Genomic DNA, 62,680 nt, shown 5'->3' on the forward strand with positions numbered 1-62,680 from the left:
TTGCACCAAAAAAGAGGACTTTGATAAACAGGCAGAAGTTATCATCAGAAGGTTCATACATAAAGGATACAAAGAATCTTACTTACGGGCTCTTAAAGAAAGTGTAACAAAAATGGAGAGGAAGAAATTGCTAGAAAATAAAACTACCTCCAAGAAAACAAAAAACATAGAGATTGCCCTTTTCACGGGCTTTAATAGACAGCATAAGGTAATCAAAAGGATCATAAAAAAACATTGGCCTATTTTAAAAACAGACGAGCTACTGAAACAAATACTGCCCAACAACCCCTCTTTCATTTATAAAAAGGCTCCCAACCTAAGAAACAGATTAGTTAAAAATACAATCGACCCCCCACGAGACATCAGGATCGCTAAACACCTTAAAGGTTTTTTCAAATGCGGCCAATGTCTCCCTTGCCGCCAAAGCAAAAAAACTAATAGAAAAACCACCAAATTTACCTCAACCACCAACGGAAGAGAATTTTCCATAAAGGAACTCATTTCCTGTAAGAGCACCCATGTCACATACGTCATAGAATGTCCCTGTCATAAACAATACGTGGGAAGAACCACACGTGAATTACATGAAAGAATCAGGGAACATATTAAAAACATCAAAAAAGGATATGACAAACATAGCGTCTCACGGCATTTTAGAGATTTTCATAATCAAGATCCCAAACAAATGATCTTTTACGCAATTGATAAAATTAAAGGACATTGGAGAGGAGAAGACAAGACCATAAAAGTCTCACAGAATGAAACCAGATGGATTTTTAATATGGAAACTTTGCACCCAGCGGGAATGAACATTGACTTGGATCTTAACTGTTTTTTAACCAATTTTTAACTAATTTGTTACCAACATATTTAAAGTTTTTATTTCGATATATCCAGGTCGAATGTAATACATTCAACACATACCAATATAGTCCCATGGTAAATAGACAAAAAGTAAATACACATTTGGAAATAGCAAATGCCAAGGGTACACCCATAAATTAATATAAACCAATATAGATACTCTAATTCATTTCATATTCCCCTAAGGTCTATTTCACCTACCACGGGTGTAGGATAATTATTACCTCTCCCATCCCTCCCTTCATGTCTCCACATTTTTACATTTTTACATTTTTATATTTACACTTTCAATTCAATTTTACTTTCTGTAATTTTTATATGCCTCAGATCTTTTACATTAGTAGGGTCGAATGTTATTCATTCATAATATATAAGATATTCTCTTCTACCAATGATAGACTTAAGCTAAGATTATTTTTAAATACAAACCAGTTTCCCTTCTGAACAATTAAAGTATCAATCAATAAGTTCAAAAAATAAATAACCAGTATATTATAAAAGAGTCCATTATAAATATAAGTTCCGGCGGATTATTTTCCTTCTCCCTTTCTTTCCCTTAAATAACATTGGTTTACATCCTTAACCTGTTAAATTCACGGTACCAAATACTTTAGATGGTATGGTATTTTTAATTCACATTTCTAATTCGGTTCCGGCATTATATTTCTTACATTACCATTTTTAATTTCTATAATATTTTCCGATATTGCAACTTACGCCTAAAGGAATTAAGAGATAGCACTAAGCATTTCCCTATATTCTCTTTACACCATTTTATAATAGTTTTTCCATGATCCAAAAAAACCCATGTGCATCTAACTAGGCTTTTTTCCTTCACTTTCTAAAGTTCTCCCCATCTGAATTTTTATTTTCATCTTTATTTTTTATTTTTTGTTTCCATATTTGTTTTTATATAAAATTTTATCTACCGTATATACTCGAGTATAAGCCGAGATTTTCAGCCTCTTTTTTGAGGCTGAAAGTGCCCCCCTCGGCTTATACTCGAGTCATCGCTGTCTGTCTGCCCGATCAGCGTGTCGATCAGACAGACAGCGGCCATTCTAGGATTCAAAGGCCGCGCCTCCGTCGGTGATAGGCGGAACACTGAATTTCCCAGCAGTCTGTGTTCCGCCTATCACGGACATCCTCTAATCCTCGTCCGTAGTATGATGATGAGCGGAGGTCCGTGATAGGCGGACCACTGACTGCTGGGAAATTGAGTGTTCCGCCTATCACGGACATCCGATAGGCGGAACACTCAATTTCCCAGCAGTCAGTGGGAAATTGAGTGTTCCGCCTATCACCGACGGAGGCGCGGCTTTTGAATCCTAGAATGGCCGCCGACGAAGAGCTGAAGGACGGAGGCTCGGCTCGGGACGGGCCGGGCCGGGACGGGCCGGGACGGGACGGGACGGGCCGGACCGGACGCAGGCTGGACGGACGCAGGCTGGACGGACGCAGGCTGGACGGACACAGGCTGGACGGACACAGGCTGGACGGACACAGGCAGGCTGGACACAGGTAGGCTGCACGGACACACACACACACACACACACAGGGATGGATGGACGGACACACACACACACGGATGCATGGACACACACACACACACACACACACACACACACACACACACACACACAGGGATGGATGGACACACACACACACACGGATGCATGGACACACACACACACACACACACACACACACACGGATGCATGGACACACACACACACACACACACACGGATGCATGGACACACACAGGGATGGATGGACACACACACAGGGATGGATGGACCCACAGGGATGGACGGACACACAGGGATGGACAGGCATGTCTCACCCTCGGCTTATACACGAGTCAATAATTTTTTCCAGTTTTTTGGGGGTAAATTGGGGGCCTCGGCTTATATTCGGGTCGGCCTATACTCGAGTATATACGGTAATTGTTTCTAGTTTTTAACAATTGTAAGTGGTTTACGGTGAAGTCCCAGATATAGAGGTGTAATGTCCAATACTTATTCTAAAAACAAGCCAATTGGCTCAACGCAGACTCAGTATCAAAAAAACCCTGAATAGCCTTGTAACATTCATATTCACGTGAAATGAGGGCATTCCCTCAATAGAAATGGCAGCGTTTTTTTCGCGCATGCGCGATTGGTACATTACACCCTATATAAACGAAAAGGTGTATGAAGATGGCCGCTCCAGATGACGTCTGTATGACGAAACGCGTAGGGCGTGGCCAAACAGCGTACACCTTTAGCTCAGACGGCAGGAAGCCGAGCGGGACATTTAAAACGATACAGCATAAACAAACGAAACAGAATTTTGATCGCTTGTAAGTAGTTTTAGTTTACTGGAATAAAATTTACATTTTAAACGGTATCACACCATGGATATGCCTCTTCCTTATTATATATAACGTGGCATACTACACCCACGGAGGAACGAGGGACTCCCAGCACCACAGCAGAGACAAGCCAGAGAGCGACACAGTGGCTTATACTGTAAAGGCTGATCCACCCCGGATGGGGTCATTCCTCTGGTGAGAGCATATTACATAAGTGGTCACTTGGCACCGGGAGCAACAGCGGAAGTCACCCCCTTCACCCCTCCCCCACTCACAGAAGACTTTTTCACTATTTTCATTTTTATTTTTATTTTCATATCTATTTTTATATTTTTTCATATATATACATTTTCTATCTATTTCATCAACATATTTTGTCACTAATCTTCATACCAATCTGTTCACATTAAGTTTTATATTAATCCACTTTTTTTATATCAAGTTTTTATCACATCAATTCCGGTATAACTACTATAATTTTTTCGCCCATCTGTGTTCTAGAGACACACATTTTTATTTTTATTTTCATTTTTACTTTTTTGTTTTCACTGACTTTTTATCATATGATATTTATTATACGCATATATGGAGATATAACATTTTGTTTTTGTGGATTCAAATATTGGCACACGTATTTTCACTGGCACTTGCACTTTAATATTTGAATTTAAGGAACAGTATGTTTGAACAGTTACTTATGGTTCATATATTCTCTATGGTTTATTGATAAGCATTCTCACTTTTATATTTTATATTTTATATTCTCTATTTTTATTATTTTCATTAATTGCCAGCACGCTGAAAAATCTATGCAAATTATATTTATATATTTATTCAGTTTAAGCCAGAAATGGTATAGCGCCATATCTATTTCTCCCCCTTTTTTCATTCCACTGTTCCACCCATATTGGGTGGAAATCAATAGAGACCGCTCTTACCAGAATCATATTTTATTTGGCTAATTGTTCCATAGCACGACCTACCCCCCTTTTTTGCCCTTACACAGCCATTAATGTCTATACTGCTGGCAACAAAAGTGAGTACAGCCCTAAGTGAAAATGTCCAAATTGGGCCCAATTAGCCATTTTCCCTCCCCGGTGTCATGCGACTCGTTAGTTTTACAAGGTCTCAGGTGTGAATGGGGAGCAGGTGTGTTAAATTTGGTGTTATCGCTCTGACTCACTCATACTGGTCACTCAAAGTTCAACATGGCACCTCATGGCAAAGAAGTCTCTAAGGATCTGAAAAAAAGAACTGTTGCTCTACATAAATATGGCCTAGGCTATAAGAAGATTGCCAGGGCCCTCAAACTGAGCTGCAGTATGGTGGCCAAGACCATACAGTGGTTTAACAGGACAGGTTCCACTCAGAACAGGCCTTGCCATGGTTGACCAAAGAAGTTGAGTACACATGCTCAGTGTCATATCCAGAGGTTGTCTTGGGAAAATAGACATAACAGCTCTGCCAGCATTGCTGCAGAGGTTGAAGCGGTGGGGAGTCAGCCTGTCATTGCTCAGGCCATATGCTGCACACTGCATCAAATTGGTCTGCATGGCTGTCATCCCAGAAGGAAGCCTCTTCTAAAGATGATGTACAAGAAAGCCTGCAAACAGTTTGCTGAAGAAAAGCAGACTAAGGACATGGAGTACTGGAACCATGTCCTGTGGTCTGTTGAGCATGGTGGTGGGCGTGTCATAGTCTGGGGCTGCATGAGTGCTGCCAGCACTGGGGAGCTACAGTTCATTGAGAAAACCATGAATGCGTATGATCCCCTCCCTTCGGAGAATGGGCCTCAAGGCAATATTCCAACATGATAATTACCCCAAACACACCTCCAAGACGACTACTGCCTTGCTATAGAAGCTGAGGGTAAAGGTGAGGGACTGGCCAAGCATGTCTCCAGACCTAAACCCTATTGAGCATCTGTGGAGCATCTTCAAACAGAAGGTGGAGGAGCGCAAGGTTTCTAAAATCCACCAGCTCTATGATGTTGTCACGGAGGAGTGGAAGAGGACTCCAGTGGCAACCTGTGAAGCTCTGGTGAACTCCATGCCCAAGAGGGTTAAGACAGTGCTGGAAAATAATGGTGGCCACACAAAATATTGACACTCTGGGCACAATTTGGACATTTTCACTTAGGGGTGTACTCACTCACGTAGACATTAATGGCTGAGTGTTGAGTTATTTTGAGGGGACTAATTTATACTGTTATACAAGTTGTACACTCACTACTTTACATTGTAGCAAAGTGTAGTTTCTTCAGTATTTTCACATGAAAAGATATAATAAAATATTTACAAAAATGGGAGGGGTGTACTCACTTTTGTGAGATACTGTAGATACCTTGGCCCTAAATAATCTTTTTGGCCAACATTATGCCCTAGAGTCTTTTTTGTTTTCCCCAAGATTTTCAATAATATGGTTTATAATAGTATATATTTTATATTGTAGGGCTTATTCAAGAACATAATGCAAACAGTAATAACTTGCTTTAGCTTACCTAAATTTAGAGAAACTGGAACAATAGTTGGGGTTACTGCTGTTTTCCCATTGTCTTACTAAGTAAAAGAGTGTGGGTTTCATCTGTGCTGGATGTGGACGTCATATGAAGGCAAGCTGATTTATCGGTACACAGATATGAATTAGTAAAGGGATTAAGAAACACTTAATCATACCACTCAGCTCTTGCGTAAATACATCTATTTTACATAATTGATCTGTTTTATTCTGCTAGATTTGGTGTTTGGTCTGATTCATATAATTGTCCATTAAAAAAAGCAGGTTGACGTAGTTGAACAGTGGCCAAGACTTCCACATAGCAGTAAAAGCCTTTTTGTTCATTACAGATGAATCTCAGCTTTTAAGTTAATCACAGAGGGAGCAACATCTTGTCTATTAAATGACTTCTGAAATGTACAACTTCTTTTGTATTTTAAAAAAAGTATTGAAGAACTTTTAGGCATGATAAAGTGAAATTTAATTATGTAGACAAGCAGATTTCTCAAGCAGTAGCAAAGGTTTCTGCCATAATGTGCTTATATGCAGCCCATACTAGCACATTTTAATAGACGTATCTTTCACATGGAGCCCTCTAGCACTAAGCTATCACTACTACTAATGCTTACATCTTTTCGCTGTCTTGCTTCTGTTTTTGCGCTCGCCGAATGGCTGGGCTGCAATGACGTCACTCCCGTGCATGCGGGTGCATGCATGCAGCACAGCATCTATTGCTCCAATAATAGTTTTAAATGTTAGGCAAATCTTTATGAGACAAACTCTAAGCCCTTGTACACACGGTCGGAGAATCAGTCGGAATGTGTCCTATTGGACCGTGTGTGGTATGCATCGGACTGATTCCGTCGGAATATCCGTCTGACCCAATTTTCCAACATGTTGGAAATATTTCCCGACCAACTGGGCCGATCGGACATACTCCGATCATGTGTAGAGAATTTTGATCGGACCAAGTGCCACGCATGCTCAGATCAAATTCCTACATCAAAGCTATTGGCTACTAGCCTGAATGTAGTCCCATCGTAACGAAATTACGTCATCACGTTCTGAAAGATTGGATTTTTTGCCAACTTTGTCTGACCGTGTGTATGCAACAGTTTCGGACAAGATCCGACGGACAAAATCCGATGGGCAAAATCCGACAGATTTGGTTGTGGAAATCTCCGACTGTGTGTACAGGGGCTAAGTGTGTTTTAGTTTATTTTATCAAAGGATGTTATAGGGTCCTGCACATTGTAAGCGGTGGGAGAAAGGGACTAATTTGTGATGGTAATCACTAAGAAGTCAATGTATCCATACACACAGGAAGAAAATTAGTAGTTAATAAACAACATACCTATGCATAACCTTTGATTCAATAATAGGTATTGGACTTAACATTTAAAATGGAAAATTGTGTATTTTTAAGCTTATTTATGGAAAGGTTTAGTTTTCACGGCCCCCAAAATTCCTACCCAATATATTTTTCAAGCATTGTTCATATGAAATGTTACATAAAAAAGATATATGTATCTTAAAGAATAAGTGCACTTTTAAAGGGCTTTGGCTTCTTTATTATAAGTTTAAGAAAAAGATACCCCCCCCCCCCCCTTTTAGCAGTTCTTTTGAAGGCTGTGCAGTTAGTAACATAGTAGGTTTAAGTTTTCTTCTGTCCATTTTTTATGGGCATCTGTGGACCCTTGGACCTGGTGCATGGGTCCGGGGTGCTGCTAAATATGACACCCACTGTGCATGCAGGCATAGCAAAGCCACTGCAATGCTGATATAAACCTGTATTCTCTGAAGTATGGCTGGCCCTACATTATACAATTTTCCTGTACAATTTTCCTTTATATTTACCAAAACCATATACCGTATATACTCGAGTATAGGCCGACCCGAATATAAGCCGAGGCCCCCAATTTACCCCCAAAAAACTGGAAAACTTATTGACTCGTGTATAAGCCGAGGGTGAGACATGGCTGTCCATCCCTGTGTGTCCGTCCATCCCTGTGTGTGTGTCCGTCCATCCATCCCTGTGTGTGTGTCCATCCATCCATCCATCCATCCATCCCTGTGTGTCCGTCCATCCATCCCTGTGTGTGTATCCATCCATCCCTGTGTGTGTGTGTGTGTGTGTGTGTGTGTGTGTATTCATCCATCCATCCATCCCTGTGTGTGTGTGTGTGTGTGTGTGTGTGTATCCATCCATCCATCCATCCATCCCTGTGTGTGTGTGTGTGTGTGTGTGTGTGTGTGTGTGTGTGTGTGTGTGTGTGTGTGTGTGTGTGTGTGTGTCCGTGCAGCCTTGTGTGTGTGTCCAGCCTACCTGTGTCCCAAGCCTCCGTCCCGAGCCGCCGTCGTCCCGAGCCTCCTCTGTCCCGTGCCTCCTCTGTCCCGTGCCTTCCGGTGTCCCGTGCCTTCCGGTGTCCCGTGCCTCCTCCGTCCCGTGCCTCCTCCGTCCCGTGTCGTGCCGATGGATCGCCGCTCTTCTCGGCGGCCATTCTACGATTCAAAAGCTGCGCCTCCGTCCTCCGCCTGTGATAGGCGGAACACTCAATTTCCCAGCAGCCTGTGTTCCGCCTATCACGGACATCCTCTCATACTCGTCCGTAGTATGAGAATGAACGGATGTCCGTGATAGGCGGAACACTGACTGCTGGGAAATTCAGTGTTCCGCCTATCACAGGCGGAGGCGGAGAAGGAGGCGCGGCTTTTGAATTTTAATGTCCGCCGTCTGTCTGCTCGATACGCTGATCGAGCAGTCAGACAGCGGTGACTCGAGTATAAGCCGAGGGGGCACTTTCAGCCTCAAAAAAGAGGCTGAAAATCTCGGCTTATACTCGAGTATATACGGTAATATGAGGTCAGACCTAAACACTTTCAATTTAAATGCAATCAGTCAGGCCCTTGCACTACACAGTCAAAGGTAAATCTAAAAGAAATTGAATAAGAAAATTGTTGGCCAGCCTAAGTAACAACTGAAAAACAATCCCACTTGTCACCAATGTAAGTGGGTACTTCATCACTGAACACCTAATGAAGGGGTTACAATACTTCATCACTGACCACCATTGTAAGAGATGATTTCACCACTGTCTATTAAAGTAATGGGGCACATTGCCACCAGCCACCAATGCAAGAAGCATTGTTTCCTCTAACTATCAATGAATCAAGAGAGCACTCCACTATCGACCATGAAACTAGGGGGGGCACTTCACTCCACCAATGTAAAGGGGCATTTCACTACTGACTACAAATGTAAAGATGGCCATAAACTAATTGAAATTACATTAGTCCATCTAGTTCAACCAATCTAAAAAAAACATACAAATAGAAAACCTCCATATACCCACAGTTGATTCAGAAGAAGGCAACCTCCCCCAATAAAGCATGGTCCAATCACTCAAATGGGGTAAAGGCAAAAGTGTTCTTGATCCCCTGTGAGGCAATCTGATCAACTTCGGCTTGTATTAATACCTCTAAAAACTGGTATCCAGTTATATTTTGTGCATTTAGGGATGATCCAGTACTTTTTAAAAACAATCTACTGAGCTAGCCAGAACTAGTTCTTGAGGGAGTCTATTACACATTTTCACAGCTCTTATTGTGAAGAAGCCTTTCTGCATGCGATGATTGAGTCTCTTTTCCTCCAGACATAAAGAGTGTCCTTTGTCCTCTGTAATGACCTGAAAGTGAATAACTCTACACCAAGTTCACTATATGGACCATTTATGTGTTTATACACCCCCCCCCCTAATTTGCGTTCTCTCAGAAAACAAAACAAAAAATTCAGTTCAACTGATCTTTCCTCATAGCTGAACTTCTCCATTGCTCTCTGATATCCTTTTTGTTAACTGGTGCCCAAAACTGAACTGTATATTCTAGATGAGGTCTTACTAATGATTTGTTGTCTCTCTCTTTGGAGTCTATGGGGTTGCTTTACTAAAGGCAAATTCACTTTGCACTACAAGTGCACTTTGAAGTGCAGTCGTTTTAGGTCTGAGGGGAAGATCTGGAATGAGGGGAAGCTCAGCTGATTTTATCATCCAATCATGTACAAGCAAAAATGCTGTTTTTTATTTTCCTTGCATGTCCCCCTCAGATCTACAGCGACTTTACTTCCAAGTGCACTTGTAGTGTAAAGTGGATTTGCCTTTAGTAAATAAACCTCTATACCTCTGTAGCATTACACCCCCAGGTGCCGCTGGTAGATTTGGATCCTCTGATCTTATACAGTCCTATGTGAGGCCTCAACCTCACTGACACCACCAATATACCTTCCTGTAAACCTCAGTAGGCACACAAGAATTAGATTTACAACTCTATCAAATAATAACAGGTTGTTTGGGCAGGTTAAGGCCATAAAAGTATCACAGAGTTGACACATTAAAGTCAACCAGCATAAGCACAATAATTAACACACAATTAGCTTCAGCGAGTCCCTTATAGGATAGGGTGACTAGACGTTCCCGGTTTCTGGGGCCAGTCCCCGTATTGAGGAAACTGTACCCAAATTTGTCCCCGGATTGCAGGGCGGGTGCTGAGGCAGTGGGGGGGGCGGTCTAATCCGGGTGTCAGGCCAGCATCTCCCACTGTGTCAGCTTTAATTTGAATCACTGGGTGCCACTGTCACAAAACCCTGCCTTCTGGTTTGCCTTCTTTGACAGACAGCACACATGTTCATTGCCGGGATATATACCGATATCATAGGTAGGAGCCGATCCAGGAGGCGGGCATCTGGTGATTCGTATTAAAGCTGACACAATGGGAGACGCCAGCCTGTGTGATAATCTGGCTGGCTATCCTCTTCCTCTCCAATCCCTACACAGGTGAGGCTACATTGCTGGGCACAGGTGAGGCTGCATTGCTGGGCACAGATGAGGCTGCATTCCTGGGCACAGGTGAGGCTGCATTGCTGGGCACAGGTGAGGCTGCGTTGCTGAGCACAGCTGAGGCTGCATTACTGGGCACAAATGAGGCTGCATTGCTGGGAACAAGTGAGAATGCATCCCTGGGCACTGGTGAGGCTGCATTGCTGGGCACTGGTGAGGCTGAATTCCTGGGCACTGGTGAAGCTGCATTGCTGGGCACTGATGAAGCTGCATTCCTGAGCACAGGTGAGGCTGCATAGAGGGGAACTGGTGAGGCTGCATTGCTGGGCACTTGTGAGGCTGCGCAGAGGGGCACTGGTGAGGCTGCATAGATGTGCACAGCTGACCCCTGCATTCTTTATGTAGTGCACAGCTGAGCCCTGCATTCTTTATGTAGCAGACTCCCGAGTCCTGCATTCTTTAAGTAGCGCACTCATGAGCCCTGCATTCTTTATGCAGCGCACTCCTGAGCCCTGCATTCTTTATGTAGCGCACTTATGAGCCCTGCATTCTTTATGTAGTGCCCTCCTGAGTCCTGCATTCTTTATGTAGCATGCTCCTAAGTTAGATGTTAAGGTGTACACAGTTGCGGCAGTTAGACGTTAGACCCCTTTCACACTGAGACGCTTTACAGGCGCTACAGCCCTAAAAATAATGCCCGAGTGCTTTCACACTGGAACGGTGCGCTTGCAGTACGTTAAAAAAACTCCTGCAAGCAGCATCTTTGGAGCGGTGAAGGAGCCGTGTATAAAGCACAGCTAAAAATGCCGGCACTTTACTGCCGACGCACCCACCGCCCCAGTGTGAAAGTTGCCTTAGGGTGTGCACAGTTGCAGCAGTTAGATGTTAGGGTCTGCACAGTTGCGGCAGTTAGATGTTAAGGTGTACACAGTTGCGGCACTTCAGTTTTAGGGTGTGCACAGTTGCAGCAGTTAGATGTTAGGTCCCTTTCACACTGGGGTGGTGGGTGCGTTGGCAGTAAAGTGCCGCTATTTTTAGCAGCGTTTTACTGGCAATTTTGCTGCGCTATTAAAAAAAAGCACCTCGCAAGCGGCTGAAAAAGGGTTAAAACCAAGCACTACTACAGCAGCGCTATGCTGGCGGTATAGCTGCGCTACCTCAGTGATTTCAATGGGCAGGAGTGGTTTAGGAGCAGTGTCTACACTGCTCTTTTACCACTCTAAAGATGCTGCTTGCTGGACTTTTTTAACATCCTGCACCGATATAACAGCCTCCAGTGAAACCCAGTACAACACGGCTCGGCACAGCACAACACAGTAATTCTTCTCCTATCCTATCTCCAGTTGGTGCGCTCCCCAACTGCCCCATTTCTTCCTGGGCTTTTACTTTTATGAGACCCCTGCTACTCTCAGGTATTACTAGGTCATGTAGTTGGTTTCCCAGTGATGTCTGTGGCTCAGAACCTCCTCCAGACTACATCTCCCAGAGTGCCACAGCCCAAAGGCAATCACAAGCTAAATAAGGCATACTTGCTACTGCCATCTTGTGGAAGAAAAAGAGTTCTGCAGCTAGTAACATTACCTCCTGTTAGACCTCTTTTAATACACATATTTTGCGTCTAAGGTCGCGTACACACGCGCGGACTGTTCGCCCAACTTTGTCCGTCCAACAGTTTCGGCAAACAGTCCGCTCAAACTTAGCATGGACGGACATGGCCACACACGACGAACGAACAGTTTGCTGAAACCGTGCGCCGTACGACGGGACGAAAAATACAACGTCCTATACACTGCATTATAGCTTTCGGCGTGAAAATCCTTTCTGAGCATGCGCGCAACTTTGTTTGACGAACAAGCCTACACACGAGCGGGCTGTTCGCTGAAACAAGGTTTCAGCGGACAGTTTTTCGGAATTTCCGAAAAACCTTGTCCGTCCAACTGTCCGCTGAAACTGTCCGCTGAAAGCCCACACACGAGCGGACTGTCCGCCCAAACACTGTTCAGCGGACAAAGTTGGGCGAACAGTCCGCCCGTGTGTACGCGGCCTAAGTCTATGATTCACCAAAACACCCAGATCCTTCTCCACAATTGACTCCTCCAGCTGGTCTCCTCCTTGTATGCATGTATGCATTTTTTTGTCCCCAGGTACATAACTTGACATTTATTAACATTACAACTCATTTGCTCCATAGTTGCCCAATTAAATAGTGCATTGAGGCCAATTTGTACATTTGGGACATTGGGTTATGACTCTCTACTACTAACTACTCTCTGAATACAGTCTTTTAGACAGTTTTCTATACATTTACAAACGGAATTTTCCAAGCCTAGAGACTTTAAATTATACATTAGTCACATTTGGGGAACTGCATCAAACACTAGGGAAATTCAAGTATTATATGTCCACAGGCACTCCTTTGTCTAATTTTTTGCTTACTTCCTCGTAAAAATCAATCAGATTTGTTTGACAACCTCGATCTTTCATGAATCCATGATGAATACTGCTTAAAATATTTCTTTCTATCAAATACTCTTCTATGTGTTATTTTTATTAAACTCTCCAGTACCTTCCCAACTAAATAAGTTAAACTAATTAATCTGTTCAGTGAAGCCAGAACCTTGTGGGCTGTGCGCACCATATTCATGTGGCGCTCACGGCCCACAATCCACTGCGGCATCGCAGTGCATTGCTGGCTGATGATTGGGCCAAGTATGCACTGTGACCCGCATGCTTGACCAATCACAGCGTTGGCAGCAAGGAGAGCCATAATTGGCCACAGCGCGGCGACCTTGTGTAGTGTGTTGCGGCGTTCATAGAGAGACAGATAGGCAGGGACAGTGTCTTCATTTATTATGAACCTAGCGCAATTACAGTCGGTGTATTGTGCCCCCTGCAAAGTGTACACCTGAAGCTAGCCCCAGTTGCTGGTGTTGTTCTGGTCCTTAACCACAGGCAGCTGCAGCAGTTACAGTCGGTGTATTGTGCCACCTGCACAGTATACACCTGAAGCTACCCCCAATTGCTGGTGTTGTTCTGGTCCTATATCACAGGCAGCTGCAGCAATTACAGTCAGTGTATTGTGCCACCTGCACAGTATACACCTGAAGCTACCCTCAATTGCTGGTGTTGTTCTGGTCCTATACCACAGGCAGCTGCAGCAGTTACAGTCAGTGTATTGTGCCCCCTGCACAGTGTTTACCTGAAGCTACCCTAATTACTGGTGTTGTTCTGGTCCTATACCACAGGCAGCTGCAGCAGTTACAGTCGGTGTATTGTGCCCACAGTGTTTACCTGAAGCTACCCCAATTACTTGTGTTGTTCTGGAGCTATACCACAGGCAGCTGCAGCAGTTACAGTCAGTGTATTTTGCCCCCTGCACAGTGTTTACCTGAACTTACCCCCCCCCCCGATTGCTGGTGTTGTTCTGGTGCTATACCACAGGCAGCTGCAGCAGTTACAGTCAGTGTACTGTGCCCCCTGCACAGTGTACACCTGAAGCTACCCTAATTTCTGATGTTGTTCTGGTGCTATACCACAGGCAGCTGCAGCAGTTACAGTGGGTGTATTGTGCCACCTGCAAGGTGTACACCTGAAGCTACCCCCTATTAGATTGTAAGCTCTTCTGAGCAGGGCCCTCTTAATGCTCTTGTATTTTATTGTATTGTAACTGTATTGTCTCCTTTTTATATTGTAAACCACTGAGTAAATTGCTAGCTCTATATAAATCCTGAATAATAAAAATAATAATAATTGCTCGTGTTCTTCAGATCCTATACCACAGGTAGACAGCTGCAGTAATTACAGTCGGTGCACCTAAAGCTACCCCAATTGGTGGTGTTCTCATCTCCCTGCAGGCCATTAGTATGTCTGGAAGGCCAACAAGGAAAGGCAAACAGTCACGAGCCAATAAAAGAGTGCAAGCAGACTCTAGTCTAGAGGCAACAGTGCTTCTCGTGGATGCGGTGCATCATCATCAGCACGTGGCCATGGGACACACTTGTCCTTATTTTCGGCAGCTGGACGCGTTGAGCCGCAACATGCTGAAGACTTGGTAGAGTCGATGACCAAGCCATCCTTATCCTCCTCTTCCTCTCTCACCCAGGCTCAGGGTACTGGCAAAGAAGCTGCCAAAGTGGCCTCTTCCCTCGCCTCAATGGCATCAGTCACTCCTTCCCTAGACCCACCATGTCCTCCTGAGGAGTCCCCCAAACTGTTTGAGCACAGTGTTGGGTACATGCTCCAGGAGGATGCCCAGCATTTTGAAGGCTCTGATGATGATACCCAGCTAGAGGAAGGCAGTAGCGTGAGCCCAGAGATAGGAGATGCTCAAGAAGGACAGCAATCTGGCAGTCATGTTCCACCAGTTGCAGCATACTGCCAGGTTTGCTCCAGTGATGAAGAGGGAGGGGATGATGAGGTCACTGACTCCACATGGGTGCCTGATAGGAGAGAGGAGGAGGAGGCACATCTCCAATGAGGCAGGATGCCCTCCAGGGGCTAGCTTAAGGGCAGAACACCGACTGAATCACACCGTAGAGCTCCACCTGTGCAGGGCACTGCCTCTGCACGTTATTCCAAAAGTTCTTTGGTGTGGGCCTTTTTTAAAACGAGTGCATCAGATTGCACTGCTGCTATTTGCAATATATGTCTTAAGTGTATCTTGCGTGGCAAAAACATCAGTCGCTTAGGCACCGCATGCTTGACCAGACATATGTTGACCTGCCATGCAGTTCTTTGGCAAGTGTACCTTAAAGACCCACACCAAAGAACAAAGCGGACCTCTCCTTGCTCCTCATCAACTAGGATCTTCAACCCCACTATACCTTCAGTCCTCTCTGAAACCTGCACTGAGAGGAATGAAGGTGTAGAATTAGGTCTGTCACAGCCAAGTACTTGCAGGCACTCTGCTAGCAGTACACCGACGTCCAATTGGACCAGGCAAATTTCCCTGCCCCAGCTGCTGGACCGTCAATAGAAGTTCACTCCCAGCCATCCACATGCCCAGCGGTTGAATGCTAGCTTGGCTAAATTGTTAGCACCTCAACTGCTGCCTTTTCAGTTGGTAGACTCGGCCCCCTTCCATGGGTTTGTGCAATGTGCGGTTCCTCAGTGGCAGGTTCCCAAACACCACTGTTTCTCACGGAAGGTGATTCCGGCTCTCTACTGGCATGTGGAAGGCAATGTCCAAGCCTTGCTGGACAGGGCGGTCAGTGGTAAGGTGCATATTACCGCTGACTCATGGTCCAGCAGGCATGGACAGGGATGTTACCTATCTTTCACGGTGCATTGGGTCACTCTTCTGGCAGCTGGGAAGGATGCAGGACAAGGTGCAGTAGTGTTGGAGGTTGTTCCGCCACCACGCCTCCAAAATGCTACTACTGGTTGTGACACACCTCTCTCCTGCACCCCCTCCTCTTCTTTTTCCTCCATGGCCTCTTCCTGTGCTTTGTCCTAGAAACCAGCAGTGCCCCATAGGCGTTCAAGGGGCTACGCAAGTACGCATGCAAAAACATGCCATGCCATGCTTGAGCTGGTGTGCTTGGGGGACAGGAGCCACACTGGGGAAAAGATTCTGTCAGCTCTGCAGGGGCAGGCTGAGAGGTGGTTAATGCCACACCAGCTTAAGCCAGGAATGGTGGTTTGCGACAATGGCACCAACCTCCTCTCCACCCTCTGACAGGGACAACTGACCCATGTGCCCTGTGTGGCTCACGTGCTTAACTTGGTGGTGCAGCGGTTCTTGGACAGTGCTTGGCTGACTGAGCTCCAAAAGGAGTTGAACCTGCCCAAGAACCGCCTTATCTGTGACATGCCCACCAGGTGAACTCAACGTTGGCCTTGCTGCAGCGGCTGCACATGCAGCAGAGGGCCATCAATGAGTAACTGTGCGACTATGGCACCAGGACAGGGTCAGGGGAGCTCGGTTTTTTCCCCACGCCAGTGGGGCATGATCAGGAATGCATGCACTGTCCTGTCACCATTTGTGGAGGCCACAAGGATGGTGAGCAGTGACAGTACATGCATCAGTGACACTGTACCTCTTGTCCACCTGTTGGAGCATACGCTGAGTGGAATAATGGACAGGGCACTTGAGGCAGAACAGAGGCAGGAAGAGGAGGACTTCATTGCCTCTCAAGGCCCCCTTTATCTAGACAGTGTTCCTGCTGTCCCGCCGATCACACAGGAAGAGGACGAGGAGGAGGAGGAGGATTGTGTCAGCATGGAGGTGGAGCCTATCAAATGAATATAATCACTGCTCCCGAAAAAACAGCAGTTTTTAAAACTTTTTTTGCATTGATACATGTCCCCTGGGGGAGGAGCCGGGTCCCCAAACCCCTTTTAGGACAATAACTTGCATATTAGCCTTTAAAATTTGCACTTTTGATTTCGAACGTTCGAGTCCCATAGACTTTAATGGGGTTCTAAAGTTTGTACGAATTTTCGACCTGTTCGAAGGTTCTGGTGCGAATCGAACTGGGGGTTGTTCGGCTCATCCCTACCTGTCATTAAGAGTCTCTAAAAATTTTAAACAATGGCTTAGATATAACGGAAATCCTTGAAAGTGCTTTGTTCACCTTTATTCTGACTAAATGTTTGTGAACCATGTTAATTTTAAGCTAATGTGCATCATTTGGGGCTCTGTCGATACTATTCCCATTAAGGACTTGAGCCTCCTGATTTTCTTTTGTATACACAGAGCTGAAGTAGGTATATGAATTTGCCTTCTCCATGTCCCCAGTAATCAACTCAAAATGATCTAGTAAAGAGCTTACATGCTCAGACCTGACCTTTTTACTGTTAATATATTTGAATTTATCTGGTTCAGCACAGAACGGATGAAAATTGATCCATCTTTGGCTGTGCACCTTCATGAGAAGCTGATCTAATGATGGACTTCTTACTGTAAGAGGACACTTTATTATTGACCACAGGGATTTGCCTTGCCACTGACCCCAATATAAGGGGGTATTTTTCCACTGAGCACCCACGTAAGAAGGCACTCCACTGCTGACCATGTAGGTAAGGAGGCATTTTCAACTGATCACTAATATAAGGGGCAGTGACCAGGAATATAAGGGGACACTACACTGACCAGTTTGCACAATGCAGACCCCAGACACACTTCTGATTGCTGCACTGTTTAAAGGGACACTAAACTTTTTTTTCTTTTTTTTAAATCAGTTGTTCTAAAAATAACAAATATATCACGGCTGTGTGTTTTTGAACAGGGACAAGTGTTATGTGCACTGGGTCCCCTGGGGGATTTAACAAACATTTTATACTTGTGGCAATATTTCTGCTAAAATACATTATCAAAGCTCATTTGGCTGTACTTCTCCTATGGATTACAGGAGTGCAGTTCCTTTTGCACTCCTGTGACCCATTTTCAGCAGAGAGTGGGCTGAAGTCCGCTCTCTGCGGATGTCTTAAAAGTCTCTGCTGACGTCATAGAAGTCGGTCCAGGCTCTACGTCATCACGACATTGGAGTCGGGATCCACCAGATCCCTGGACCGACACCTGGCTCAGCCTCTCAGCGAGCCGCTGAGAGCCTGAGCTGCCCCTCCACAGCCCAGCGCCCCAATGAGCAAAGATGGAGCAGAGCAGAGAGCTGTGACTGATACTCTGCAGCTCTCTGCTCACAGAGTTGTAAGAACCGGGCGATCTGCAATTTTTGATTGCTTGGTTCTCAGTGTAGAGGTGCTGGGGGACAGATACAGCATTGGATCAATGCTGCATCCACCTAGGTAAATATAAATCTTTAAAAAAAAAAATACTTCTCTTTCAAGTACAGTTTCCTTACGTACCAATATAGTATTATTATACCTCTGTGGCAGAAAATAAAAAGCTTCCCCTATATTCTGGGGCAGGCATAACCTCACCCTCCAGTTTCTTCTATAGAAAACTCCTCCATGACTTCCTGGTATCCATCCTGCAGGATGGGTAAACAGTTAGTAGAGTGGAAAAGTTCTTCTCCATCTGGCTAAAACACACCCTTCACCTGTCATCCCCCTCCAGGAGATTTTTTTCCATCCAACTCTGTATTTTCATGCTTCTCCAATGCGGTCATTGTTAGTAAGCATCATTCTTCCTCAATAAAAAGCCAGTGTCTTTCTCTGCTGATGGATCATTTTATAACTCTCTTTCTCCTTGCATAGATCGTTCATTTGGCAGAGTGTGCAGGAGCTGAGTGATCAAATAATAGCCTATGTGTAGCAGTGCTGTAGTATTTAAAACAGAGAAGAGAGAGAGAGAGAGAGAGATGTCCCTGGAAGTCAGTAAGGCTCAACATCCACTATATAATATGATTCTACAATCTCCTTTAGCGCTATCATCAACTATGTAGTGCAAGGGCCTGCCTGGTTGCATACAGAGTGATTGAATAGATAGGTGTGTCCTCTTATTATATAGCTTTGGTAAATCTAAAGGAGAATGCAAAAAGATTTTACAATCAGATTATATAATGTATGGCTACCTTTATACACCTAAAATGGACTAAACACACTTTTGGTGCCATTAATTCTTAACGATACCACAAATGTGGAAGCAAATGTGAAATGTGCTGCATGCAAAATGCACAACAAAACATGATAAAAAAAGCATGCAAACAACAGTGTGCCAAAGTACCCCATGAGCTACTTTGCCACCTTTGTTGCATGCAAGGCAGCCCATTGAAATGAGTGGGCTTCCCTATGCATGTTGCAGTAAGCACATGCCAAAAAACATGCGCTCCCACTACACTGGGTGTGAATAGGGCCTGAAAGTGAAATCAGTGTGTTTACACCCTCCCCCCTTGAGCTGGAGCTTTATTACAAGAACAATGACAGCCAAGTATCTCCACCCCTCCCTCCCATGCATGTGTATAAAACTGGCTATACACTATACAATCTGTACAATCTCTGTAAAATGTATTTTATATTTACCAAAACTATTCCATTTGTGTCAAATCAGGCAGGCCCTTGCACTACATAGTTGATGAAAGATTGTATATTCAGAATGTGCAGTGCATGGCCACATTAAAGGAAGAAGTAGGAAAGTAGATGGAAATAAAATAATAAAAAGAATTGGTATAGTAATGAGGGAGGTGTGGTCCGGAGAGGTAAAACACACCCAAATCTGTGATGCAGTAAGACAGTGTATGGTGGGATCAGAATGCATTTTTTTTTTCATTTTGAACAGAGAGGTGCAGTTGAAAGGCTGTCATGGACTAGGTAAGTGGGAGATAAGCACAAAAGTGAAATTCTCCCTGAAAAAAGTGAACTTAGCCTTTAATTAGGTAAACATCGATTTACTGAAGGAGTAAAGCATGTTTACTTTGATAGGTCTGAATAATTCCTTTCTTCGGTACCACATTAATGCGTATTTTCTTACTGCAATTGCTGCTGAATATTTAGCACCATTCAACTATATAAAATCTATTGATCTATCTACAATATCTGTATATGTACATTTTTTTTTTTTAACAAGAGGATAAATTATGTACATGATTACAGAGAAAAGGCATATCGCACTAGTGTGGCTATAATTTAACACCAAATTGCATTCCCCAGGTGTTTTATATCGGTTCTTGCACAGTAGTAGTTTAGCTTAAATGAAGTGAAGCTGTCTGAAAATGCAACCCAAATAAGACTATTGGTAAGAATGCACTATAGCTTTACCATGACTATTATAAATAAACAGTCCCAGGTGGGCCCTTACATACCTAATTATAATCAGAAGGTCAATCAATAATGTCATCACAGTCTACAGTTGTGCCATGCTATGTCTCTTCTCTAAACCTGACAGTCCAAGGCTTAAAAGAACTGGATTTCCATCACTGGAGCCTCTAAAGCAGGGATATTCAATTAGCGGACCTCCAGCTGTTGCAGAACTACAAGTCCCATGAGGCATAGCAATACTCTGACAGCCACAAGCATGACACCCAGAGGCAGAGGCATGATGGGACTTGTAGTTTTGCAACAGCTGGAGGTCCACTAATTGCATATCCCTGCTCTAAAGGCACACTCTTTAGTGCACAAATAAACTTCCCTCTTCTAGGATTACCTCTATCACACAGAACTTTTTCTTGTTTTAGTACTAATTGGAAAATTTACCTTGGCTGCCAATAATCACAAGCCTTCTGTGCCTAATGATACATACAGCTCTGATACTACAACTAAAGAAGTTGGTTTGTTCATTTACCCATGGCAGCTTGTTCTAGGTTTATGAAGTGGATATATATCTCACAAAAAATTAGGGCTGTTACTGATTCCCATTTTTCGTGTTCGATTAATCGATTTTTTTTAAATCGATTAATCAACTAATTTAGATTAATTATAATGCACATACAGATCCAACTACTTTTAGCTGATCTCCTTGCATTGCAACTCTGCATTAGTCAGTGGTAAATGTGGTATACACTATATACAATCACCCGACACTAGTTTGTTTCCACAATCCATGACTTAACTTCACAGTTCACACAAATACATTTTAAATTCAAACTGTTGCACTGACGTAAGTAATTTTTTTTCACAGTAGCCTCCACCTCCGGTCTAACTAATCACTCTCACCTTATGTCATGGACCCCTGTGCAAGCAGGTGGTCATGCAAGCGGGTATCAAAAGGGTTAACACGGACCATAAACTTCTCTCACATCTCCTTAGAGCTCAACAAGTATGCCAGGTCATGGGTAGAAAGAAAAGATCTAAGTGCTCACCGCTTAAGTATAAGATTTAATTTTGTGTTCAAACACAAACTACTCACATAAAGATGATAAAAACACAGCATGTAAAGCCGACAATCCTGTTAGTACCATAGGGCAGCAGCAGGTGACTTCATGCATAGCTCCTCCCCTGTACGTGTTATGGTCAATCAGAACTTCAACGTCACTGGACTCCTCCCCCTTCCCTTCGTTAGCAGACGGATGCACTTGGGGAAGGGGGGAGGAGTCCGGTGACATCGATGTTCCTGACATCATCGGATCTCCGACGGAACTTCCTGAAGACCTGGAAGCCGGCAGAGAGGTGAGTACCGATCAAAAGAATTTTGATCGATCAAAAAAAAATAATCGATTAATTGTGGGAATTAATCTTTAATTTTCACAGCCGTACTAAAAATAATATACAATTTAGAATTTAACATTTACATTTTGGCAAATTAGAACTAGAAAAGACTAAATGAAGATGGATGCTCCCATATGCATACTTGTGAAATAAAAGAGAAAAATATTTCAGATTATTGTTATCTATGAAGCTATATGGTATATTTGAAGTTCAACGAAAGGGAGGTTGTTGATCAAGTTGTCATTAATTGCAGGAATAGTATTACATTTCTGTCACTGTGTCTCTGAGATGCTCAATGAAAATGCAGGCTATGCACTAGTTATATAGAGTGCTACTACATATATGTATTATATACTGTATGAACCCAGAGGATGGTTTTACAAACTTAATATACAGTATATGACCATAATCATCACAGGATGGTTGCAAATGTAAGATAAACCCAACCACTGAAAACTCTTATAAGCATGTATGATCCAATCCCTAAACATGCATGTTTATATTAATAGACAAGTATAAGGCAATAGATCAGCTATCACCAATGGTGGCCTTGTCTTTGGAGCAAACATATGGGGAAAGCTATATTTGGTTATACTGTGGTCAAAATTGCTATGTATCATTGATGAAACTCCTCAAATCCTATGCTGATCTATTTACTTTACTGCTAGCTTTGTCCGTGCAGAGATGGTGCCAAAAATTTTTCCAGTTCTCATGAATGGGAAGGTCTTTCAACAGAAAGCAAGACATTATTGCAGTGGAGTTCCAATATTACTGTTTTTACATTTTCAAAACATCATCTTTATGCTGTCACTCATTAACTGGATGACTACTGAATGCAGTTTATCTTTCACAAAAAAGGCCCAGAAATAGGAATCACATAAAACAATAACTTTACATGTAAAGCTTCTCAGTCCAGTAGTACCAGAACCTTATCAGCATTTTTAAATACAGGCATACCCCACTTTTAAGTACACAATGGGGTTTATTTACTAAAGCTGGAAAGTACTAAATCAGGCTCACTTCTGCATAGAAACCAATGAGCTTCTAACCCCAGCTAGTTCAATTAAGCGTTGCGTTAGTAATAAAACCTGGAAGCCCATTGGTTTCTATGCAAAAGTGAGCCTGATTTTGTACTTTCCAGGTTTAGTAAGTATGCCTGTAATATGCATTGAAGACAATATTCCCTTCTAAAAAATATATTGTTGCATATCTTCATGAGCATCACAAATCCAGAAAAAACAGGGCTTTATTCCTTATTACTGTAGTGCATAGAGAGAATACATGCAAATCATGGCCTGGGCACTCTATAACCAGTTTTGTATCCAAACCTTATGCTGTAAACAAAGCCATTTACATACAACTGTTTTGGGTTCGCCATCCTGGCTTCTTTAAAGCTTAGGGACCAAAAACTGAAATGCTTATACTGTCTCAAATTTGAATATAAACTTTAATACAAATCATACCTAATAATCATCGACTAAACAACTGACAATTTTAACATAAATAATCGTAGGATACACACACGTCTTCTAGTATTTCTAACTCAGACAAAGGATTGTCATCTTCCTCCAAATTGCAAAACTTGGACAAGAAAATGAGAAATGTGACATTGACGGATAGTTGTAGAAAATTAAAGGAAAGAAGAGTCACACCTGAAGTCATCAGCAGTGGAGGACATCCATTCATCTAAAATTAATCAAACCACTGGTCAATTTCTGCCTTGTGTTCTCTTAAGATACACAATGTATTACAACTTCTCCTGACATCTGTAAAGACCTGCTATGTCTCATTGATGAATTTCATATTTGTCTTCAGTCTTCTTCTAGTCCTTGCTTTATCATCTTTCTTTCTTTACTTACCTTATAGCATCATCTCATGAGCCACAAATGTCACTGTAAAGATCCAAGTCTTAAAATCAATTCAATTAGCGATCTTCATCATGGCACTCACTGTAAACATCTCAGCATAATTAAAATGAGAGCATGGGAATGCAACAATAAATTACCATGAGCCTGCCACCAGACCTTCTTTGTATTTAGAATGTGTATTCCAGCACTCATTTTATTGGTCATGTTGAGGATGGATTGATCTAGGTTTGACGTCAAGAAATTCACGCAGTTCATTTGTCAGTATTCCAAGAATTGTATCCATTGACAGGATGACTGATTTTCATTGGAAGTTTTTGGAATATGACACAATGACATGTCTGGGGACTATTTAAAAGTCAGCCCAACCAGGGAGAAACACATTCAAATACCAGGTCCTCGGCACAGTTCCATCAACCTACGGAGCAAAATGATGGATAAAGCCACTTCCGTTCATCTGTGCCTTGGGACATTAACTTTCTTGTTCATGATTTCTGCTCATTCAACTCAAGGGAAGCCTTATATATTGCAAGGTAAGCAGATATACAATGCAGTTTAATATTGTGCATCATCAGTATGTCATACATGGGGAATCCTAATGTTATTTTAAATGCATGCATATGTGTACAAGTGTAAACTAATGTAGCAAAAAATATGTTTACATAAATGTCAAAGAGCAATATGCCTAGAGCTTATTCAGTGAAGAATTGTTAATAAGTACATATACCAATGTTTAAGTAGAGTGTACCATGGAAACCAATCAGAATTTACTCTGCTGATGTCAAAACAGTACAAGATCAGTTCTAATATGTTGCTATGGGATACTTGCACTTAAGATGAAAGAAAATGAATCTAACATCACTACATATTTAACTGTAATGTACTGGTCACTATCTCTGGAGAAACTCTAGCACTTGAGACATTTTTATGACATATATATTATAAAACATTTAATTTGCTGCATTTTTTTTTCATTGTTGGAAATGCATTTTCCTAATATCTGTTTAGGAAAATATAATTTAAAACTGGATTTTTCTTAAGTCTAGGTGCCATAAATATCATTTTAGTTTAGTATTTTCAAGGTATCTATTTTCCAATCTTTCAAGAAAGTACTCTCTTTCGAATTATGACTCATTTTAGGTTAGTCTTGTAGCCATTTTCATCCAGGCTCATTTCCATACTTCATTAGCATTTATGCAGCATATATAAGTCATGATATTCTGTATGTACAATGTGGTTCACACTAGATGCGGTGAAAATTTAAAGCAAATTTGCTGCGGATTCCGTACCGCATTAAAATCGCAACCCGTTTCATGCTGATTGTATGTTAGGTTAACGAAAACCCAGAAATCGCTTTGTAAAATGTAGTGCAATTTGCAGAATATGATCACATGTTTATGAACACCTATGCAATCTGATTCTGGTGCGGACAATAAAAGGGTCCTGCATGAGTTTGGTGCAAATGCGGTGCATTTTGAGCCATACAAAGCCATGGCTCAAATTTCCCCCCCCGGAGACACCACATGTAATTTGTACAGGAAGTTGCTGCGATTCCTGTGCGAATGACATGTGGTGTCTCGCACCACATCAGTGTGAAGCCGTGCTTATAATTGATAAGACTGAATACCCTTTCAGCCTAGAGTTAAGGAACCAGGTGCACTGGTATACTACATTTTTAGATATGATTTGTAGACACTCATTGATCAGTAACCTAGATAAGTGACGACAGAAAAAAAAAGTGGTCCATTGAAGCTTCCCCATTTTAATTATTTTAAAAAAATTTTTAATGATATATATTTTTTACTTTATATAGATCTCAGGCATGTTTAATCCACTTACCTTTATCTGACTCATTACCTTTGCTTAAAGTCTATTCCATGCATCAACTATTCTTTTGATAAAAAAAAAAAATCTAAGATTAGTTCTGAACTTACCTTCTGTTAGTTTAAGGTCATGTTTGCGTGTTCTTGATTTTAATTTCCTATTGCAAATACTGCCCTGCTCAGCCTTATTCACACCCTTAATGTATTTATAGGTCATCCTTAACCCATTCTTTTCTCTTCTCCAGACTGTACATATTAGTTCCTGAAGTATCTGTTGTTCTTTCTTATCAATATCTTTTTGTGGGCGAGGACTGAACACAGTGGGGTTGATTTACTAAAACTGGAGAGTGCAAAATCTGGTGCAGCTGTACATGGTAGCCAGTCAGCAGAACTGCACCTGATTTTGCACCCTCCAGTTTTAGTAAATCAACCACAGTATTCTAAATGTGGTCTAACTAAAAATCTATATAGAGCAGGATTGCCCAACCTTTTGAAGAGCGAGGGCCACTTAAGTGACTTGGTAACTGGTTGCGGGCCACAATAAGTGAAGCAGGCGGATGACAGGTCCTTTTCCATTCCACATATGCATAGCGGACATGGGCACCGCCCACTCTACTCTATGGGCCCTCTGATCTGATCAGATGGAAGGGAACAGACCCCCTTCTGTTTTTTGTAGCGGATCAGATTGGAGGTGGGCGGGTGTAAACAAGTCTGTTTACATCTGCCACTCCATAGAGGTAAATGGAGGGCCTGATTGGGTCAGACCGATCGCATGAATGGGGCCCAAGGCTGCTTTCACACAGATGCAATGTGGTATACCCACACCACGGGTGCAAAGCAGTGCACCTGTAGCTTTCCTGCAGGTCATAGACTTTTATTATATCCTGCAGGTGTAGTGCACTTTATGATAACGCACCAAACCTGCAGGTAATAAGAGAAGTCTATGGCTCAGTGCAGGTAACCTGCAGGTGCACTGCACTGCACCTGCGGATCAGTTTGAAGCCCAGTAACCACTTCAGAACAGATATGGCCATATATACATTGTGATTTTAGTACTAAACGTACCTTTAATAACAGTCTTCCATTCAGGTATCGCTGGCTGTTGCTGTCCTAGGCAGAGTGCACTTAGTATCACTCTGCCTGTTACAGGCAGCTGTAAAGGAAGCATTGGCTTATGCAGCCCTGCTCCGCAGCCGCTTGCTTCCTCTACCTTCATTCACAACAATGATGCTCTGGGATGGCGGGTCGGGAACCCATGATCTTGGCTTGCAAACCAACCATCCCAGAGCAGGAGGTCTTGGCCACATCAGAGCACTCCATGGGACACATGTGGCCCCTGGTCACTGGTTGGGCACCCCTGATATAGAGGAATCAGGACCTTCTTTCTCCTGCTGGTGGCCCCTCCAGAGATGAATCCTTGAATTTTATTTACTTTTCCCATTGCATGGACACACTTGGGTTGATTTACTAACACTGGAGATTGCATGGTAGCCAATCAGCTTCTAACTGCAGCTTGTTCAGTTAAGCTTTGACAAAAAAAAAACATACTGGAAGCTGATTGGCTTCTATGCAAAGCTGCAGCAGATTTTGCATTCTCCAGTTTAAGTAAATCAACCCCACTCTTTGTTCAATTTGCAATCACCTGAAAGAAGTACCCCCAATTTGTTTTCCTCTTTAGTTATGGCCAACACTGAACCACCAATTCTGTACTCCATCAATGGATTATTTTTTCCCTAGGTGCCTTATTTTACAATTAGAAACACTGAACTGCACTGCAATTCCGAATCTTGTTCAATGGTACAGACACCTCCAGGGATATCACCCTATTTCACATCTTTGTGGCATCTGTAATAAAACATCCCTTACCCAACAAACCTTTAGTTAAATTACTCACAACAGATTAAATAGAACTGGTACCCAGTACAGAGTCTTCTGGTACACCACTGATTTACTAAAACTGGAGAGTACAAAATCTGGTGCAGTTCTGCAAAGAAACCAATCACCTTTCAGGTTTTATTGTCAAAGCTTAAATGAACAAGCTGAAGTTACAAGTTGATTTGCTACTATGCGCAGCTGCACCAGATTTTGCATTCTCCAGTTTTAGTAAATCAACCCCACTCTGTTAATAACAGTTAGAAAAAAATACTTAATAGCCTATACTTATTGTAAACAGCCACTCACAGGATACATGCTAAATTGGGATTTGAAAATGTCATCCTGCATGCAGTAATTCAGCAACTGTTTGGTTATTCACTCTCCAGTTTAAGTAAATCAACCCCACTGTTTGTTCAATTTACAATCACCAGAAGTACCCCCAATTTTTCAGGAAAGTATCCAATGTGAAATGAGTAGTGGCTGCAGTTATCATTGTTGCTGTTATTATTAAATGCAATGATAGTAGTAGCAATTGTATTGTCTTTTCTTTTTATAATAGCCATGTTTAGTAAAGACATTTACAAGCAATGATTTATCATTTAATTCAGTGCTTTTCCCAGAAGAGTTTGCAATTTGATTAGCCAATAGCTCTTTCTTAAATTAGCCTTTAAAAATTGTACATGTGCCCTCCACAAAGCACTTATATTGCAGTAGATAGTAGTTCCACCGGTGTGAGCACTGTTTGACTATATACAGTACTTCTAGTATTAAATATTTTTCATTGAGTTAAGAACCCCCATACATTTTATATGAAAATTCTGAAGGACTGAATATTTGTATTTCTATATAGAAAAAAAGTTCAGCTGGAAAATCACAGGGCATATATTATACTGTGTAAAATAAAAACCTATGTTTTCACTGCAGCTTGTCTTTAATATAGGGGTTTAAGTTTACATGTGTATAAAAGTAACATACCATAATAACCACTAAGCCCCTGTACACACGGTCGGAGATTCTGCCAACCAAATCCGTCGGATTTTGTCCGTTAGATTTAGTCTGACGGATTGTGTCCGAAACTGTTGCATACACATGGTCGGACTAAGTTGTCGAAAAATCCGATCTTTCAGAACGTGATGACGTAATTTCGTTACGATGGGACTACATTCAGGCTAGTAGCCAATAGCTTTGATGTAGGAATTTGATCTGAGTATGCGTGGCACTTGGTCCGATCAAAATTCTCTACACATGATTGGATTCCGTCCGACCGGCCCAGTTGGTCGAGAAATATTTCCAACATGTTGGAAAATTGGGTACGACGGAGATTCGGACGGAATCAGTCCGATGCATACCACACACAGTCGGATTATCTGACGACACGGTCCGATAAGACGCATTCCGACGGATTCTCCGACCATGTGTATGCGGCATAACAGTTTTTTTTTCAGTAAGAAGGTACACAGAGTAATAGGATGGGCAATCTGTAGTGACCCATACAGTAGCTATTAAGCAGAAACCATACCCTTAAAGGTAAAGTGACCCCAGCTCGCACTTTGTGCATTGTGCATTGCCTAATGCATGAGTTCTAACATGTCTTGTATAGACAAATAAATTACTAGATATGCACTGTAAATGAAGAAACGTAACCATCAAAATAAAATGCCACCTATCTTTATATTCATTTAAATGTTGAGCATTTACTTTCCTACTTATTGATATTTGTACTGCACATCCTTCTTGATCTGTGTACCTCCTTACTGTATGTCACAAAGATAATTATTTTTTATCTTTATGTCGTTAAACTATTTCCCAGTATACTGTACCTTTGTATGTTTATAGATAATGAACTGTTTCCAGAGAAAGAAGATATAAATCACCAGGATATGCTATTGACACTTCTCCTCAACAAACACCTTCCACTGAGAAGACCTTCACATTTTGGTAAGAAGTTATGTGTCTACAATTGAATTTAAATAATGGGGCCTACACAGTAACATTACCAACAGTAACAACATTATAAAGAAATAAAAAATTTGTATGTAAGATACCTGAATAAGCCACCCTAGTAATATTAGTAACTGTACTGGAGATGCGGCTTATGAAGGAGTTTTTTTTTACAATCTAGTGAATGAGTGGGGAAAAATGGCTTTTCTGTTTTTTTTGGCTGTATTTGTCAAGTGAATCAGTTTAGACTTTGTCCACTGAAGACTGCTCCCCATAGCGTTAACTGTAGTCCCATTGTGCACAACAAATTACACCATTTTTAGGTGTATACATTGCAGCTTCACTGAAAAAGCATTAGTGATGTTGGATTGATTTGTATAAATCTGTATGTGGTTTTGTGATTGACAATACGCTGTAAGCAATCCACATTCTTTTTACACACATATTTGATTTATTTATATATTTTATTAGTGTCAAAATATATCTTGCTGAATTAATGTTAACTGGAACTATTCACTTTATCGTAGGCCAGGGGTGCCCAACCAGTGGCCCGCGGAGCCCTCTGATGTGGCCCGTGACCTCCTGCTCTGGAATAGTGGGTTGGCAAGCCCAGATTGTGGGTTACCAACCCGCCATCCCAGAGCATCGGTGTTGTGAATAAATCCACTTGTAGAGCTTCTGTTAGAAAAAAAAAGCCACTGGTAGAGGAAGCAAGCGGCTGCAGAGCCATATAAACCAGTGCTTCCTGTATAGTGCCAACTCCTATCACAGGTGGAGCGATACCAAATGCACTATGGCCTGGGACAACAGCCGGCGATACCTGAATTGAAGACTGTTATTAAAGGTAAGTTTATTACTTAAATCACAATGTATAATATTGTACAATTGTACAATATATATATAGGAATATCTGTTCTGTGGTGGTTACTGGGCTGCTTTCAAACTGATCCGCAAGTGCAGTGCAGAACACCAGTGGGATACCTGCACTGAGTCATAGACTTCTGTTATTACCTGCAAGTTTAGTGTGCTTTCAGAAAGTGCACCACACCTGCAAGATACAATAGAAGTCTATGGCAAAGTACAGCTAACCTGCAGAAAAGCCACAGGTGTGCTTGTCTGCACCCTCTGTGTGGGTAAACCACAGAGCATCAGTGTGAAAACAGCCTTAGGCCCCATTGACACTATCAGTCTGACCCTCTGTTCACCTCTATAGAGTCGCAGATGTAAACGGATATGTGGCTGTTTACACCCCACCTACCTCCAATCCAATCCATCCCCTTCTATCTGGGCAGATGGGATCCAAGGGCCCATAGAGTAGAGTGGGTTGTATCCGTGTCCGCTCTGCATATGCAGAGTGGACATGGAACTGTCATCCTTCTGCTCCATTGTGGCCCACGACCAGTTACCAAGTCACTTAAGTGGCCCTCACTCTTCAAAAGGTTGAACACCCCTGGCATAGGTCATGGAATGTACATTGGGGCAATTTGGGCAGAAACCAATTAACCTAATCATGTGTTTTGGAATGTGGAGAACCTACTAGCACTTTAGTTCTTGACAGAAACAATACACATAGTCAGTGGAATTCATAAAAAATGTTGTACGCGCTCTTTAGAAATTCATCGAGCCTTCCAACTACTGTTATCAGTGCTTGCAATGGATTCATGTACCTGTTGGGCACAGCTACAGGAGTTTTTTTTTTTACATGAGATGGCTGTCACTAAGGATTAGCATTACTGAGCTCCCTTCTTGGTCTGTGTGCCTGCCACACAGACAAACGCAAGGACCAAGAAGGTTTACTGTGGGTTTGGGCGAGACTGATGGGGAACTTTGAACGGCTAGTTCTCCATCAGGTCTGCCATGTTTATGATTGACAGGGAATTTCAGTGGGCAAATTCCATAGCTACTATGGAATTCACACATTGCCGTTAATTAAAAGGGAGGTCGGCTTGATGGGGAACTCTGTGAAACGAATTTTCCATCAGGTCCATGTGCCTTGTGATTGACAGCAGATGGCAATAGGTGGATTCTGTAGCCCCTAACTGTAGCCCCTAACTGGCAATGTAGAGCAGTGGTCATCAACCCTGTCCTCAGAGCCCACTAAGAGGGTGGGTTTTATGTATTACCTTGGGAAGATGCAGACTAGCATACTGCAATCAGTAAGTAGCAAATTATATCACCTGTTATGTATTTCAGGTATCTTGCAAACCTGGCCTGTTAGTGGGCCCTGAGGACAGGGTTGATGACCACTGATGTAGAGGCTTTGAATCCACCCACTACTGTTAGCTGTCAATATCAAGGCAGGTGGACCTGATGTAAAACTAGTTTCTTAGCATCCCTGTCAGGCTCTGTCTAAGTTCAGTTCAGCATTATTGGTTTCTAGGATGCTGGTGGCCTCCCCCCTAGTAACCAGTGAAGCAAATGCATAACACAATAATAAAGGTAAAACACCACCCCAACAACACTCTGGCCTGTCTGTGCACCGACTTAGGGTTGATCTTATTTGCCTCCAGTTTAATTTTATTGTAATTTTTTATTTTTTTTGAAGACATAGCGACACAATGTGAAAGTAACGCACATAAGAACTACCTGGATCTGTTATGCATGTTGGAACTGTTAATGAACTGGTTGCAAGGCTTGCATGAATTAGACACAGGACTTTCTAATAGGCCAATACTACCATAAAAGTATCATAAATGTTTTATTGAATTGCCCCAGTTGTCTTTAGAGGGTACTGAAATAGGAGCCTAGCTCTGCTAAGCCACACTGATGACTATTTAAGTGGACCTTTTCAGGTCCTTGGCAGCTTCATTTAAAAAAAATGATTGCCTGACTCCTTTCCCCCAATACTTACATCTCTCTTGAAGAGGGGTATGTCAGAAGTCCTGAGATCTCTGCCTTATTTCCACTTTCCACTGGGGAAGGTGCTGTGTAAATCAGAGGCTCTAATTGTACAAGAAGAAGCAGCTTCACATTTGCCCCATATGGATTTGGTCCTCTGCTGTGGCTATTGGCTAACAGGCTGAAGTAGAAGTGGCCAGAGGATGCAGGAACTCTTGAGTGACCCTACTCCAGGAAAGAGGTAATGTCTGGATGAGCTATTTTTGAATGGAAGTTGCAAGGAGTACCAGTATACATGTTTTTGATACTAAGGCAACTTTAAGCCACTGTCCATTGTATCTGACAACTATTACTATGCAATTTTACAGAAATGGAGCTGGAGAGCAAGCTAGAGCAACTGGAGCAGGTGTGTGATCTAATTTAATTTCTTTAAGTCTCTTTAATTCCATATATATTTATATATTTTAACCACTTCAGCCATTTTTTGCGATATGGCACTGCGTTTCTTTAATAGAATTTTGCGCAGTCATGCGCCGTTGTACCCAAACAAAATTTATGTCATTTTTTTCCCACAAATAGAGCTGTCTGTTTGTAGTATTAGATCACCTCTGCAGTTTTTATTTTTTGTGCTATAAGCAAACAAAAACCGACAATTTTGAAAATAAATAAATAAATCTCAGTACGGCGATTCGCGCAATTGAGCTTGGCTGTGATTGGACATACCGGGAACTAATCAGCGGGTCCGTTGGAGCTGATGTTCGCTGGCACCTCGCGATCATTCTGAGGAGAGGCAGAATGGCGGTCTGCCTATGTAAACAAGGCAGACTGCCGTTCTGTAAGAGGAGAAGATGGAGAGTCAAAGCATCCCCCACATAGTTAGAAAGCACTCCCTAGGAGCACATTTAACCTTTTGATCACCCCTAATGTTAACCCCTTCCCTGCAAGTGCCAGTGAATTTTTTTTAGCACTAATCACTGTATTGGTGTCACTGGTCCCCAAAAATTGTCACTTAGTGTCAGATTTGTCTGCCGCAATGCCCTAGTCCTAATAAAAATCAATGATGGCTGCCATTACTAGTAATAAAATAAAAAAATAAAAAATTCCATAAATATATCCCATATTTTGTAGATGCTATAACTTTTTCTATAACTTTTGCGCAAGATCAATCAATATGCGCTTATTGGGATTTTTTTTAACCAAAAACATGTAGCAGAATACTGTACATATTGGCCTAAATGGATAAATAAATTCTTGGGTTTGTTTTATAGCTGTATTTGTGGGGAAAAAAGGACATAAATTTTTTTTGGTTACAGCTTTGCAGACAGTGCAGTTGTCAGTTAAAGTAACACAGTGCCATATTGCAAAAAATGGCCTGGTCATGAAGGGGGGTAAACCTTCCGAGGCTGAAGTGGTTAAAGTGATACTAAACATGCACTATTTAGTTTACATTGTCCCTTCTATTTCTGTATTTGGATGATGGCACTGTTATTATTTTAATTAAAAAAAAAATCGAAATACCTTTTTCCTAATCAATATGCAGATACAGTTGTGCTCAAAAATTTGCATACCCTGGCAGAAATTGTGAAATTTTGGCATTAATATTGAAAATATGACTGATCATGACAAAAAAGGATAGCAATAACATGAACCCATTGATGATCACATAGTTTTTTGAATCCTTTTAAAATCCTAATGATAATAGAAATCACCCAAATGCCCTGATAAGTTTACATACCCTGGAATGTTTGGACTTATTTTCTCACATTTGTGGCTTTTTAAATCACAATTAGTGTTTGTGTATAAATAGCCAATTAGTTTGTTAGCTCTCTCATGAGAAGGTAGAAAAGAACAGTCAAAAGACCTGCGTATCAAGGTAATTAAACTTTACAAAGATGGAAAAGGATATAAAAAGATATCAAAAACCTTGAATATGCCAGTCAGTACTGTTTAAGGAGCACAACATGATGATACTTGAATAAGAAAACAGCTGCATGGTCAAGTTGTCAGAAAAAAGCCTTTACTGTACAAGTTCCACAAAAAAGCCTGGTTACAATATTCCAAACAACACTTTGACATGCCTCATTGGGCTTTTTTGTGGCATTGGCGCAGTAAAGGATTCCTTCTGGCACCTCAATCATGCAGCTCTTTTTTGTTCAAGTATCATTGAATTTGCTACTTAAAGTGGTTGCAAACCCTTACAGACCACTTTGTGCTACAGGTAAGCTTATAATAAGGCTTACCTGTAGCTAACCATGATATCTCCTAAACCTGCACGGTTTAGAAGATATTCCCTGTATTTGCATGTGCTGATGTCATCGGCATTTGCGCACTGACACAAACTGAAGCAATGACATGTATGTGCTCTTGCTACAGCCCGGGAGTGATGTTGGCCGCTGGAGCGGTGTATGGGCACTGCAGCGAGGGCTTCGATCTCAGGTGAGTATTACATAATGAGCTAGTATTCTATGCATACTAGCTCATTATGCCTTTGTCTTGCAGGTGTTAGTTTTTTTTTTTTTTTAAAGTGGGTTTATAACCACTTTAAAAACAACCACACCGTCTTTTTGGAGAGCAGCCTGTATTTCTCCTGCAATTTTTCTCGGTCTACCTGACCTTGGCTTGGTATCAAAGATCCCCTAATTTTCCACTTCTTAAGAAGTGATTAAACAGTGCTGACTGGCATATTAAAGGCTTTAGATATCTTTTTATACCCTTTTCCATCTTTGTAAAGTTTCATTACCTTGTTACGCATGTCTTTTGTAGACATGGGTGCGGTCAATAAATTAGTTTTGTTTCATTCCGTTACGGTTCGTATTCGAATTAATTAGTATTTCGTACTTCGTGTCTGAAATTCAATTTCGATTTGTACGAAATATGAATTGTCGTTTGTTAACTTGTAACAATTATGAACATTCGTTATGATGAATTTAAAGGCAAAAATATATATACCTCAATATGACAGTTGATGCTGATGGTAGTTTGGTTTTTATCCGAAATACGAAATTCTGTTGAAGAATCTCCGATCCGAAATACGAATTTTCGTTAGATGCGTTCACTTTTCGGTCCAAATTTATTCACAAAGGAAACATGTGACTGTTGGTTGACCAATCAGAGGTTTTCTTCTGCTGCTGAGGCCTACAGGGCATGCCTGATCATGTGACTTGCCTTTGTGGGTTAGTTAGTGTAGTGGAGCAGATCACACGATTATTTGTCTGTGCATCTGAGTGAATATCTTTGCAATCCTTCATTTTTCACTGTTCATTTCAGTTTATATCTGTTGTAGTTTGCGAGTGTATCATCTGTTAGTGTTTAGTTTCTGTTTTTTATTAGTTTTTTGGTTTGTTTAGAGAGATCTTATTTTTTTTCATTTGTTGTTTTATTTAGTTAATATTTTGTTATTTTCTGTTGGTATAATATTTTTTTGTACATTTGGTGATTTTGGTGTTAGTTTGCTTCGATAAAAATCATATTTTTTTTGGTCTACATTTTTCTAACTTTTAAAGGAAAAATGAGCAGCAAACAAGGCCAAAAAAGCAGTAAGAGTGCTGCTGGGAGAGGGAGAGCTATGAGCCGTGTACATGAGCAGCAGGTGGGAAGACGTTCTGTCTCTGCGCCCTCTGAGCTCAGCTCACCTCCCATAAAGCTGCGGCGAATGAGAGTGAAGAGCCTGGCAAACAGCATCGCCAGCTGTTCCAGGATTTACCTCCTAGAACGAGCAGCACAGTTCATAGCAAAAGTGGTGCTACCACCTCTGCCACTGCTGCTGGTAGCATGCTGCCCATTGGTACCTTTTATGGATGAGGGCAGGGCAAAGGGGTTCCCAGTGCACATACATTTGTGCAGCCAAAGCTGGAGATCCTGGCCATGCAGCAGGAAACATGTCAGGAGGCCGAGGCTCATGATGATGTCACCACCACCATTGCTGTCAGTGCCATCACCATCAGCACTACAGGGAGCTTGGCAGTGATCAGCAAGGAGACAGTTTACTGCTTCTAATGATCACTGTTCCCTTGGCAACGTGGAAGAGGTGGAAGCAGGCTTTCTTCACATTGTTGTAGACAAATTTAATTTCCAGCCCTCTACCCATGTTGGCACCACCGACAGCCCAGAAAGCATCTCCCCTCAGTCCCCACTACTTTTTTCTCCTGAAAAGACCCCTGCCCAAGTACTTTCTAAGCCTCCAGCATCAGAAAGGGCCAATGCAACCATTAGGCCTCAATCCATCACAGCACCCAAAATACCTGGGATGTTCAGGTCTCTTCCTCCTGCCGAACCTCAGGAAGAGAGTGTGACCACTGCAGTGGAAGGGATTCCATCAGGCAGTGTCATTGGTGGTGGCTGCTGTTCCAGCATTTGGCAGCATTTTAAAAGAATTGGTGTCGGTCAGAAGGTCAAATGCAATCACTGTGGCAGGGAGGTCAGCCGGGGCCAAGACATAGGGCATCTCAGTAATAGTGGCAGGAACCAGCACATGAATGTGCACCACCACGCAGTGCTGTTGGGGGAGAAAAATATTATGGCCACTCCTCCAAACACCAAAAGGGGAACCAATAGTGGCAACGCCACAGCCACCATCAGTGCCAGCACCACCAGCCACTATAAAGCAGAAAAAAATGCTGTTACCATCCCGCATCCAATTCATACCAGCCAGGCCACCCTGGAAGATTTTGGTGGCTTTCAGAGTAAGGCCGCGTACACACGGGCGGACTGTTCGTCCAACTTTGTCCGCTGAACAGTGTTTCAGCGGACAGTCCGCTCGTGTGTGGGCTTCAGCGGACAGTTTCAGCGGACAGTCTGACGAACAAAGTTTTTCGGAATTTCCGTAAGACTGTCCGCTGAAACTTGGTTTGAGCGAACAGTCCGCTCGTGTGTAGGCTTGTTCGGCAAACTAAGTCTCGCGCATGCTCAGAAAGAATTTACACGGCGAAGGTTGCATTGCAGTGTATCGGACGCCGAATTTCTCGTCCCGTCGTACGTGCCGTTCACGTCATCGCGCAAGTTTTCAGCGGACTGTTCGTTCGTCGTGTGTGGTCAAGTCCGCTCATGCAAATTTTGAACGGACTGTTTGTCAAACTGTTTGACGAACCTAGTTGGGCGAACAGTCCGCCCGTGTGTACGCGGCCTTAGGGTATGTCTTGGGCGCAGGTACGTAAAATATCACGCCTGATTGGCCATCTCATTGCAGTTGGAGGAGCACCTTTCAACATGGTGAAAGGTGAGCCCTTCAAGCAATTGATGCAGGCTGTTGCACCAAAGTACCGTGTGCCATCACTTAAGACCTTCAGCCAAACTGTGGTGCCAGCCTTATACAGGTCTTGTGTTGGGGTGATCAAGGAGGAGATTGGAAGGGCGGATGGACAGGCAGTGCACCTGACCACTGACCTGTGGAGTGCGTGTAGTGCCCAGCACGCCTTCCTGCCCCTGACGGCACATTGGTGGCAGGCCAAGGTGTCCCATTGTAGTTCAAACATCTGGATCCTCGTCAGCAGTTGGCAAACAGGAGCACCGCTCCTTCCTCCTGCACGCTGAAGTGCTTGATGAAAAGCACACAGCGAAAAACATCCTGCAAGCTCTGCAAAAAATGTTGTTGCAGTGGTTTGGACAGTCAGACAGCAACTACCGGATTGGCTATGTTGTCACTGATGGAGGCAGCAACATGGTCAAGGCTGTAATGGATGGCAGCTTTGTGGGTGTGTGCTACTCAGCCCACCTTCTCCACCAGGTGGTAACTTACAGTTTTCGGTTGGTGGAGGCCATTTCTGGCGGCGATGGAAGGCTGTGCAAAGAGGTGGACTCTTGTCGGAAGATGGCTGGCCACTTCCATCGGAGTGTAAGCGACAGCCACCTCCTCTGGGTGGAACAGAGGAAGGCAGGCCTTCCAGAACACTGCCTAAAACAGGATGTGGGGAATAGGTGGAATTCAACCCTAGCAATGCTGGAACGCATCCTTGAGCAGCAGAAGGCTCTCCATGCCATGGCCTGTGATCATAACATTGGCATAGACAGACCTTTAGGCAGGGAGGACTGGGCCATAATTGGGCAGATTGTGGCAGTCCTCAAACCTTTCTTCCCTGTCACAGAACACCTAAGCCGCGAGGATGTCAGCATTGGTCATGTGCTCCTACTCTTCAACCACCTTCAGAGCAAATTAGAGCGATTAGAAGTTGGCTGAGGAACCTTTGCCTGGTGGTGGCCCTCAACCTGATGTGTTGGCTCTGCTAAACATATTTCTGATGGAGTTGGGCAAGCGCACGCAGGAGTTGACCGGCTCTTGCCCAGAACTGGCTCGCTGCCATGTGTGACCCTCGCATCTAGGGCAAAATGGCTGTGCAGTGTAGTGCTCTGACAACATGGCGGGACAGACTAATCGACAGGGTGTGTCAGAGGGAAAGGCAGATGGTAAGGCTGGAAGAGGAGAAAGAGGAGGAAGAAGATATTGAACACCTCATCTCCCATGCATCATCTAGTGAAGTGAGCAGAGCTCCTGCCAGCGGAGCATCTTCTGTCTTGGCTGAGGCACTTGACACCCTAATGGGAACCTCCAGCATAGTGCTCCCCAAGAAACCCATATCAGCAAAGGAGGTTGTCATTTCCTATTTGTCAACCCCACCAGTGCACCCCACCACAGATCCAATGTTTTTTTGGCAGGAGAAAAGCGAGGAGTGGCAGGCCCTCGTAGATATTACCAAGAAGCTACTGTCTTGCTCTCCGACAGTGTCCAGAGTGAGTGGGTGTTTTCTGTGATGGGAAACATCCTGTCACCCCAAAGATCCCAGTTGTTCCCCCAGCTAATGGAGCAGTTAGCATTTTTGAAAATCAATTTACCAAAGCTGGGGTACCCCTCCCTCACTCTGAACATTCCTTGAACTGACTGTCTGTAGCAGAGATGGCCATTTGGTCTTAGTTGGTCCCTGTCCCTCCACACAATCCCTCCCCTCGCTTCTCATCTACCCCTATTTGCTTGTGACATCATCTGGGATGGACGAGAAGAGAGGAGGGGCCGCCAGGGAGCAGCGGAGAGAGAACTTATTACACACGCTTCCTGCACTACTCTGCATGCTGGCTGGTAAACGCTGTGCCCTGATGTTCCCCAATGTGCCCTGATGTCCCCCAATATGTCCCAATGTGCTCCAATATGCCCTGATGTGCCCCGATGTGCCCTGATGTGCCCCAATGTGCCCTGATGTGCCCCAAATGTGCGCCAATATGCCCTGATGTGCCCCAGTGTGCTCTAATATGCTCTGATGTGCCCCAATGTGCCCTGATGTGCCCCAATGTGCTCCAATATGCCCTGATGTGCCCCAATGTGCCCTGATGTGGTCCAATGTACCCTGATGTGTCTTAATGTGCCCTGATGTGCCCCCACCATTCTTCTCATTTAGGGAAATCAAAATTGGAGCAAACAGAATCTGGAGCAGTTGTCCATGGCAACCAGTAATCTTCTCTTCAGTTCGTTCCGTTAAGATTTGAAAATGAAAGAGAGAAGCTGATTGTCTGCCATGCACCGCTGGTCCAGTTTTCACCTGCTCCAGTTTCGATAGATCCCCGCACTGTTTGGGGTCACCGGGGTTGTGCGTAGAGCACATGCGTGGTAACACCAAACAATTTCCAGTGACCTTGCATGTTCCCAGTGACCCCGCACAGTGCGGGGGATCTATCAAAACTGGAGCAGGCAAAAACTGGAGCAGCTGTGCATGGCAGCCATGTGCTCATTATGAGGGGCTCTCACCATCCCTGTGCTGTACTGACTTCCTGCTGGGGCTGTACCCCTGCTGTGCTCAGTATGTCAGCACAGCACAGGGATAGAGGAAGCACCTCATAATGAGCACAGCAGGGGTACAGCCCCAGGAGGAAGTCAGTATAGCACAGGGATGGTGGGAGCCCCTCATAATAAGCATAATGAGTCAACGACGATGACTGATCCGAAATTGGTAAATTAAAGTTCGTATTTTGTACAAAATTCGGACGCATGGCAATTCGTATTTCGGATCTCGAATTTAGGGAAATTCGTACTAATTTTTGATTCGTACGAAACTAATCACACATGTCTAGTCTTTTGCCTGTACTTTTCTACCTCCTTGTGGCTCAGTGTCAAGCCTGTTTAGTGCATCCATGTGAGAGCTAACAAACTCATTGACTATTTATACATAGGCACTAATTGTGATTTAAAAAGCCACAAATGTGGGAAATTACCCTTTACTTTCCATTTTAACCTGTGCGTGCCACCTTCTGTGTCTGTACCAAGGCCAAAAAATTCCAGGGTATGTAAACTTTTTATCAGGGCCATTTGGGTGATTTCTGTTATCATTAAGTTTTAAAAAGCATCCAAAAAAACTATGTAAAAAATGGCTTCAAGTGATCACTATCCTTAAACAAAAGACAGTTTTTTGGCTTGATCAGTCATATTTTCAATATTAATGCCAAAATTTCACAATTTCTACCAGGGTATGCAAAATTTTGAGCACAACTGTATGACATGACTCAGCTCATTTCCAGCCTGTCTGCAGGGAAACATAAGCAGGAGGAGCTTCTAGTCTCTGTTGCTTGTCACATGTTCAAAATAAAATAAAACATCCTTTGGAATACAGAGTAAAAATACAGTAAATAATTAATATCAATCATAGAAATGCAGTATATATTTGAAGTCAAATTGTTATTATGTTTTTGCAATAACATGCTGTGGGCATATTTCTGCAGGCTGTGTCACGCCCTTCCAGCCTGCGTCTTAGAATAAGAGGGAGGTAAAGCCTCCATCAATCTATATTTAATATCCTGCCCCCATTGTGTTTAGCTTGTATTGGCATGGAGGAGGAGAGAGGGAGTGGACTGTCATTTACCAATGTGTATACGCCCACATGTGTGACTCTATGGTCACATGGGCTGCTCAGATTTGATAGGGAGGACATGCTCAGCATAGAAACTCACTGAAAACTGAGCATGTGCAGAGTTGCCAACGCTGCTCTGCAAAATCCCTAGCTGAATTAGGGACATGGATATAAGGGGGAGATAGAGAACAGCAGGATCAACCAGTTTTACAGAAAACAAATCTCATAGTGACTGAGTGAGTATGAACAGCATGTAATAAACCATTTGTTAGTTTTTTGATCATGTGGGTTTAGTGACACTTTAAGTGAAGTAGGCCAATGCTAGATATACCAAATACCTTACTATTGAAGTGTACCTGTTCTTTCAGGAACAGCTAAATTTACATAATATTGAACATTATTATATTATAAAGTTGACTAATGTACTACAGGAAATCTTTTTTTTTCAAGTAAATGGTGCCTGGACATGCAGTCATTTACTAGTTAGACAAATACCATGTTTCTGTTTTTCTAGGGTCCAGACTAATGCCACGTACATACAACCGGTTTTCCCGTCAGAATAAACTCTGAAGGTTTTTCCAACGGAGTTCTGATAGAGTTCCACTGAAACTGTCATGAAACTGTCATGCGTACACACAATCACACCAAAGTCTGAAAGGAGGTTCAATAGCCAGTAGCCAATAGCTGCCCTTGCGTCGTTTTTTGTGTCTGTTTATGTCGTAACAGCATACAGACGAACGGTTTTCCCGATAGGAATTGATTCTGTTGTAAATATTTAAAACATGTTCTATTTCTAGGTTATGTCTAGAATTTTCAAAAAGAAAAAGTCAGATGAAGCCCACACAAGATTAGAATATCGGATGAAATGATTCCGTCAGACCTTTTCTGCTGGAAAGTCCGACCTTGTGTACATGGCATAACTCTGCCACAGATTTACTATGGGCACAGTCTTCTAGAATAATGCTGAACAATTTCAAATATATAATATCTGCTATAGTTTGATTATTTAAAAAAGTATCAAAACCACAACTGTTTTGGTGCTGATTACTCACCAGCAGGGATGAGCCGAACCCCCCAGTTCGGTTCGCACCAGAACATGTGAACAGGCAAAAAATTTGTTCGAACATGCAAACACCGTTAAAATCTATGGGACACGAACATGAATAATCAAAAGTGCTAATTTTAAAGGCTTATATGCATGGTATTGTCAAAAAAGGTGTTTGGGGACCTGGGTCCTGCCCCAGGGGACATGTATCAATGCAAAAAAAAGTTTTAAAAACTGACATTTTTTCGGGAGCAGTGATTTTAACCACCTTCAGACCGGACCATTTTGCTGGTAAATGACCAGAGGTCTTTTTACAATTTGGCACTGCGCTGCTTTAACTGGTAATTGCGCGGTCATGCAATGTTGTACCCAAACAAAATTTGCGTCCTTTTCTTCCCACAAATAGAGCTTTCTTTTGATGGTATTTGATTGCCTCTGCGATTTTTATTTTTTGCGATATAAACGTAAAAAGACCGCAAATTTTGAAAAAAAATTATATTTTCTACTTTTTGTTATTAGAAAAATCCAATAAACTCAATTTTAGTCATACATTTAGGCCAAAATGTATTCAGCCACATGTCTTTGGTAAAAAAAAAGTCAATAATTGTATATTTATTGGTTTGCGCAAAAGTTGTCACATCTACAAACTAAGGTACGTTTTCTGGAATTTACGCAGCTTTTAGTTTACGACTGCCTATCTCATTTCTTGAGGTGCTAAAATGGCAGGGCAGTACAAAACCCCCCCCAAATGACCCCATTTTGGAAAGTAGACACCCTGAGGAAATTGATAAGTGGCATGTTGAGCCCATTGAATATTTTATTTTTTTGCCTCAAGCGATTGAATAATGACAAAAAAAAATTTTTTTTTTTTTTTTTACACAAAGTTGTCACTAAATGATATATTGCTCACACATGCTATGGGCATATGTGAAATGACACCCCAAAATAAATTCTGCTGCTTCTCCTGAGTATGGGGATACCACATATGTGGGACTTTTTGGGAGCCTAGCCGCGTACGGGGCCCCGAAAACCAAGCACCGCCTTCAGGCTTTCTAAGGGCGTAAATTTTTGATTTCACGCCTCACTACCTATTACAGTTTTGAAGGCCATAAAATGCCAAGATGGCACAAAACCCCCACAAATGACCCCATTTTAGAAAGTAGACACCCCAAGCTATTTGCTGAGAGGCATTTTGAGTCCATGGAATATTTTATATTTTGCCACAAGTTGCGGGAAAATTACAAACTTTAATTTTTTTTTATTTTTTTTTCACAAAGTTGTCACTAAATGATATATTGCTCACACATGCTATGGGCATATGTGAAATGACACCCCAAAATAAATTCTGCTGCTTCTCCTGAGTACGGGGATACCACATATGTGGGACTTTTTGGGAGCCTAGCCGCGTACGGGGCCCCGAAATCCAAGAACCCCCTTCAGGTTTTCTAAGGGCGTAAATATTTGACTTCACTCCTTACTACCTATTACAGTTTTGAAGGCCATAAAATGCCAAGATGGCACAAAACCCCCACAAATGACCCCATTTTAGAAAGTAGACACCCCAAGCTATTTGCTGAGAGGCATGTTGAGTCCATGGAATATTTTATATTTTGCCACAAGTTGCGGGAAAATTACAAACTTTTTTTTTTTTTTTTTTTTTTCACAAAGTTGTCACTAAATTATATATTGCTCACGCATGCCATGGGCATATGTGAAATGACACCCCAAAATAAATTCTGCTGCTTCTCCTGAGTACGGGGATACCACATATGTGGGACTTTTTGGGAGCCTAGCCGCGTACGGGGCCCCGAAAACCAAGCACCGCCTTCAGGCTTTCTAAGGGCGTTACAGTTTTGAAGGCCATAAAATGCCAAGATGGCACAAACCCCCCCCAAATGACCCCATTTTGGAAAGTAGACACCCCTAAATTTAGGGGTACACTATTGAGACTAGGTAATAAATGGCGGGTGCCCTGAAACTATAAAAAAAATAACTAACCAATCAGCGTCACCTGTAACAGTTATATGGTGATCACTGGTGAAAGGGTTAACTAGGGGGCAATCAGGGGGCTTTATGCGGTAGTATATGGGGGTCCCTGGCGCTATAAAAAGCTGCGGCGAACATAAATACCTACCTGCCTAACTAGCGTCACCTGTGACACTAATACAGCGATCAGAAAAACGATCACTTATTAGGCTGGGTTCACACTGGAGCGATGCGGGAACGCCACGAATCCGCGGCGGGTTCCCGCATCGCATGCCTCCCGGCGGCAGTTCACACTGCCCTATGCGAACTGCTGGGAGTGTCAGTGAAATGTTAATGACACCCCCAGATCAGTTCGCATATCGCAGTGCGATCTGCAAACTCGGATCGCATGGTGTGAACACCCATGCGATCCGATTCTGCTGCGGACCAAAAAAAGGGTCCCGTGCGAGTTTGCGGCGTGTGCGGCGGGTGCGACACGAATTCAGCCATACTATCTGTATGGCTGAACTCGAATCGCACAGAGATCGGATGTGATTTGCACTGCAGTGCGGTGCGAATCACATCCGTTCTCATAAACCGCTGCAATGTGAACCCAGCCTTAGTGACACTGGCGATGGGGGGTGATCACGGGGTTAAACCTTTATTGGGGGGGTTAGGGGGGTACCTTAGAACTAAAGGGGGCTAACCCTAACTGCCCTAACAGTTATTACAGTCACAAATGACACCCGCCGGGTGATCAGGGGGTTAAACCTTTATTAGGTAATAAATGGCGGGTGCCCTGAAACTATAAAAAAATAACTAACCAACCAGCGTCACCTGTAACAGTTATATGGTGATCACTGGTGAAAGGGTTAACTAGGGGGCAATCAGGGGGCTTTATGCGGTAGTATATGGGGGTCCCTGGCGCTATAAAAAGCTGCGGCGAACCTAAATACCTACCTGCCTAACTAGCGTCACCTGTGACACTAATACGGCGGTCAGAAAAATGATCGCTTATTAGGCTGGGTTCACACTGGAGCGATGCGGAAACGCCACGAATCCGCGGCGGGTTCCCGCATCGCATGCCTCCCGGCGGCAGTTCACACTGCCCTATGCGAACTGCTGGGAGTGTCAGTGAAATGTTACTGACACCCCCAGATCAGTTCGCATATCGCAGTGCGATCTGTAAACTCGGATCGCATGGTGTGAACACCCATGCGATCCGATTCTGCTGCGGGCCAAAAAAAGGGTCCCGTGCGAATTTGCGGCGGGTGCGGCGGGTGTGGCGGGTGCGGCGAATGGCTGAACTCGAATCGCACAGAGATCGGATGTGATTTGCACTGCAGTGCGGTGCGAATCACATTCGTTCTCATAAACCGCTGCAATGTGAACCCAGCCTTAGTGACACTGGCGACGGGGGGTGATCACGGGGTTAAACCTTTATTGGGGGGTTAGGGGGGCACATTAGAACTAAAGGGGGCTAACCCTAACTGCCCTAACAGTTATTACAGTCACAAATGACACCAATGCAAAAAAAAAAAAAAAAGCAATTGGTGTCACTGTGACTGGGGGGGCAGGGGTAATTGGGGGGTGATCGGGGGGTAAAGGGGGGGTGTGAGTGTGCCTGGCATGTTCTACTGTGTAGTGTAGTGCTTGTGCAACTCACCGATGCTCTCTCCTCGGTGCCGGAACGAAAACTACCGACACGGAGGAGAGAATACATCACTTCCTCTCCTGTGTTTACATTACAGGAGAGGAAGTGATGTCACCGGACAATTTCATTCGCCGGGAGCGATCGCGAGGGGGTGGCCATGAATGAATGGCCGTCCCCTCGTCCGGGATCGCTCCCGAACGAATACCGACCGCCGCAGGCACCGGGCGGGGGCCCGATCGGGCCCCCGACCCGCGGGAGGCAAGGGACGTACATGTAAGCCCTTATGCCTGCCCGTGCCATTCTGCCGACGTACATCGGCGTGCGGCGGTCGGCAAGTGGTTAATAATGCTTAAAGTGAAACAATAAAAATGTAATATTCCTTTAAATTTCGTACCTGGGGGGTGTCTATAGTATGCCTGTAAAGGGGTGCATGTTTCCCATGTTTAGAACAGTCTGACAGCAAAATGACATTTCTAAAGGAAAAAAAAAATCATTTAAAACTACTCGCTGCTATAATGAATTGTTGGTCCGCAATACATATAAAAGTCCATGGATAAAAACGGCATGGGGATTTCCCCACAGGGGAACCCCCGAACCAAAAAAAAAAAAATTGTAACGGGGTTCCCCTTAATATCCATACCAGACCTGAAGGGCCTGGTATGGAATTTAGGGGGACCCCCACGCATTTTGTTTTTAAATTTTGGTTGGGGGTTCCCCTGTGGGGAAATCCCCATGCCGTTTTTATCCATGAACTTTTATATGTATATGTATTATATGTATTGCGGACCGACAATTCATTGTAGCTGCGAGTAGTTTCTAAATTACTTTTTTTCCTTTAAACACAGGAATCAACCCCCAAGGTATGAAATTTAAAGGAATATTATACTTTTATTGTTTCATTTTAAGAATTATTAAAATCACTGCTCCCGAAAAAACAGACGTTTTTAAAACTTTTTTTGCATTGATACACGTCCCCTGGGACAGGACTCAGGTCCCCAAACACTTTTTATGACAATACCATGCATATAAGCCTTTAAAATTAGCACTTTTGATTTCTCCCATAGACTTTTAAAGGGTGTTCCGCGGCTTTTGAACTTGCGAACAGCCAATATTCGAGTCAAACATGAGTTTGACTCGAACATAAAGCTCATCCCTGCTCACCAATGGTGGCATGAATATAAACAGCATGTTAGTGGTTTCAATTAGATTTCTTTGCTGTCTATAGACCTAAGTGGTAAATGAGACTTTTGTTTCTAAAAAGTCGTGATTTCTCTGTAGCATTAATCTGATTTCCTACACTTTCATTCAAGTATGATAGCTTTGCTTTAAAACAAACCTGTACTGAGAGAAATATGCAGGCTACCATTACTGAATGTCTTCTGCCTGTGCTAGTTGTCTGGCTGTCTTTAATTTCAATACTTTATCAATTACTGTCTTGACCCAAGTATGCAACAAGAGACATCAAAATGAAGTCCTAACTTGATCCAGGTCATCATTTCAGAAAGTATTAAATCTACTGGATCAGCATGACAGCCAGACAAATTGATTTTCAGAAGGATATGCTAGAAATGGCGCCCTGCTTAATTCCATTTTTTATATACAGCAAGAATGTACATCTATTTAAAATAATTTATTTTTACCAAATGGCTGCAGTGCACATGTCTTTTTGACACTTGGCACCTTATCTTTATTATAAGGTGCTAGGTATATTTTTCTTCCTATGCTGCCACAATAATAGAGGCAACGTGCTTGAAATTAGTTTTCTATCTTGAATAAGAATAATTCATGACTGCATGTGAAAATTGAACTTTTTATTTTTTAATTACAAATAAGTAAAAATGACGCAAAACAGATATAACACACATGAATAAAGCTAAAGCAATGTTTTCTTAACTCAGCTGGAAAAACTTAAAGAACAACTTCTGGAAGATAAAAGTGGAGATATGAGCTACACCATGGATAGGCTTGCGCCATCACACCACACCAAACGAGGTAGGTTATATTACCAATTACTAAAGTAATTAGGGATGATTTACTGAAAACATAGAGAATATTATCATTTATTAATATTGTCAATATTAATATTAACTAAAAATGTATTTCCACTTTTTTGTGATATTTCAGAAAAACCCACTATACGTTTATATTGTGTTCCCCTTCACAGAGAATGCTTAAATATTGTTTTTCAAAATATTTATTGCCTTTTCTTAGGAAGAGGTGTCATGGCTGAATAAAAGTTATTTTGAACAATGTTAGAGAGAGCTTGTCCCAAGTCTGTCCTCATTAAAATGCAATGCAAGAAGCCCAGCCTGCACACCCTTTAACCCTTCAGGACAGACAGGGGTTGAGTTACTAAAACTGAAGAGTGCAAAATCTGGGGCAGCCGTGTATGGTAGCCAAATCAGCTTCTAACTTCAGCTTGTTCAATTAAGCTTTGACAAAGAAAACTGGAAGCTGATGTAGATGTTATCCAAATTTGGCAGCAAAAGTGGAAATACACTTTAAATAGGTGAAACAATAGCTGATTTGAATACCCAACCATGTGCAAGGGAAATAAAAAAGAAAAGATTTTTCTGGTGCACCTGTGCATGGTAGCCAATCAGCTTCTAGTTTCAACTTGTTCAATTAAGTCTTCAATAAATCCTGGAAGCTGGTTGGTTTCTAGGCAGAGTTGCAGCAGATTTTTCAGTCTTTAGCTTCAGTAAATAACCCTGTGTGATTACTTTAATCATCCAACCATGTGCATTCAATAGTTCTATTTTTTTTAGTTCCCTTGCTCATGATTGAGCATTCAAAGTAAATTCAAATTCACCTTTTTACTAGGATGAGTGAATATTTATTTTTCCTCTCAATGCATTCTAGAGTGTCTATTTCTGAGCCAGTTTTAAATGGTAAGTTCACCTTTTAGAGCATGTTACATCTATATTTAGAGATAGTTACGAACACAAAAACCTCATGCGCTTAGGAGTGGGTCCACACAATGTAAGTAGGCTATACTTCTATCCTGGCTGATATGGATACACCTCATCTCGCTGCCCTCTAAAGACTGGGCGAGTCTGGACAACTGGAACCACAAAAAGAAAGAGTGGGCACACAGACCTATTGCATTATCCCCAAAACAATGGCTTTATTAATAAAAATGATAAGTATTCACAAGATATCAAATGTATCAAACTCATCACAAAGTACAACCTCATCAGTGATGTTGTACTATGTGATGAGTTTGATATCTTGTGAGTATTAGGCCTCATGCACACTGGACATTATATTAACGTTATAAAAACGCCAGTAGCTTTGCAGTGATCAAAAACGTTAAAGAATGCTGGTGAGTCACGTTTTAGAGCGTTTATCTGCATTTTTAGGCGTTTTTTGACATTAGAGCATTTTTACAGCTGAAAACGCCTTTCAGAACCCTCCAGACAAAAATCACCCCAGCCAAAAACAGTTGCTAACAGCCTATGTGTGCATAGACACATAGGATAAGATGCTGTTGAGTTTATTGCCTGTAGAAAAACAAAGCCAAAAACAGCAGCTATAAAAACATGCAAAAACGCTCAATGCGCATGAGGCCTTATACTTACCATACTTATTAATAAAGCAATGATTTTGGGATAATGCACTAGGTCTGTGCACCCTCTTTCCTTTAGTGGTTCCAGACATCCCCATATTTAGGGTGTAACATGTAGCATTCTCCAGAGCTGCCCCCCCCCACCTCCCTGTGACAGCAGTCATGGGATCCTCTCTCTGTACCCGCTGTCACATTTTGAAAACAGTGCCACTTGCACAGCTGTGCCATTCACTGACAGGAATCTGAAAATGATAAAACTACAAGTCCTGTCTTCCACCTCAGCAGACGGTTTGTCAATAGACAGCGAGTGTGCTGATCAGTATTCACATATGGGGGCAATGCTCTGCAAGCTCGTGTGAAATTCCCTGCAAAAAATATGAGCATTTATTTTTATTTTATTTTTTTAAATGGTGAACGTATCCTTTAAATAGCCTAGCGTCACCACATTGATCTTTACCACACCTAAACATTTTTTTTTAGGTTAGACCTCTGCAGGAACATATGCATTTATATTTTCATGGTTCAAATCTTTGCTTTTTATTATGCAGTATTTTATTAATTCCTTCATTTTTTTCTTCTTTCTGTCAGCTTGTTTTTGGAAATACTGTGTGTGAAGAATCCACATCAAAAGAGGATATAATCATTTCAATTTTTATTGAAGCTTTGGAATATAAACCAAATTAACTTTAGCAACGAACAGAAACTGTGAAGTTATATTTTTATGCAATGTTTGTAATTTATTTGTGTGTTTTGGTGTTCATTTCAGTGGAAAGCTGTACATAATCTATGGAGTTTTCAATTCCCTGGAGATTCATGAGTTCTCAATGCATTAACTATAATGCTTTTTTTTGTCTCATTGGATGTGTCAAGATGAATTTATTGCTGTATTTTCAGACATTGGCTGTCATCGTAAAATATATTTATTACTTACGGTACCTATTTCTTTTATTTCCTTAAGTATCAGTTGCTGATAGAAAAACTATTTTTTTGCATTCATTGAATAAAATTATATTCATTATATATATGATATCTGAATAGTCCTTATATTTCTAAAGTTGGTATATGAAAATGTACCAAGAAGCCTTTGCCACCCTGTGGTACAGTATCCTTTTTAGTCCCTAATGGTTGCACAGGCAGCAATAAATATAAAACATGGGTTCTACCCTTTCCCCTTTCTATCCAAAGCTAAGAAAAAAGTTTCATTTTTAGATATACTTTAATTACAGCTACATTGTACATTAATTTGTATTTTTTTTTATCTTTTTGAACAATATCGTTTTTACTGTTTTGCAATAATTTTGTTATCCCACCCAGTTAGATTTTCTAGCTCAGCATACCACAGTTCCAACACAGTAGGACATTTTCTTAAAGAGACCCTGTCACCAAATCGGTTCTTTCAACAAAAATACAGTTTTTTTCAACAATAAAATCCTTTCTGGGTGCCGTGATTTTCTTAGCAGCCCTCAGTGCCGTCACTCAAGTGATATAATATAGTCACTATAGTCAATATAGTCAATATCCCCTTCACTCCTCCCCCAGCTGCTAAATTAAAGGTTATGTAGTGAGGTGAGGGGAGGTTAAGTTAAGCAAGCACACAGAGTAATTAGACTCCCCCAGAAGAGGCGAGGGAGATGACATGCCAGGAGGGAGGCAACTGTCCTGGAAAATTGATTCACCGGGGTAGTCAATTTTTTTAGCAAGTTCAAAGGCACATTGCAAGTATTAAAAAAAATATGGAAATAAAACTGCCTGTTATTTATTTTTGCTTGATTTTTTTCTGTATTTGTGCCTGCAATCCTTTTACATTGGTGACAGGGTCACTATAATTTAATTGTAAAGATGAAGCTATGCCCCTAGCTGTCCAGGTTTTACTATGTAGCACTGGGGTTTTAAAGATCACGTGTAGTATCTCTTCTTATCAGTGTCCAGTAGGCGTGCCCAGCCATCATTCTACCCTTTTGGCTGGGATGGCCAGCCTTATAGTATTCCTGTTGGTATGATGGTGGTCCTTAGGGCCCTCCTTGAGGTTAAAAAAATTCCTGGTGTGGAGGATTCTGAGGGGCCCAGTACCTCCTGATTTGAGCAGTGCTACCTGGTCTAGCCAGGGGTTGGGAAGGCAGAGAGTTTCCATTGTTAACCACCTTCGGAAAGGGGTGGCCCAGGGGTGCTCTGAATAATGAGCGGTAAGGTGGGGGTCTTCTGGTCTACCCTTAAGTTTAGGAGAAGGATGTGTGGCCCTCAGGTTCCTACTTTAGGGGGGTCTGTTTGGGCTTTTTGTCTAGATGGACATCAGTGTGCCTTGCCCCTATCAGAAGTCTTGCACCCTGAGGGGTTAAAGAAAGGTCCTTCCCCTTTTGGGATTGAACCATATGATGCACTCTAAGTGCACTTTTTTGTGTATTTACATACACTTTTTTGGTTCACTTTTGGTGTTTTGTTTTGTGCATTGCCCCGGGGGGGGCTAATAAAAAAAAAATTAAAATTGGGATTTTATTTTAGCTCTTATCTAAGGGGTCAATTTTCAGTACTGCACACTCATACAAGGAAAAAACAGACTGGTAACAACATTTCTTGTAAGATAAGTTTATTTGTACAAAATTTATTAAGGATTTTAACAAGACTGACAAAAGGCAGGGGTGCATACATTACATACATTATAACTGTGTAAAAGTAAGGAAACAATGCTCCTTTATTATGAGGTTTTCTAAAAACAAATGACAAAACTGGCATTACTATAATGGTGTTTTAAAAAGAAATATCTAAATTTAAAGTAAATTTGTCAGTAAGAAAAAGTGGTCTAACAAACATGATTGGTTAATATCAGCACCATTCATAAGTACATCCAGCACCTCCCTTACATTCAAAGAAAAATATAAAGGTGTACTCTAAAATCCTAGGAACCAAAGCAAATACCATATGTAAATTCAAATTTGCTTCTCCTCCACATCCCACAATGCAACATGCAGTGACTTAATGAAAGGTGTGACGTAAAATGACGTGAGTTTGCCAAAGCATTTCATATATATAGCACATGCGAGGGGTTCTTTGTTGTGCTCCAGAGCTTTAGACAGAAAAAAGCTGTATGCAGACAGGTTCAGGCTGAGATCGAGGCAAAAGAAGCTTCTGCTAGGGTGCTGAGGAAAGAGGGGGCACACCGGGGTGGGAGCCTCCCCTACCTCTGCCAGCAATGTCAAGCTGTCAAACTGACAGTGCAATTTGCAGGGCTCGGTTGTCAGTTTTACAGTCCAGTTGAACTCCATGGCTATGAGCAATGACAATGCCTCCTTATTAATGAAGGCTGTAAACCTCGTTTAACCTTTTTGTCCATGTCATCAGTTAGTTTTTGTCGCACTGCATTACAGAAGTACACAGTAATAAAAAAAAGGTAATTAATTTGGAAATAACTTCAACAAACTATGTAGTAGGAGCATAATCATACAGAATTTATAATAGAGACAAATCACAGGATAACATTTACACTTTTGATGAGTTATAATCTACCTTGGTTCCTAGAAGGAAGAACACATTTGCTGTTTTCATCGCAAATAAATTATACTGATTAAAAGGACAAATGTGACCCTCCAGCTGTTGCAGAACTACAAGTCCCATCAAGCCTTTGCCTCTTGGAGTCATGCTTGGAATTGTCGGTTTTGCATCCCTATCCCATGAGGTCTTGTATGGAACAAAATGTAACAACATTAGGGCTGGCTGCTGCACATGCAAATCATTTTAGGCCTGATATACATACATTTTCTTACTGATAAGTTTACTTTCAAACAAATATTTCATGCACCTTTGTTCAGACAACAAACGCCCTACCCAGTCTAACATTTGTCAACATGGCAGTTAAAGTTGAAGAAATGAACTTATAATAAAAATAATATATATTAATATATTAATATATATTAAAAATAGTTTGGATACCGTACCATGATCCATTTCTAAACCCAATTTTCTATACCAAATGAACCTAACATTTGAAAAAAAATCCCAACATTGAATTACTATAATGCATTGGTTTATATTTATGCTCCCCAATGTTTCACTTAATATAGTTTAATAGTTAAAAGTAGGTATCTTACCAGAAAATCCCCAATTTACTCATTTTTATTCACTCAAATCTTTAAAATCTTTCATACCATTGCGAATTAGATGTGGAGATCTCCGCATCCAATTCGCAATAGCAGGAGATGTTCTCTATGGAGCCAGTTCACATATCTCCGCAGCAGGTCCAGAACATTTTGCAAAGAAATGCTGTGCATCTTTTGGTCTATTTTAGGTCCCAATTCAGCTCAAAATTCGGGCTGAAATCTGACCTAAAACGTGAACCAACACGCACTAGACCCCTGCTGTGAGCCGCATGCGGCTCATATGTGAACACAGCCTTAATGGAGTTCTTTCTGAACATTTTGTTATTCATATGATTCTGTGCACGACAAAATATTCAGTTGACTAAAAAAAATTTGCTATCTACCTACTCTTTGATTTGCAAACTTATCCTTCCACTGATCATATACAATCAATATTAATAATTAAACAAGGTTCTGAAATTTTACCAGTAGCAGATTAATAGGTATTGACCTGTACTTGCAGCATTGGGGAAATGTGCATCTACTGCAGAGATGTACTGCATTTTTTTTTTTTGCTGAGACATGCACTTTAAAAGAGGAGTATGGTCAAAGCTTTCTTTGTCATATTTCTCTTGCACTTACTTGCACTCTCCTGTGACCCAGAATCAGCCGACTGCGAGCTAAAGCTCACTCCAGGCTCTGGAAGGATCCCGACCACGGTGTCAGGATCCCGACCACGGTGTCAGGATCCACCCAGATACCTGATCTGCAGCTGGCTCAGCCTCTCAATGCACGGTTGAGGGTCGGGGCCAGACGCTCTCTCCCCCTTCCCAGCCCGGCACTCCAGTGAGTGCTGGAGGAGCAGGGCAGAGCAGAGAGTGGCAACTGACAGTTCTGACCAAGAACTGAGCGATCAATGGTCATGTGATGTTTCAGTTCTTGGGTTTAGACCTGGCAGGGAACAGCTGTAGCATTACACCAATACTGCAGCATGGAGGTAGGTATGTATGTTAGTTTTTTTTAACAACCCCAAACTTTTCCTTTAAGCAGTGTGCTTGGAAACCAATGCATTAATGTAAAAATGGAATTTCCAAATCCGTTTTTTGTCTGAGCTGATAAAAGTGTTAATTTTGCCAAATATTGCAGGAATCACAGACATGCCACATTCATATCTGTCACTGTGAAATGACATTGCTCCACAATGCGCCTGTATCATTCCTTCTGACTAGCTGTCAAAGCCAGAACAGAAGACAGCCTTTTGTCTGTGTAAATACCAATCTAAAAAAAAAATTGTTACATACATCAAAAGTAGTGGTTACACACTAATTATATATCTGTTATCTAGCATTCTGTAAGAATGAGTGTCTACAATAACAATAATAACTACAACTATTTGTGTTTCATTCCTAATAGGGAACAAGTATTCAGATATGTTGTACAAAAGTTACGTTTATTAGACAAAAAAATGAGAAAAGTTTTCACCTATCTTAAAGAAAAGAGAGCTGGAAAAGTAACACAGGTAGAGACTACCTAACAAAGTCTTATAATATGTTTAGGGGCTCATTCACACCAGCAGCTGTGCTGAAAGCATGGCTGCTGGTGTGTACTGGGAGGAAACCCTGATGATGGGCCAATCCCAGTTAAAACTTTATTGAAATGCCACAACATTTCTTTCAGCTCTATTAGCCACAGTGTGGTGTGATGTGGTGGGCTGTGTTGGACCATGCTGAGCTTAAAAAAAGTAACATTTGCATTTTTTTCAGCACATACACAATGTGGCGGTGTGCACTGGCCTCATATGTAAACAAGGTGTTTTGCCTTGACCTGCATGAGACAGTGTACAGGGCCGCCCAGCACTGTCCCAACACACCTAAGGTGAACGATCCCTTAAAACTGACAATACTAATCCCTCCAATGTTCAACAACCAATATGAAGCAAACAGGCGAATATCAGAGGCTCTTCACTATGCAACCAAGATGACCAGGTATAGCTGACCACTAAATATAGATCACCATTTTGTATGTAAGTATTCATCACAATGAAAAATGATTCAAGCAGAATTGTGAAGGGGGTTATATATTTTACTCTACGCAGATGACTTCCTACAAGCATTCTCAACGAATAACAACGTATTCCGTTCTTTATCAATGTGAAAAATGTAGCTATGCGTCAAATGTGAATGCAAAGGAAATCACCTCAGAATGAATGAGGCTGGGTTCACACCATCGCCACATGTGGCTCCCAGTAGAGGTCCAGTGCGTCCTGTTTCACCACTTCAGGTCCGATTTCAGCATACCTTTTTGGCTGAATTCCGATCTGAAATGGACTAAAAGACCCACAGGGCTCATGTGCAAATTCGCACTGGAGCTGCAGCAGAGATATGTGAACCGTCTCCATAGGGAGCGAACTCACATCCAGTACCCAGCCTAAAGGCAAAAGTGCAATTGTGTTTGAGGATTCCTGTGGACATATAACAACCATTTATTGTTTCAGCAATAATCTATTTTAAGCCCCTCACTGTAACAATTTATCAATCGGAAAATTGGGGATAATAGCAAGAGCTACTGGATTGGCTAACAAAGCCATAGGAATCATTTATAAAGTGCAGTGGGTCTTTTTTTTGTTTATCTTGCAGTCATCATATACCATTGTTCCGTACAAAAATCCACAATAATCAATCCATGTAGCTAATAGACAAGTGCGATTAGTTTCGTACGAATCAAAAATTCATACGAATTTCTGCAAATTCGTACATTCGGGAGGATCCGGAATATGAATTGCTATGCTTCCAAATTCTGTACGAAATATGAAATTTAGTTTATGAATTTCGGATCCAAATTCCTAGCGAACATTCGCAATTGTTACGAAAAGTTAACAAACCTAAAAGTTAAAACCCCAGGAAGTCAGCACAGCACAGGGATGGTGGGAACCCTTCATAATGATAAATTCATCATAACAAACATTCGTAATTGTTATGAAAAGTTAACGGACCTTCGTATGAAATTTCGGACATGAATTACGAAATACAAATTCATTCTAATACGAAACGAACTGGAACTAAACAAAACTAATTTATTGACGGCGCACATGTCTAGTAGCTAACAGATGGTGTCGTCTAAAATGATTTACAGTATATTATATTGTGGGAAGATTCTTTTTCAGCTGAATTTAAATCGTGTGTAACTTTAAATATGTGTACATTAACTTTCCAGCATTTCCAAGATAATTAGTTAAGCGTGGGTTTACAGCACCATATTTACAAGTGCTACAACAAGAAAATGTAAAGCAAAAAAGTAAGGTCATTAAGGTAAAAAGGATAAAAAAAAAGCTTAATTTACAGTAATGTGAGAAAACATTAACTGAGCAGGACAGTATAAACAGTTTAGCAGGATGAGTACATGAATAAAACCAGTGACTTGTCACATAGGTCCCAAAATTAAAGCATAACACAGTGTATAAGATATCAGTGTGGTCCAGCCACTCTACATGCATAGTAGCCATCCTCTTTTCTAATTTATAGTATTCTAAAGAAAAAAAATGTCATGCATAAACCAATTACTGCAGACAAAAATCCCTATCCCTATCCCTATATGAATGAATAGGCCTCATTAATGGTAGTATTTCCACAAAAAAAAAACTAAGTTAATTGACTTTTTTTTCATAGAATTGCTGCACGCCCCTTTTTTATGCTTTTTTTATGCCCCACAGGCTTTTCAGCAAAAAAGATCCACTTGCTGTCTGCACTCAGGGGGAGGTAGGAATTTTTTTAAAGGAATGCCGCATCAAAGGTACAGGTGTTCTTTAAAGCCTAATTCCAGACATTATTTTTTTGATTAGGTGTAATATCAGTAATGTCAGTTTTTTTCTTCCCAGTTTGTAACCCTATTATGAAGATTTTCCCTCACTTCCTGTCATTGTGATGGCTGTATAAGAAATGTGGGGTGTGTGCATCTTAGGGACAGTAAGGCACAGACAACAATAAAGAACACTGTAAAAAAAAATTCACTGTAAGGGCCTTTGAACAACCATACATTGATTGAAATTTGGCCGGGCCAGCAGGAACATGCCAAATTTTTATCAGCATGGCTCCCTGTGTAACAAATGTCAATTGTTTAACCCATTCCCTGGCAGAACCGTTTTTGCACACATATTTTAAAAATAGTCTTATGCTGCGTGCACACGACCGGGCATTTAGACGGACTTGGTCCGGCGGACTGGAATCCGTTGGACAATTCGATCGTGTGTGGGCTCCAGCGGACTTTTTCTTCCCAAAAGTCCAGCAGACCTAGAAATAAAACTTGCTTCAAATCTTTCCGACAGACTCCGGTCGAAAAATCCGGTCGTCTGTGTGCTAGTCTAATGGACTAAAACTGACGCTAGGGCAGCTATTGGCTACTGGCTATGAACTTCCTTATTCTACGTCATTACGTTCGAATCTGTTAGACTTTTGGAGTGATCGTGTGTCACCAAGTCCGTTCATTCGAAAGTCCGGCGGACCTCAGCTGCAAAGTCCGTCGAAAAGTCCGGTCGTGTGTACGCGGCATTAGGTCTGAAGATTGCATAAAACCCCCATACATTATATATTTTCTGAAAGCCGACACCTAACAGAATAAAAACAGAATAAAAATGTCTAAGTTCCATTTTTTTATGTTACGCAATATAAGTGCACCAGTTTGGGAAACAAAAAATTTCAGTAAAAAAATTCACTAATGTTAATTTTAGGGCACACAAATGCAATACATTACCTACTTTTTGGTAAAATATTAAAGATGAGTAAACAGATACCCAGCATGTCAAACTTTAAAATTGTATGCACCTGTGAAATAGAAGCAAACTTAAAGTGGTTGTAAACCCTTACAAACCACTTTGACCTACAGGTAAGCCTAGATTAAGGCTTACCTGTAGGTCCAAGAAATATCTCCCAAACCTATACGGTTTAGGAGATATTTGCCCGAAGACGGGCACCGCTGTCTACGGCGCATGCACCGTGGACAGCGGCGCACAGGCGCATTGAGCGTGGCATCGTCGATGACGAAGATGCTGCGCAATGCCACGCGTCTCCGCTCCCGCATGCGCATGCGTGCGAATCACAGCGCAGGAGCAGCGAGACCCACGGAGACCCACCAAGAAGGTGGACGCTCTGAACTACAGGGGACAGCGGTGACTTCGCTGGCTCCTGTGTCAGGTAAGTGACACATAATGGGCTACTATGCGATGCATAGTAGTCTATTATGCTTTTCCTTTGCAGAGAATGAAAGAGGAAGTAAACTCATCAGGGTTTACTTCCTCTTTAAATACCTTATATTTTCCATAGGTGACATTTAAAAGTGTTTACAGGTCATGAGTTTAGAATTACCCAGAATCTAGAATTATTGCTCTTACTCCGGTGTGCATGGTGATATGTAACATGTGCAGCGCAATCAATCTTTCCATGTGTAGATGCCACCAAAACATGCATTTATGTTCATACGTGCTCGTATGTTGGGGGTGGTCTCAAATGCTTTTTCTTTGGGTGGGGGGGTGGATTTTAAGTGCTTGGGTGAAATTTCTTACTTATTAAAAAAAAAAATTATGTAACTTTTTTCATCACATAGTCCCCTTTGTGATGATTTCTTTGGTGACAGGTTCTCTTTAATGAGACACCAGAGGTCTAAAAGAGCTGTGATGTCTCACCTGTCCTCTATGAGACTGATGAAATGCAGATCGCCTTCCATCACCTTCTTCCCCAGCCATACGGGCTGGGGAAAATGACAGGGGGGCCCAGAAATTATGTTTTTACACTCACGCTTGTGAGTCAGCAAGAGAGAGTAGAGCAGACGGATGTCTGCTTGACTCCCTACCTTCTACTTGGCGGCAACCACCATGTCACTCCTAGTTGTGCCAACAGGGCTCATGGAGCCCAAGATACATGGTGGAGGTGCGCACGGGAGATGGCAGCCATTACCAGGGGTGATCAGGCAGCTGCAGAGTTGCCAGATTGCTTCCATCTGACAACAAGAATTCAGCTTCTTAGATATAGACACAATCCTGGTGGCTGCATTAATTGGGAGTGTATGTAAACCTCCCGCTGTCAGGTCCATATGACATTGATCTGGCAGTTAAAGGGTTTTTAATCAACTTTTCTTGAAGGGACATGTTGGAAAATTTTCAGGCAATCACTGACTGCAGCCAATCAACTGCAGCCGCTGAACAGTGTACCCTGACAGCAGTGGGTGCCACTATGTTTTTGTGGCTGGAGGAATCAGTTATTCTTTTTTGTTTTTGTTTTAACAACTAACCTTGTATGACCAGCTTTAGGTCAGCTGGCTTAGAACGGCTATTGAATCAGGGCTTTGTTATGTGCTAATTGTTATAGGGAAAGCTGACAAACATAGGGAGAGTTTAGTGTCACTGTACTTTAATTCTAAGACTGGGTTCACACTTATGCAAATTGCATGTGGGTTTCCCTGTATCCAATTTGCATGACAGGAAACTGAACGGCGCTCAATGGAGCTGGTTCACACATCTCTGGGGTGGCTGCAGAGTGCACTGCAGAAGAGTCCTCTGTGTCTTTGGATCCATTTCAGGTCTGAATTCAGGCAAAAATTTGGACCTAATTCAGACTTGAAACGGTGTACAGGGAAGCACTGGACCTCCTGCTGCGAGCCGCTTCGCAGATAGTGTGAGCCTAGCCTGATTGCTAGCTCTTTAAGCAGTCAACCCCTTTTTTTTGCCTTCTTTTTTATATAGAGAGCTTTTTTGCCTTTCATTTTATTTTGTGGTAAGCAATCACTTTTAGTTGCTGCCCTGTCCATAATATTTTGAGGATGGCAGTATTTTGCAGTTTTTATTTATTTGAGACGTACAGTATATTGTCTTTTTTAAATTTTTTGATAAGGTCTTTTCTTTTCTTTTATTAAATGTCTTTTTTTTTTGCAAAAAGACTTCCCTTGTTTCATTGGGCTTTATTTGGGGGTTTTCATTTTTTGGGGGATATATTCTTTTTTTTATTGTAAGACGATAGGTCTTACGTAGGGTTAGTGTCTGTTAAGTTAAACTGATTTTTTGCTGCAAGGCTTTTGTTTTAGGGGTGTTATTTTATTTTATCGAGAATGCTTTTTTTTTGCTTTTTTTTCTGGGGTGCTCAAAAACACAGCATTCACTTCGTCCTTACCATCTGTTCTTAAAGCTGCCATTTTGAAAAAAAAAAAACAAGTACAAGAACAGTGTGCAGCTAAACCCATCCATGACATGTTCACCATAGGGTACCTGTACAGCTAAGGTAGAAAAGTGGAGAATGTAACAAAATATAGTTATATTTTTGTTTGTTTTTTTTGTCTAGCTACCTCTGGAAAGCTACGAATAGATACAGCATCAGAACTGGAGGTAGATGGGATATAGGGGCTGTGCAGAGGAGTCATAAGAATCTCTGTAAAACCGGTAGTATGCAGCCATCTAATTACTCTGCTGGTTGTAAGGTGGAGGACAGAGTGGGTTGAGACACAGAGCAAACAGTATCCTGTCTCAAATCCACATTTGGTTTTAATTTACACTACTGATCTGTTGCATCTGGTTGCTGCACTTAAAGTGGTTGTAAACCTTTACATATACCCAGTTAAGTGATTGGCCCCAAGTGATACACAGAGATTAAACAAATCCTCCTACATAAATTGTACCTATTTATCTACAGTATTCACTTCTCTACACCCATTCAAGGTCCAGAATTTATAATGTTTGTCTTAGTGTTCAGAAAAAAAGGGGGTGGAGAGCTGAAGTCACACCCTGCAGAGCTCAGTGAGGAGAGCTCCAACAGATGATTGGAGGGAAAGGACACTCCTCCCTGCCTTTGCACAGCTGAAGGTCCCTCCCCGTCACCTTGGTGTCAGAAAAACTTGTCAGAAGTCATTCATGCTGATAGCAGATGAACAAAGCAGCAGACAGAAATGACACTTAGTGCTCTTAATGGAGATAAGTACACACAAGAAAGGGATATGCTTTGTTCATATTTCATGTCTGAGGTTTACAATCACTTTAATTTAAATTCTAGAGTTTGCTACACTTTGTTCATCATCATTTCTGTATCCACTGCTTAAGTATGTCATTATGCACACATTTAATCGTGCTATAAATTATTTTGTGAAAAACATAGATGGCAAATATACCTATCTGTTTTTAACTACAGCATGATTAAGGGTATTGGTTAAGGGTATTTTTCTCATTACAGTATTCCATTGACTTGAAGGGCATATTGGGTAATCAGTTCAACAACAACTAAAAAAGGATATAAGGTCTTAACCACTTCAGCCCCAAAAGAATTTACCCCCTTCCTGACCAGAGCACTTTTTGCAATTCGGCACTGCATCACTTTAACTGACAATTGCGCGGTCATGTGACGTGGCTCCCAAATAAAATTGATGTCCTTTTCCCACAAATAGAGCTTTCTTTTGGTGATATTTGATCACACCTGCAGTTTTTATTTTTTTGCGCTATAAACAAAAAAAAGCACCAATTTTGAAAAAAATGCATTCTTTTTTTACATTATGCTATAATAAATATCCCCCAAAAATATATAAAAAAAATTCTATCCACAGTTTAGGCCAATACGTATTCTTCTACATATTTTTTGGTAAAAAAAATCTAAAATTGCAATAAGCATTTACTGATTGGTTTGCGCAAAAGTTATAGCGTTTACAAAATAGGGGATAGTTTTATGGCATTTTTATTCATTTTATTAATTAATTGTTTTTTTACTACTAATGGTGGTGATCAGCAATTTTTATCATGACTGCGACATTATGGCAGACACATTGGACATTTTTGACACATTTTTGGGACCATTGTCATTTATACAGAAATTAGTGCTATGCAAATGCACTGATTCCTGTGTAAATGACACTGGCGGTGAAGGGGTTAACCACTAGGGGGCAGTGTATGGGTTAAGTGTGCCCTGGGGAGTGTTTCCAACTGTGGGGGGACGTGGCTACGTGTGACACATCACTGATCTCTTCTCTTGATCACAGGGAGCAGATATCAGTGACACTGTCACTAGGCAAGGAGATGCTTGTTTACATTAGCATCTCCCCGTTCTTCCTCTCCATGAGGCGGTCGAGGGAATCCCCAAAAGCGATCGAGTCTGCGGAACCCATGACCTAACTCATGAAGCTTGCCAGCTGGCTGCCTCTTAAAGGGCCATGTACAGGTAGGTTAGTTTGCCTGTACGAGCCCTTCTGCCGACGTATATTGGCGTGAGGCGGTCGGCAAGCGGTTAATATGCATGTTCTGAAAAAACAAAAGAAGAAAAGTGCAGGTACTGGTCAAATTAAGTTTACTCAGACTCACAAAAAGGTTTATACAGTCACGGTCACAAATATTGACACCTCTGCATTTCTGTCAGATAATGCACCACTTCGCCCAGAAAATTATTACAAATGTTTAGCCATTCTCATGTTTATTTCTTTTGTTTGTATTAGTATGACAAAAAAAAGTGAAGAAACAAAAAGCCAAATCTAACACATTCCATGCAAAACCCCAAAAATGGACTGGACAAAGTTATTGGCATCTTCTCAAAATTATAAGAAATCATTGCATTCCAAGTTTGTAATGTTCCTGTAATTTGCAATCAGTTAAGATGGTGAAAAATT

General features: G+C 41.9%; 1 protein-coding gene across 1 annotated transcript; it reads left to right on the plus strand.

The window, feature by feature from the left end:
* The first annotated feature begins 23,777 nt into the window (after positions 1-23,777).
* Positions 23,778-50,009, plus strand: UTS2B (urotensin 2B). Its single transcript, XM_077490308.1, has 5 exons — positions 23,778-23,988; positions 28,990-29,091; positions 32,301-32,338; positions 47,320-47,413; positions 49,578-50,009. Exons 1-5 carry the CDS (start codon positions 23,793-23,795, stop codon positions 49,601-49,603), a joined length of 456 nt encoding a protein of 151 aa, XP_077346434.1. The 5' UTR covers positions 23,778-23,792; the 3' UTR covers positions 49,604-50,009.
* The last annotated feature ends 12,671 nt before the right edge of the window (positions 50,010-62,680 follow it).

The sequence above is a fragment of the Lithobates pipiens genome, unplaced genomic scaffold (assembly GCF_037356315.1).
Source record: "Lithobates pipiens isolate NorthernLeopardFrog02 unplaced genomic scaffold, aLitPip1_a1.2 Scaffold_18, whole genome shotgun sequence".
Lineage (NCBI taxonomy): Eukaryota > Metazoa > Chordata > Amphibia > Anura > Ranidae > Lithobates > Lithobates pipiens.

Coding starts and splice junctions, on each gene's coding strand:
- UTS2B (XM_077490308.1), top strand. CDS start 23,793: ATGTCTGGGGACTATTTAAAAGTCAGCCCAACCAGGGAGAAACACATT. Junction 29,092..32,300: donor GAGAAGACCTTCACATTTTG/GTAAGAAGTTAT, acceptor GCAATTTTACAG/AAATGGAGCTGGAGAGCAAG. Junction 47,414..49,577: donor ATCACACCACACCAAACGAG/GTAGGTTATATT, acceptor TCTTTCTGTCAG/CTTGTTTTTGGAAATACTGT.